This window comes from Mizuhopecten yessoensis, unplaced genomic scaffold (genome assembly GCF_002113885.1).
Source record: "Mizuhopecten yessoensis strain PY_sf001 unplaced genomic scaffold, ASM211388v2 scaffold11173, whole genome shotgun sequence".
NCBI classification, from domain to species: Eukaryota; Metazoa; Mollusca; class Bivalvia; order Pectinida; family Pectinidae; genus Mizuhopecten; species Mizuhopecten yessoensis.
The window spans coordinates 410,690-482,778 of NW_018408916.1; the positions used below are offsets into that span (position 1 = coordinate 410,690).

Below are 72,089 nucleotides of genomic sequence, written 5' to 3' on the forward strand. Positions count from 1 at the left end.
CACTGAACAAGAGACACATCTGAAACTTTCTAAAACCAATATATCTCGTATGTAATAACTAATTTAATAATGAGAATATTTAAGATTCAGGTAACTTTATTTAGGATTCAGGTTACTTACCTTGTCCAGGTGGTAGATGTTCCCCAATATACTTCTTCAATGTCCAATTAGTGTCGGCCGAAGGCTTTTAAATAGCCAACTTGTCATAGTCACTATCGGTTACTAACCTGAACGTCCAGTCGTTATCGTAGACAAACAAATTAAGACTAGATGTAAATGCGTAAACTGGGTCAACTTGTTAACACGTATCCAACGTCTTGACTCCCTTTGCCATTCAATATTAATGAAAAAGGGGATTTATTAAAACTGGCATGCCCGAAAGAAGTCAATGTCAGTTCTTTAAAAATCCTTTTAGTCGTCTATATTGATTATACAAATGTTATTAATGCAATGCCATGCCCACACAGCATGGGTGAACTGACAAACCGCCCGTCAAAACACCCAGCACATGCTTTATAGCACTGATATAAAATGGCTAACTGTCTGAATGCAAATCTGTGTATACCTATCTACCTGAGAGGTCCGACGGGAATACAAAGGGTAGGTATTACTATTTAGCGTTACAAGGCTCAATGCCCCACAGCAATGGATTCGACACTATTGGAATAAGGATGAATATATAAATATTCAATGAGGCAGTACAAAAAATGTCCATGACTAGCAGAAATATGAAATAGTTCTAACGTTTTGTCCACAATTTTATATGAAAAATATTGATACAAAGTCAACTATGTGGTTATTTGTGCTCGTCATTGTAAATATATGATTTTCTTCCATTTTTTTTTTTTATAGAAAACCAACCCATTTATATATAATTATATAACAGTTGGTTTATTGCATATCTTATAAGCGAGTGTTATATTCAAGCCCTTATATACTCATTATCATATGTCATATGATACTCCCTCCCTTTATAGGCTATTATACTCCCTCCCTTAACTGGTTATTATACTCCATCCTTATACTGGCTATTATACTCCATCCTTATAATGGCTATTATAATCCTTCAATATACTAGCTATCATATTTCTCCCTCCCTATACTGGTTATTATAATCCCTCCCTATACTGGCTATTGAATTATTCCCTCCATATACTGGCTATTATACTCCCTCCCTTAACTGGCTATTATATTCCATCATTATACTGGCTAACATAATTTCTCCCTATACTGGCTATTATACTCCATCCCTATACTGGCTATTATACTCGATTCTTATACTGGCTATTATACTCCATCCCTATACTCCATCCCTATACTGGCTATTATACTCCATCCCTATACTCCATCCCTATACTGGCTATTATACTCCATCCCTATACTCCATCCCTATACTGGCTATTATACTCCATCCCTATACTCCATCCCTATACTGGCTATTATACTCCATCCCTATACTCCATCCCTATACTGGCTATTATACTCCATCCCTATACTCCATCCCTATACTGGCTATTATACTCCATCCCTATACTCCATCCCTATACTGGCTATTATACTCGATTCTTATACTGGCTATTATACTCCATCCCTATACTGGCTATTATACTCCCTAGCTATAATCTACTGGCTATTATACTATGATATTAGTTGTTATTATTATACTCCGTCCCTTGTATATTATAATTATAACAATTACATTGTTGTTTATTTTCCTTATACTGACTATTATTATCCCTCCCTATTCTGGCTATCATACTCCCTCCCTATACTGGCTATTATACTCCCCCCTTTACTTGCTATTATACTCCCTCGCTTTACTGGCTATTATAATTTCTCCCTTTACTGGCTATTATACTCCATCCCTATACTGGCTATTATTATCCCTCCTTATACTGGCTATTATTATCCCTCCCTATACTTGTTATCATACTCCCTCCCTATATTGGCCATTATACTCCCCCCTTTACTGGTTATTATACTCCATCTTCCCTATACTGGCCATAATACTCCCTCCCTACACCGGTTATTATACCCCCTCGCTTTACTGGCTATTAAACTCCATCCTTATACTGGCTATTATAATTTCTCCCTATACTGGCTATCATACTCCATCCCTATACTGGCTATTATACTCCCTAGCTATACTTGCTATTATACTCCCTCCCTATATTGGCTATTGTACTCCCCCCTTTACTGGTTATTATACTCCATCTTTATACTGGCTATTATTATCCCTCCCTATACTGGCTATTATTATCCCTCCCCATACTGGCTATTATAATCTCCCCCTTTACTGGCTATTATATCTCCTCGTTATACTGGCCATTATACTTCCTCATTTTACTGGCTATTATACACTATCCTTATACTGGCTATTATTATCCCTCCCCATACTGGCTATTATAATCCCTCCCTCTTATACTGTTTATCATACTCCACCTAGATGCTGTAGAATTTTAAAGAAATTTGTTTTAATATTTATTCCTTCATTCCTTATATACAGAAAATATACCCATTCTTATACTCCACCCCTTCTAAAGCGGCATAAAAACATATTCTATCCTATGTTAGATTAGACGGTTTACAAACGACAGTATTGATTGAAACCCGTTATGTCACGAATGTAGCTCAAAGCAATTTATATAAAACAGCATGGGACATGTTTTGCCATGAACATGATGGACAGGGAAAGGTTTAAAAGACGGCAGGTACATGACGGAAATGGAACTTCACTGATAAGAGAATGAAAGGGAATGATTTTATGGACGCCGCGATAGGATAAAAACAATTTGGAACCTACTAAATCAACAATATTTCAACTATTGTTAACCTAGCTATGATTTGACAAAGGTATTTTAGAAATGAAGGATGCTCCTCAAGCACGACAAAGTCGGCTTCTATTCCGCCTTTTTACGGTCTATGTGAGATTAAAGCCTGACTTTACGCCTGCTATGAGGTATTAGTCAAATACACAGTTCTGGTGGAGGTGGTCCACTTGTCACCAGTGAGCGCTCTGATGGGATTAACGATTTCCATCTCTGTGCCAGGTACCTAGGTAAGGGGAGGATGAAAGAGGTGGGGTTGAGGTAATCGTCAGGTCTGTTTGTGGTTTACCTTGTATGACGACGGACAAAAGAAGTAACATTATGGAAATTTCATAAGAATAAATAACCCACGCACTGCATTTGAATTTATTCCGAGCAGAGTATATACAATCTCTAGTTTTTGCTTTGGGTCTAACATAACATAACACACATCTTGAGACGCTACAAGTTTATTAGGTTAGAAACGTTTTCAACCAGATCAATGATTATGCAAAAGATTATATACATATGTATATTATCTCGAAATATATCATAATTCATTTAACTCTCCGAAGAAATGTCTCAAAAAATCCTTTTGTGTATTTTGTTGCAAAACGTTGACGTGATAATTTAAATAACTTCACAAGGAAGCAATAATCATTCTAGCTAATTTCAACGAAAATTAATTATCTTTCTTGGTTATTATTGACAATTCCATAAACTAAATATATACACTAGTTTCGATTCGCCGGTTTTGTGTGTAAAATTACATGAACTCTAATTGACTGTAAGTAACACACGTTACAGATCCGTATCGTGATATATTACACCTCCAGGTGTGGAGTTTAACGTTTTCCTCCAGCTTTGCCTAGCTTTATTTTTGTAAAAGGAAATACATCACTAGTAGGAAGTTGCTCAAACATTGTAGAATGAGTTTCAACCGACATACCTATCATACTACATGTCATGTTGTGTTACTGGTTACACCATGGAGTTGCACAAATCAGGCATTTTCGCTTTCAAGCACATTATTTCATTCTCCGAGAGGATTAGTAATGAAAAAAAATGCGGTCACGTTGCAAACACATGTCTGTGTAAAATATTTTATAATGTGCCTCACGAATTGTCTCTAGTGTGTAACTATGTGGATTACATGATAGGTAGGACCAATACCGCTGAGATTTGTTAAAGTGCTCCGTGAATGTTATAAGGAAACAGCTTTAGTGGTTAAGGTGGAAAATTACTCGATGAGCCAGATCTGTTTCTAAGATCGAGATTAACACCGCTTGTGTTGTGATGGAAAATTGGAAGTATATCTAGAGTAGGCCCTATTGTTTTGTAAAACAGTGATATATAAGCTCTATAAGCAGGGGCGGATGGCATGTTATTACTGAGGAAAAAAAGGTTGTCACGTTTTCTTAGAATTTGGAAGTGAGGTGATCATTATTCTCTAATTGTAGGTAAATATCATAAAATTTCATAGTGATGTTAAATTGATGGTCAATAAGTTGGTAATTATCATAGAATGTTGTAGGGGTGACATCTATTGAGTTACTGTAGGTAAATATCGTAGAAGTTTGGTAGTGATATGATCATTATTGTCATACTGTAGATAAATATCGTAGAAGTTTGGTTGTAATATGACCAATATTATCATACTGCAGGTATATGTCCTAGAATTGTGGTTGTCATATGACCAATATTGTCATACTGTAGGTAAATGTCCTAGAATTTTGGTTGTAATATGACCATTATTGTCATACTGTAGATATATGTCCTAGAATTGTGGTTGTCATATGACCAATATTGTCATACTGTAGATAAATTTATAGAATTGTGGTTGTAATATGACCATTATTGTCATACTGTGGGTAAATGTCATAGAACTTTTGTTGTGATGTAACCACTTTTGACATACTGTGGGTAAATATCCTAGAATTGTGGTTGTAATATGACCAATATTGTCATACTGCAGGTATATGTCCTAGAATTGTGGTTGTCATATGACCAATATTGTCATACTGTAGGTAAATTTCATAGAATTGTGGTTGTCAAATGACCAATATTGTCATACTGTAGGTAAATTTCATAGAATTGTGGTTGTAATATGACCAATATTGTCATACTGTAGGTAAATTTCATAGAATTGTGGTTGTAATATGACCAATATTGTCATACTGTAGATAAATTTATAGAATTGTGGTTGTAATATGACCATTATTCTCATACTGTGGGTAAATGTCATAGAACTTTTGTTGTGATGTGACCACTATTGACATACTGTGGGTAAATATCCTAGAATTGTGGTTGTAATATGACCAATATTGTCATACTGCAGGTATATGTCATAGAATTGTGGTTGTAATATGACCAATATTGTCATACTATGAGTAAATGTCCTAGAATTGTGGTTGTAATATGACCATTATTGTCATACTGTGAGTAAATTTCATAGAATTGTGGTTGTAATATGACCGTTATTGTCATACTGTGAGTAAATTTCATAGAATTGTGGTTGTAATATGACCATTATTGTCATACTGTAGATAAATGTCATAGAATTATGGTTGCAATTTGAATTTTGGTAGTTATATGACCAATATTGTTAACAGCAAGTAAATATTAAGATATAAACAAAACAATTGCAATGTGTGGTTCACATAATTACAAGTTCTGGTGATAAATGAAAAAACAAATTGGGACAAAAGCATGGTGAATCTGTCTGAACAACTTAATTTAATAGCCACTGTATACATTTAGCTTATTGGTTCATGGTTAATACCCTTTGGATCACACAGAGTCAACATAAATGTTGTTGAATAAACAATGAGCATGCATACAACACTATAGTCATTTTTATCTTGCTAGAAATTATTGAACAAAAATTGTTTTTTCGACGGTAAATGCATTTTTTTTCTGCGTTTGACATTTATTTTTAGGCACAAAGGTACCATTTTGTCTTAAATATATTATTAGATATTAGACATATATTTTAATGTTTGTTAAGTATACCATAATACATCAATTATGGTCGGAAATCCAAATCTATATTGTGCAGGACATGATGAAAACATCCTTCAACTGTTGGCTTCATAATCCTTTGTCAGCCTGGGTATAATCTATACACTTATTCGATATAAGCCGCGGTAATATCCTGTATTACTGCAAAACATAACACATTTTATCACAGCCCCTGTACAGGCATGCTAACACTTGGAGATAGTAACCAGGTGGCATAGGACTAGTAGTTCGCGCCTGATAAGGCAGCTTCTACAAAATCATAATAAAAATGGTGTTGATTGATAACTTTTGTTGTTTGCACATTTATATTTATACTGTAAAGCGCTTTGGAGTAGATTATTCTAGATAAGGCGCCATATCACATGTTGCATAATAAATATAAAGTACAACGTGCAAGTAAATCTATTTTATCCCCAAGATCAATGACGTCATCCAAGAATCTCAGACTTGGTGTCTTACAAACACCCTTAGTAAGTTATTTGAATAAACATTACTGGAGGCAAATATTGATGATGGCTCTATTTTATTGATTAAAAGTGTTTGTAATGATAATACACAAGCACATGTTGATTAAAAACAACTTTCTAACTTTCGCTACTTTTCTCTCTAATTTCACTTAGAATACAATGTCACAAACTTGATTTGTTAACCGTTTTGATATTTGCTTCGTTAACCGAACAACCGTGGGAATGAACAGGAACCATTCCAAGATAAAAAAAAGAAAAAAAAAAAAAAAAAAATCCGGGGGTTTAACGTTTTGCTGATTTGCAATTAGACCGTTTCATAGTTCCATTTCCGGTATAGAGAGTGCGTTGATGATCTTTGTAGGCGGCCATGTTGGCCCACGAGTAGTAGTTCATGTTCATCATCGCAACGTTTGGTTTGTATTTCACGTTTTTCATTTTAGCAGATAACGTAGGGGTAGACAACCTACTTACAATATTATTCACGTTATGCTCGCCTTTCACATCGAGACTACGGCGAATAATCGGAAAGTTCCCCTGGTTACTTTGGAGATGATCACGTGGTGATGAGGAACGAGATGCCCGGATGGGTTTTCCACCCGTCCAAGATGGAAACTTCATACCAGAGTTTTTCGCTGATGCTACATTCTGCAGAAAAAAACAAAACATCATTGAGATCAGAATGTTATAAATTGTTATACATTGTATTGTACTTTTTATATAAATATATTCTAATATTTAATACGAAGTTTGTATGATCAAACAGACACCAAATCAACAATGATGTTTGTTATTTGTTAATGATTTTGTTTGCTTGGGGGGTATACATACCTAGATAGACGAGATGTAAAGTATGTGTATTTATTTATTTCAAGAGGAAAAAGTATGCCAGCTCTGATGAATACCTTCAAAAACAAATATCATCAACGTTGACAAAGTTAGAAAAAAACATACAGCGCGTAAAACCCCCAAAACAACAACAACAACAACAAATATCAAAAACAAAAACAAAACAATAAAACCCCTTATCCTTAGGAATGAAGTGTTATATTCAAATACTGGTTTATTAGAAATGGCCGAATTTTTAAATATAGGTAATAAATAAAATAATATGATAATAGCATGGAAATGGTAGCCATATTTTTTTGACAAGGAATAGGTACGCCGGAATTAGGTTTAATCGTGATGTGAAAAGTTGGGTGTTTATTTTTGCAATGCAAATAACCATATTTTTCATATCACCTGCAATTCAACAAACTAAAAATTATACACATTTTTAAAATTTCATAAAAATAAGAATCGTATTTATTCCATCAAAATCTGATTTGTTTCGGAATCATCATTTCTTTTTCAGATAAAGCTGTCTGTTAAATACTTTGTGCTGCATAACATCTCTTTGTTCATTGTTGGAAGAGATTTGAATTCTTCATGATAAATAATCAAACTCACTCCCCTTTTGTGAAATTTCTTCCTCCTCTCCTAGTTGAAAATGTGTAAATAGTAAATAATCACGATTAGAAAAGACCGACATCAACAGGAATATTCCGCTTACGCTACAATTTACCATAGCACTTAAAAAGACTTGAAATGCTTAGTAAAATAGGAATAACGTTATTATGAAATACGTTCAGAAATTGTTTTACAGTCTAGAAAGTTCCACATGATAAAAATGATATAGCTAAACTACTCCTATATAGTTACATACGTTTACTTGACTGAGATCTTAACAAAGCACTATTACCCTAATTTAATTAAAATAAGACCTCTCATTGCACTTTGTTATGGAAGTGTAATGTTAGAACGGGTTTTAATTATATTTGGATTACCTCTGTGATTAATTTTTTGAATGTTTAGTCTTGTGATATTCTATGTCACACTTTCTATGTGTAATGTATATATATCCGAATCAATACCATACAGCGTAGCGTTATAGTATTAATTGTTATACTATTCAATTTTACTTACTGTTGGTTTGTGTTAATACTTTTATCCGATCACAATTGATATTAACGCGAATGAATCACGCTACGGAGCATCTGTTTGGACGTTTCAGCGACGAATTGACCGAGTTCCTTAAGGATATATATGCTGCCTCGGTCTGACATATGTATCTTCTTCGCAGAAGAGTTTTACATTAACAAAATTATACCAAATAGAAAAATGTCTTATACATTGTATGAATAGCAATTTGAACTTTGCCAATTTTGTTGTGGCCCATTGAACGGTATAAAGAAAGAAAGCAAGATTTTGAAATAAACGAATCTAATGTTTATTAAGAGAGGTAACAAAGGGAAGTAACAAGACCATTCTTTCATTCCTTTGTTATTTACGTTACACGTCTATTATTGTATTGTCTTTCTAGTTATAAGGTCTTTAATACATTTTTAGTTATAAAGGTACTGCTACATTGTAATATAAGTTACAGGTACATCATGCATGGTTAATTAAGTTATACAGAGCTTAGAGGAAATAGTTCAGCATAGAGGTCAATAGTACACTAGTGTTAAGGAGTTATCTTAAAGATGTGTTTGTACATTGTATTATAAACTGTATGTAAAAGGGTCGCATGCGTGTATATGACCCAGTTTGTAGATTTTTAGGTGAATTGCTGTTGGTGGGTAGATATTGATACGATTACAGTAGATTAATAGTTAGGTCAAATGTGGGTGTGGGCTCTCTATGTAGGCTATGAAAAAATACCTTTAGCCTAAGACATGGTTAATATGAGAAAGGTTATCGGAATAAAATTCATAGATTTAGTCACGCTACTTGTCAAAAAACAAAAATCGTGGTACGGTATAATGAGCTTTCCAGAATAGCTTTGTATCAAGAGTGATTAATTCTTCCAGAATAAATTGATTTCTCAGCTTTCCACAATATTTTTTTTATTCAGAATGAGGCCGCAGACAGTTAAGCAAACATGCCAGTCGAGCAGCTTTAACCTGGCATATTATGTATGTGGATTGTTTCAATAATAAGAGGTAAAAATGTAGTTTTGTATAAGTTTATCCACTGTACACTTCGAGACACCAGTACAACCTGTCTATATCGGTTCGCTCTGTATCCAAGCATTAAAACAGCATGTCCGGTAAAGCAAAAAATCCGTCAAGATGGAATATAGAAGTTTACCTAACATATTGCACTCTGCATATTTTATTTAGCACAAGATTTTTTTTCGCGGTTATTCACTAGAAATGAATTCATCGAAAATATAAATATCCTACCACTGTTTAAAATACCCGATAGTATTCCCTTCTCGGTTTTAAATCTCTGCAAATTTGTCGAAATATCTTTTTTGAGTCCACGAAATAGAGGTGAGATTAAGTACATCTTTCTACATGTAAAAGGACGTATGATACCTGATTTGGTATAAGTGTTTTTGACTCAATATGAAAATATGTTACTCGACTGCCTGAATTCACATGAGGATATTTGACTCCAAAGAACACATTTGACACTCTGTATGATATTTTACTCAAATGAGTCCTCATGAAGTTGATATTTGACTTCATAGAGAATTTGGTTACGTCTTTATAGAGAAAATGGATTAATTTGACGCCGTATTAGGAGGATGGAATTTGACTCTATATTAGAATACGGTACTCCGTAAGAAAAAAAGAATTTTGATTCTATATGAGAGGGACAACAAGAGATGAATGTAACAGAGGTCATTATTTTTTTTAATGCCGCCGCCAGGAGTCGAACCCATTAACTCTGGATTACTAGTTTTATGCTCTACTGAATAAGGTAAAACGGTCCCTTAGCCGAGTCGGTAGGAAGTTGCTAGTACATGTATTTTGTACCAGGATGACATACACCCCCTTAATGAGAGAACTCGTCTCTAGTTTTTGCAGGGGGTCGTATCGATTCCTTTGTAAGTCCCGGGTCCCTATTTGGGCGCCAATGTAACAGAGGTCATTATTTTTGTAATGCCTCCGCCAGGAGTCGAACCCGGGTCCACTGGCCTTCTTGTCTTACGCTTAACTGAATATAATTCGAGGTTCTTATCTACCGCTTTATCACAACCTAGTTCGTAGGTCGTCTCAAAGCGGTTCACAAATTATTATCCGTGGTTATAGGGCCTTAGCAACCAGCCAACATCTTTCTCAACTCCCTGGAGAGCATACAGCCAGTGCTGCCATTTCGGCGCTCAAAGCTAGCATTCTACAATTCTAGCACTGCCCAACCACGTATTCATTTACAGCTGAGTAGACTGGAACAAGCAGAATAAAGTATCTTGCTCAAAGATGCAACACAGTTGAATGAGTTAAAGAGACAATTCTCCTTAGCCGAGTCGGTAGGAAGCAGCTAGTATGTTCTTCCAGGGTGATTCTACCAGGGTGACAAGAGTGGTAGGAAATAAACGGCCTCTTTATGGGTTTTGAATCACAGGAAGCTGATCGATCGAACTCATAACTACACTTGTAAGTTTAAATTGTTTTCGGCGATTAGCCTATTCAAAAAAGAAAAACTATAAATGCATATGGATTTTGTAGCTTTCAAACCTCCGTCATTGACAAGAACATGAACCGATACTTTTGTTATCCAAATAAGGTCACTTGGAATTTAATAGAAACTTACGTATTTCAGTTAGAAGTTTAGGAGCGTTTATTGAAATAGGTTGGTTACAAATAATAAACCATCGTTTGTAGGTTTGAAGTGTTATGCCCTTACTTGAAGCTTAATTCAGTTTGAAATATTCTTCAATCTCGGAACGCTTAGAAATGTACAGTCAGTATTGTTGAACTGCATTTTGCAACTTAGAAGTATGTTTCTTTGAGTTCGAAATATTATATAGTCTTTTGAAGCTTAGATATATTCTGTTATGTTGTTAGTGACGTACACATTGTTTAGCGGTTCTTTGTGTATTGTGCGTCTTCATTCACAAAAAAATGAGAGAAAACATAAGCAACGGTGAAAAATGAAGGACTGCTTCGTCGTTTCGTGATATTCAGAGGGGGAGAAATCAAGAATTAGAATTTCTTTGTAAGATTGAAAAGAATTTCATGTTCTTAAATAATAGGAACCGATTCGCTTTGCATTATTTAATCTTTTTATATGCCTCACCATTTTTTTCTTCCGTGGGACCGATGAATTTGACGTCATTGGTTTTGTGACGTCATATGAACTAGCAGCAGACTCAGTTCTCCAGCTGATGGACGTTGAACCTGCATTCGACATGATTAGGCTATAGTGTCACCATCTAGCGGCTAAAGTATGCGAATTGAGTATTCCTCAGTCATCGAATGGTCTATTCCACAATCCTCGAACGGTTTTTTCCTCAATAATCGATTACTTTATTCCTCAATCCTAAAACAGTTTATTCCTCAATCCTTGAATAGCGTATTCCTCATTCCTAGGACAGTTTATCCCGTATCTCCAACCCTTGAATCGGCGTTTGAAACCTCAGATATCGCACATATATCCCATCTGTGAAGAATCACTATCTACATCATCAAAAAAATTTATTCCGATTTAAAAAGTGATACTATTTTTCAAATCGACCTATATTTTATCAAATATCTTCTTTCTTATAACTACTGTGTCTTTCGTACTTTGTCTCGCTATTTCTTCTCGAACAATGTGAAACACAACCGTTGTTCAGCACACACACGCGGTTTGAATATTATTGTGTATAGATACAGGTATATTTTTAACATAGCCGGATTACCAGTAGTATTAAAGGCCCGCTAAGGCTAAAGTTCTGTATAAATTCTTATTTCGGATTAAAAAATAATCCGTTTTGATATTCAGTATATTTTATCCATAACGCAATGAAAAAAATAATTAGACAAAAAAAGTCTGGTCAAACACTCTTGTGTATTTGACCTTAATCTTTTGGTCACTGGGGTCAACCCATACACACAGTCTGTCACTCGTCACATCTCGGCATATTCCGTACTCACATCAAATTCAGTTAGATGAAAGGTACCGGAATCGGCCGAGGTTTGCCGAATGACAGTCTGTGTGTAGGTGTACACACTATTAACATGGAGGTTACAGACGGACGGCAATTAAACCAAAACAAACAATTTAAAAAGTCAGGTTCCTGTTTCTTGAAAATCCTTTTATTTAAGAACATTCCCAAATTCAAGTCTTCTTCGTACAACAACATTGCTGAAGTTCAGTGTATTTTAGCTTAATATTATCCCATATATCCAGCGTTGCTTTCAATACAAAAAAAAGTTTAGGAATATTCTTAGGTTTTGGGACGTTTTCGAAACCTGTATGGCAGAACAAAACTAGGTGATATTTGTAATGAGTAACCAAATCAAATAAACTGAATATAAATAACTTTCTCGCACATTATTATCCAGAAAAAGTAAAGATATACCATTCTAGAAAAAAGTTATGGGATTAAGGCTAAACGTTGGTTGATTTCTTTTAATCCTCAAAAAAAGGACGTTCTTTTTATTTCAAATGCAAATGAAATTGACAATTACTGGGATTTGATGTTTGATGGGAAACATTTAAATTTTACAGACGTACATAGACATTTAGTCGGCTATGAAAAAGATTAATGTTTTACAAAAACTCAAATACTTGTTGAAAAGAGATTCACTTTAAAAAATGTATAAATCTTTCATCTAGCCAGTTTTTGAATATGCCTGTGAATTATGGGATGGTTGCACTGCTTTTGAATCTGAGAAATTAGAGAAAGCACATAGAGATGCGGCTCGAGTTATAACAGTATTGCCTTCGTATAAAAGTAATGATTCATTATATTTTAAAACGAGTTTTGAAAAACTATCAGAGTGGAGAAAAAGGAGAAAGTTGAATATTTTATATACAAAAAGAAAAATAATTCAACCCCCAGCTATTTATCGACACTTTTGCCAAACACAGTTGGTAACAACAATCGGTACAATTTACGGAACCGATATGATTATAATATTCCTTCTTTCGGACTCTCGTCAGGCAACTCCTCTTTGTCTGTCATCGAGTTTACGTAATTGGAGTTCGTTAGACAATTAAATAAAAACATTACCGTCTGTAAATACTTTTAAATTTTCTATATCTAGTGGTGCAAATTCGTCTCCATCATCTTATTATAATTTTGGCGAATGCAATTTAAATATATTACATACGAAACTCAGGCATCAGTGCAGCTCTTTGAAAAAATGATTTGTTCCGTGTTAAGATTGTTGATAATCCATCATGCGCTTGTGGACATTCTTGTGAGGATGTTGGCTATTTTTTCTTAGAATGTAAGCTTTAAATACAGCACGAATTACGCTATTTTAAAACATAAGCTCGTTGAATATATATCCAGTTAATTTATTTTTATTTTTATTTAGCAATGGAAATCTGTCCGTAGATACCAATACAGAAGTATTCAGACACGTGCAACTTTTCATCAAATCCAGCACCTGGTTTTAAGTAAAATACAATAATTGTAAAATAGCGAATGTATGGGTTTTTAGATGCTATCATGTAAATATCGATATGCACTGTATTAGAGGAAAAGGCGTTGATAAGTTGATATAACTTGTGCCTAATACTTTGCTCAAAATTGGGGCAATAACTACATTGTATGTTTCAATCAAAAAATGAATTGTGTCTGAAAGTATTTTTTATTGAAAATTCAGAGATACTTGTTGATTGGAGTATACGAATCAAAGAAATAGGAAAACGAATCTTTAACAAATTTCGGGTTCGAATTGACGTGCTGTATATTAATAGCGGTCGTCACATGTACGCTGTTTAGCGGGACATGTTGACAGGGAATATAACTCTTGAACAGCGTATAAAGATATTTCCTTGGAATTTATGCTTCTTTCTATTCTTCGTTGCTATTAAACCGCGAAATAGCAGCTACCGGTCGTCATCATCATAAGTATTAACGTATTGATCTTCTGCCCCTATTCCGTCTTTGCGTATTGCAGATTTATCTTCTCATGTGAGCAGGTATTGATTGTTACGTCATTGGTTTGTGTGAGAAAATTACGTCGTTTTTATCAAAAATTAATGACGTTACTCTCACAAACAAATGACGAAACAATCAGTACCTGCTCACAAGAGCAAATAACTCTGTAATACGAAAAGACGGAATACCGCAAAAGGTAATTTTATTCGTTCTAATGTTTTTCGCAACCAAGTCTTCATATATAATAATTAATCGGTGGTATTACTAACATCATACAAGGTAACCACATTTTTTAAATCAAAAGAAACAGGTTATAATGAAAGAAAAAAAATCAATTGGCAAACATTGAATTTAAAGAAAAGCTGAAAGACGCCTTTATCAACCCTTGAATCTATTAGTAAAATGAGATTTAGTATTGTTGATCTGATCTCGAATGTTTTCAATTTTCACAAAGCAAATCTACTTAGAATACATGTGCAATACAGGTAATCGTGTGTTTCTAGGCCAAATCATTAAGCCCCGATTTAGTGGATTAGAGACCAATCCGAGCCATGTGCTACAGTATGTTAGCTACACCAAGACGTAGGATTGGACATTTAACACATGGCGTGTCGTATAAAATCATCCGATGATAAGGAGAAACAAAATACAAGATCAAATGATGTCTAATAACAAAACAATACGTAAAGACTACTACACGGAACAGCGTACTGGTCTGTTCGGTGTCTGTCCTCACAATATCGAACCATCTGAAAACAGAGCACACGAGAGAACGATTATAAAACTCTTTCATGCACAGGGGTGTAGGATAGGGAAATTCCACCAAATAGTTTTTCAAACTGGGCAATACACGAGGCTCTGCCGTGGGATTTGCATCAAGTTAATAACCCCGAGGGTGGAATTTCCCTATCCCCACACTCCTGGGCTTGATACAATATTTTTCTCTTGTTTGAAACAATAGAAATAGCTCTGAAATCGATAAGTTGCAATTTCCGCATCTAGACATTAGAATGTTCTGATTTCGTGATTGTTGTCACATTACGTCACGCATGTGAAATGGGGTGCAATATAGAAATGTCTTATACCATTTTCTTACCCTGGACAGTTCTGTGATATGTTCACAAGAATAAGAGAAAAAGATCCAAAGTGTTTTAAACGAAGCAGCGATCAGTTTTCCCTCGTCAATGTCGCGTAAGTAGATTAGATGGCGACATCCAGGTATGTCCCTCGACTCCATACGTAATTTGTTCGAAATTTAGATTTCAAAATTGCATGTGCCAGAATTGTGGCTTTCGACGCGCATTGCTGATGACATCTCTCCGTGAGTTTTTCGTATAAATGTACGTCAATACATGAATGCAAAAAAAGTTTGGTACCTTTTTGTACGGTTGCTCATACGTTTCCAATGATCTGCCCGAACCGTATACTTAAATGAGGTCTCCAAACACGATCTTTGTCTTATGTCGAGTTTGTTTATAACAGTTCGATTTGTCATTGCAAGGTAAAAAAAAAAAAGAATAAATAAAAGCAGTAAATAAGTAATTAAACAAGTAAAAAACCAAATATAAATTATTAGAAAATCATGTCACTGACACGATGTGAACACGTGGCAAAAATGGATATATCTTACCTTGAGTAGCGAAGACAATATGCCCTTGACTAGCGAAAACTTGATCTGTACTTTAACCTTAACTTGTGACCCTGACCTCTAACTTTTTTTCTTCTCCCGGACCCGGAATTATCCAAAGACACACCGCCTATCGGTGGTTTATATGTTTCTGGTTCAATTGGAATGTTTTCAACAGTTAGCAATTACTCCGAACGAGCAAAATCTAGTTTGAATTTTACCTCAGTTTGGTACCTTATGACCTTGGAGTGGTGATCTGAAAATGGTTCTTATCACAACGCTGTGTGGTTTAAAATATGTCTAGTTACGATTCATATGTATATGATAATTCATTGAAATATTCTCACCTGTAAGGAAGTTATACTTTGGAAATGAAAATTTTAGCAGAGGGAAGGATTTTAATCTTGACTCGTAAATAACACAAGAAAGAAATCTACTTAGTGGTGAGTCATGCGTCTATCAGATTTATTGGAATATCTGCTGTATTAGTTAGTTGGTTTAGAAACGGGAGATCTGAGGCATTGCTGCTCAAATTACAGTTCCACTTGACTCCTATACTTTCTCTTCAATTCTCATAAACTGTTTGTTTCCAATACATTTGTTAAAGCAATGCTTGAATCGTTATGAAAAAGTGATACATTTGTATTTCTGAGCTTTCAACAAGAAGGATTATTAATTCATTTTGATAATTTTCTGAAAAGATAGCTGGTAAGCGAATATATCATGTTTGACCGAAAAAACTTTTGTAAATATAGATTTTGTAAGAAAAAGAGGAGCACAAGAGCTTCGCATAAAACTTGAAGGCATTTTCGTCATTTACCTATAGACCTTGGTCTTTCGCAAGGAGTTGTGTTGAGCCCATCCTATAATATAAATAAGTTGTGATACAGTTAAAATCGCATAGTAAGTAGTTGTTATAAGCAGTCATAATGTTACTGGATTTATTTGATGTCACCAATTTTGACATAATATTCAAGCACATGGTCTATCTGGGGATGACAGCATTTTCATAGATCCAGTCCTATTTGACGGAACGATTTTATTTATTTTTGGTTTAATGTCCTTGCAACAGCCGGTGTCATATGAAGACGAGTACCTAGGGAGAGACAACAGCCGGTGTCAATATGAAGACGAGTACATAGGGAGAGACAACAGCCGGTGTCATATGAAGACGAGTACCTAGGGAGAGACAACAGCCGGTGTCATATGAAGACGAGTACCTAAGGAGACACAATGGCCAGTGTCATAAGAAGACGAGTACCTAGGGAGATACAACAGCCAGTGTCATATGAAGACGAGTACCTAAGGAGACACAACAGCCGATGTGTTATGAAGACGAGTACCTAGGGAGACACAGTCAGGGTCGTATGAAGACAAGTACCTAGGGAGACCCAACCGGGAAACCAAGACAGGAAAGATAGGAAACTAAAAGATCCCAAGTCTTGCAATTCCGTCTTTGCGTATTGTAGAGTAATGTTCTCTTGTGAGCAGGTATTGATTGTCGCGTCATTTGTTTGTGAGAGTAACGTCATCAATTTTTGAGAAAACGACGTAATTTTCTCACACAAACCAATGACGTAACAATCAACACCTGCTCACAAGAGAAGATAACTCTGCTATACGCAAAGACGGAATAGGGGCAGAAGATCAATTTTTTTCTCTTCAATGTCCTCCGATTAGAAGAAACAGAAGAAAAACCTCCGATTCTGCAGGGACCCGAACATTACTCGCCTTTTCCAATACACATGTAGTGGCTTCAATGTCCTCTAAACAGAAGTCAAAAAAGAAAGCAGCCCCGATTCTACAGGTGGCTGACGGAACAAGGAGCATTGAGTGGCACTAGACAATGCCATTTCCTCCATTTGAACTGAAATGTCCATACTTCCAACCCGAGGGTCAGAATTTTTGAGTTTTACGAAATGTGCTCACTGTAAAATTGTGGCTACAATTGAGTTTTGTATCAATTCGCGTCATTTACTATCGGGAAAGCATCGCAAAAAACCTCATCCGGTTTGATTGTTTATTATCGTAACATTCAAAACAGTTAACAAGTAAATGAGAGAGTGACATCGTCTTTCCACTATGGCATATTCTGCAGCTGGTTTGCCAGACGTTGGAGGAAGATTTCTGTATTGGATAAGGTGTCATTCAGCTGTATGATGATGTTAGGATCAGTTGAGTTGTTCTTCGTTAGGTCAGCCATTATACTGAAACATTGAAAAGTATCAATCAGAACACACTAAAAATGTAATTTAACTACGTGACTCAACACCACGTTAGAATACGTGGCTCAACACAACACTGAAAAGTGCGACTCCAAACACTAAAACATGACTCAGTACTACAATGAAACACGTAATTACGTAATTCAAAACCACACTAAAACATGTAATTCAACACCACACTGAAACACGTGACTCAATAACACACTGAAACACGCGACTCAACACTAATCTGAAACACGTGATTCTATACCACACTAATACACGTGACTCATCACTAGTCTGAATCACGTGACAAAGCACAACAATGAAACACGTGACCCAATACCACACTGAAACACTTGATTTATTTCCCACGCTGAAACACAAGACTCAAAACCACACTTAAACACTGAACTAAACACCACATTGAAACACTTGATTCAATACAAAATGAAACACGCGACTCAAAAACCATATCACGAAACTCAATACCACACTGAAACATGCGATTTAACACTACACAGAAACACGTGACTCAACACTTCGCTGAAACACGTGAAAAACAACAACACTGAAACATGCGATTCAACACCACACTGAAAAACGTGACTGAACACCACACTGAAACGCATGATCGAACATCACACTGAAACATGTGACTTGACACTACACTGAAACACGTGACTTTACACTACACTTAAACACGTGACTCATCACAACACTGAAACACGTGACTCAACATCACACTGAAACACTTGATTCAACACCACACTGAAATATGTGACTCAACACAACAATGAAACACGTGACTCAACAACACCACACTGAAACAAGTGACTAAACAACACATTGAAACACGGAACTAAACACCTCACTGAAACACAAGACTAAACACAACACTGGAACACGTGACTTTATACCACACTGAAACACGTGATTCATCACAACACTAAAACACGTTACTCAACACAACACTTAAACATGCCATTCAACATCACACTGAAACACGTCACTCAACACAATACTGAAACACGAGACTCAACACCGCACTGAAACACGTGACGCAATACCACATTAAACAAGTGACTAGAAACTACACTAAAACACGTGACTCAACACCACACTGAAACACTGACTCATCAAAACACTGAAACATGTGACTCAACACAACACTGAAATATGTGACGTAACGATACACTGAAACATGTGACTCAACACCACACTAAAACACGTGACCCAATACCACATTAAACAAGTGACTTAACACCACACTGAAACACGTGACTCAATACCACACTAAAACACTGACTCAACACAACACTGAAACACGTGACTCAACACAACACTGAAACACGTGACTCAACACAACACTGACAGAGTGTACTCAGCTCGACACAGAAACTCTCAGCTATCAGCAATCTATCAGTAGTTAACCTTTCAACCACGAGTCCACATAGAAGTAAGGCTACTCACTTTCTAAGGTTGGAGAGATCTTGATTCCCTTGGGTAAGCACATCGGTCAAATTGACATTGGCCGGAACTGAAGCGCAATGTGCAAAATGAATATTTAAAAGTATTATATTCACGTAATCATCAAATGACTTTATCATAAAGTTCGACGTCATAATTAGTTTCTTGGGGACTTATTTCTTCTTTTACATTTTGCATCGTTTTTTAATGTAAACATTAAGCAAATGAACAAGTTTCAATATTATGGTGAACCGGTGAGGCAACTGATAAATTCCATCACATTCTGCTCCGAGTCGGGCCTAAAGTTCTGAACTGGGTTGAAGATTAAGCAAATAACGAGCTTATTGGTTACTTGTCTACAATGTAGTTCAGAATTACAGTACTCAACGACAATGTGGTTCTGAATTACAGTATTCAACGACAATGTGGTTCTGCATTACAGTATTCAACGACAATGTGGTTCTGCATTACAGTATTGATTTCAATTTTCTTTTGGTGAGATGTAGACCTAAACCTTATTACAACAAAAACACCAACCAAAATTCAAATGGGCACTTGGTTCGTTTTTCGTAGGAGCATAAAACTGAAATTCTCATAAAGGCAGAGTTTTTTCCCCAAAAGACGAATAATGTTGTCAAACTTATAATGCATTGAAGGATCATTTTTGATGCAACCAAAACTAGGGACCATATGCTACAGTATACATGTACAAATATTTTGCTTTGGTGAGTTATCAGATATTTACAGCCAAATCAACAGCCGGAAGCCATCTCAAACAATAATATTTTCCAGACAAAAAATGTGTTCATCTTAGAATGAAAGTATCTTATAACTTGTGTATACCAAAAATAGTTTGATTATAGATTGACTAGGTCCTGAACTACCAGTGATGAACATATCAATAAAATATATGTGGTGGAACATATTCAAAGAAGAGATCAAATGTCCATTTGGTCTATTCATCAGAATTCATAGCTATGTGTATAGTCTAATCATTATGACTGAAAACTGACAGAAAAGAAGAAAATATTTGTTCCAGTTTAGATGGAATGAGTATTTAATCAACAGAGAACATGTTTGGAAAGATTCGCTGGTTTATTCCTTTTCAAGATGGCCACGAAAACATTAATTCTACTGCCTAATCAGTTGTCAGATTCCCAGACAATTTTCTTGCAATATCAATGGAATTCAGAGATTGTATGTTTGTTTGTTACTTTGTTTTTATTTATTTATTACAGTTAGACGCCGTATTAACAGCTGATGACATTAACAGATAATGTTTTGCAAGATGCAAGAGCATGATATGTGTTCGAATGGCAGGCTTTTTGGAGGAGAAAAAAAAGAAGAAAACAAAAATGATGCGAGGCTTTGAGTTTGTTTTCAAACTTATTTCAAGCTTTGTCGGAACTTGTTAGCCCTTGGGTGCAACTGATTTGAATTTTGAAGATTTCTATGATAGTCAAGATCATAAAATATACTTATATAAGCACAAATTCCCATAGTTCTTTGACCAACTGGACATTGGCAGTAGTAATATTTTATTGGATTATTATCATTTGGTGTCGTGTTGTACCGAATCCCAACATTATATTTAGTCTGGCTTTTGTGTTTGGAACAAATCTGACAACAGATGAGGTCTTGAGGGTGCTAATTCATCCACATTTCGTTATCTTTACGAATTCTGACTTTGCACTCTTGGATCTCGAGAGCTGGTTGTTTCCACCCTCTGAGCCAAACAGTTCGTTTTTGTAAGTAGAAACTACATTTAATGTGCGAGTTCTGTCTTTTCTGTCAGTGTCCGGTGATCTGATCTTTGATAAATTGGTCCCCGTATCCAATTGAGACATGCAGCACAATTGTTAGCACCTCCTCAATTATATCAATGAAGTAATTTGATACCAATGGAGTTCTAAGCAATATCCAATGCTTAAGATGGTCATGAAAAGACAACAATCCATGGGGATTTAGTAACTGTTCTGTCAATGTTAGCCTGTAGATTATGATCAGATTGTTGTCTCTGACTAGTCTTCAGATATGAGTACATACTCGTAATAACGCAAGATGTCTCTAACATTGACAGGGCATCTCTAAAACCACGATCAACGACTACATTGTCGTCTTGCCCCAACCATGTGAGCTAGTCTTTGATGTTTTTGTAATGCTTGCATCATTTTGGCTTCCAGAGAATGGTCCTACTTGTCCAAAATGTAGCCATCAGGTAGAGCTATGATCATGAATTTAAGATAATTACGCTCCTTCTAGCCAACGTAGGACACTCTCAAGCTTATTGACAGCATTTTTTTGAACATAAATGTATGTACCATCTATTAAGGCTGTCACGTTGTATGTATGAAAGTATATGTTCCCTATTCAAATGGTCAGGACCCATGAACACTGGAACTATAGATTTATTAAATTGTACTACAGAATGAAAGGTTTTTGAAATACTAGACAGAGGAAAATGCCAAAATGGTGTAACACTTGATTACAAGAGATATCAGTTTTCATCTTAACCCAAAACAGTGAAAGAGCATTTTGTGTAGTTTTGATATATACTGAAGACGAAAGAAATGTGAGTGAAGGCTAATTGATTCTTTGATAAGATGTACGACACTTCATCAATTATTCCAGATGACCTACTTCATAATTGAGAATTAAAAGACTCTATTCCTTATACCCTTACATGGGTTTATGTCATTGCCAATTATTTGAAATGAGCATACACGTGATGACGCAGAACACCACAATTTGTGTGTGAAAATTAACTGATGCTTGGCACGTTTTTTCAGAAGTGTGGATTAACTTCCCTTCGAATTCAAATTGTTAAAACAAAAACAACATTTTTTCTGTGAACAGGAGCAGTAAAACAGGTCCTTGATTGGTAAGAGAAAAAAACCTACTAGTAATTTCATCTGCAAAACGTTCTGTTTCAGATTCTCTTTGGTGCAGATACTTTATGTAGCGATTCAGACCAATACTATCTTCTTCATTTGAGCAAACTATGCCAGTTTTAGTCAGTATATCCAAAAGCCATTTAAATTATGGCCTTTTTTTTTTTACATTTTGTGTACCTTTACATTGACGTGATTTGGCGAAGATACGATGACGACCTTCACCAATACATTTACTCTTCGTTATGAGATGAATATTAGCAAATGAGTATGAAATATCCCCTAAAATCAATGTAAAAACGAAAGTCTGATGATAAATCGTGTTAAAAGTGATAACAAATTGTATAAGAACAAATTCTAAAAAGTGACAGGAAAATTACATTTGATCTCTAAATTGATTGTTAATAAAACCTTTATCAATCACGCCAAGTGATGAAATAAATAGGAATTTGGAATTGTTTGTGACCTAACATGCACTGAAAGGTTTATTGTAGGCTTGCAGCGAATTTCATTACCAATTACGTGTAATCAGGTGCATTGCGTTTTGGTGGACGCCAGGGAGGTGTCTTAGGCCCTCCCCATTTTGGGTACACAGGGTACTTTGTTGTGCGAGATCAATACTTTCCACCATGGTTTTTGGACTGAATGTTTGCATACATATTTGGAATAACACCACTTCTTCATACTATGAAAAGTTTTGATATACAAGAATAATAAGAATGAAAAATCCTATGTTTTACATTAAAATTTTCCCAAAATGTTGATTAAACTCACATTTGCGATGATAAATATGTCATTAAAGCACTACATGAAAGAAAATGTCCTTTCCCAAATATTACCATTCAAAAAATACGATTTTTTCCCCAGAAAAAATACTTTCAGGCTGATATTCCATTTTTCGATTCCCGTACTGTTATTAGGTTAATTGATCAGCTAAATAACTAGAAGAGCGATTCAAAATAATTACTCCAGATAAAACAGCAGCATAAATCTCGTAGCACTTCTGAAACAAAAGCTATGTAATTTTAACAAAGCTGGAAATGGTCCCTTTTATCGAAATCTTGGTCCTCGTGTATCTTACCTGGTGTTGTTGGTGTTGGTGTTGGTGTTGTTGTTGTTGGTGTTGTTGTTGTTGTTGGTGTTCGTGTTCGGCCAAAAATTCGTGTAAACAATGTCCAAGTGTCGGCTAGTTCACTTGGAGCTACAGAGTTCAAAAGTTAAATATGGGTTATCATCTTCATTCATTTTATGCAATATGCACGTTCACATACACAAGATGTATGAAAATACAAAAACATTCTCAAACAGGAAAGGTGACGCCCTGCGCGCATGTCATAATTATATACGCCATTTTGTAATATAATTGTGGTTGTTTGGATAGAACACATGATATACATTCACATTTGACTTTAAATAATTATTTGTCAGAGCGAGGTTTCTCTCATAATCCGTCATTTGGGATTAGCTTTGCCCACGGACAGTTCATTTTGATGGCCGAAATAAACGAAAAATATTCTTTTATTTATAATGATTAGTTGATAAAAAAACTCCCTCGTAAATTGTAGCAAAACGCTCGGGTTTTACCAATTTTATAAATATTTCGGGTGAAATGTTCTATCCTACATATTTTCTGTCCCATACTCACATAATGTGTCCAGCAGGGGCTGTGGCGGCTGTGTCGGTCCATGTGTGGTCAGAGATTGCTCGTAAGCCGCGGTTTTGTTCATGGCGTCAATGGCGTAGTTCAAGATAATATTCTCGAGCGCCTTCATCACCAAGTCAATTTGAGGGTCATCCATATTAATTGGATGTATGAGACCGCGATCGGGTAGTCGAAACAACAGGTTGATGTCACTCACAACAATAGCAGGAAGGTAGCCCGTCTTCAGCATCTTAAAGAAACTAAACCAGATATTGTTTTCCATTATTACACTATGACATGTACTGTATATTAGTATATTAGTCGAAACTCCAGTGGTTACGCCCACATACGTTTTCTGCTTCCCGGGAATATGTCATGACAAAATCGAAGGCACACAATTAGCAATTCTATTGGTTTTAGGTATAAAAACCTGACCAATCGCTTTGCCGATACCTGTCATTTGAATTTTAAAGAGGCGCGACAACCGACTTCAAAGCCGGTCAATTTTACCGTTATGTTGCCGTGCGATGTTTTGGATGTACACCCAACTACTTTAACATCACTAAGGTGTCGCGCAAAGAGCCTTCGGTGCTGTCATGACATGTCCCAGTGGTGCAGAGAACGTAAGTGAACGTAACCCCTGGGGTATTGAGGATGATTAGTTCAAATTAAGTCACACTTCAACATTTCATATATAATGTTTTTGTTTTTTTCCTGAACTTTGTAAGGGTAACATTATCGCAGTGTTCGAATTTAATTGACATTTTCTCTGTTCAATTCAACATATACTATTTTCACCAATTCTGAATTCTTACTAAAACATAAATGATACAAAACTTTTTGGGAATATTGCGAAATAAGTCAAAAGACAACAATAGCAAAATTATTTGTACAAATATCTAACGGAACAAAATCACTAGCAAACGTTGGACTCGAGGTCACAGGGACGTGGGAACCAATTATAGTGTGTGCGTGTGTGTGTGTGTGTGTGCGTGTGTGTATTTGGACCTATCCTGATGTGAAGGGAATAATTTTAGACGTTTTGAAGTTTATATGAGCACTCGGTGTAATTTAAACCCTTCACGAATGAAAAATGGTCACATCATTTGGGGGATCGGCGAAGGAATGGGGGCACACTTTACAGATCTAAACTTCTAATTCGTCTTATGCTCTGAACACACCAAGTCAAAGTCAAACGCACACCATGTATTGACTCTCCTGTCCCTGTTATCCATCTTACTAGCTCTACTGGGGTATTATATTCAGGTTGTTGAAACTTTCCAATGCTTGTTTACCGTCCTATTCTCTATAATACATAATATGAAAGATGAATGTCTATTTATGGAAAACAAATACTGTATATAATAATCTAGATATATAGATTTTATTCGGGACAATTGAACGATCCCCGATCCTTCGACAATTTGCTCTGCCATAAACCACGTTAATATACAAAAATCTTTCCTTCAAAGGAATTTCGTTTGGTTTACCAAGTGTTGAAGTTCGAAACTTAAAAGACCCATAGAAATATATAGTTTCTTATATATATCATTTTCTCAGCGTGAATGAATATTTCCTGATGCATTTATTTGCAAATAAAGTATCCACTTTTACATGCATCATGCTATCTTAAAATGCATTTCACGAGTTGCAAGTCCGTAAATCAAGTGGATTATACCAGTAAGGCCATCAATTATGATGTTGACTGGTTAATGGAAGAAGATTATCTATTAAGAATAATGATATATGGTTTGTTGAACACAATTATTAAAGGGAGATAACCCCCTATTTTTTGAAAGTTTGTCTCCCTTCAATCATACCAACACAATTAATATTCTACTCAGTATTTCAATAATCAAACTTTGTCAATTGCAATTTGTAAATTGGTGAAAATAATTCTTTGTATGTTGCATTATCCATCCGAGTTCATCAACACAAAATATTGAAATGAGTTGTACACAACATTTCCATCTTTAACAGTAGAAGCAACACATTTGGGTTAATATTGAAATGAAAAGCCATTTTAAAATGTATTAATCATTTGTGATTTTACCAAAATAGTAATGCAAAAACGGTATTAGCAATGTTTATTTCCGTACAAAAAAAAGTCATTTCATTGACAAGAGCAATATTCTTTACATGTACTCAAATTACACAATTAGGCAATAGTACCGAACAAATTTGTATTGATCCGTTAGACTTACTGATCGCTGAACTGCCCGAGAACAGCCTCATGGATTATAAGGAAGTCCGTGGGTGAGGTACACGTCCACATCTTAGGGAACATGGGTATTTCTTCCTCCAATATGTTAGACAGGGTCGTAAACAAAACATCAGAAGAAGGATTTGCATCCTCTTCAAAAGCGTGATGCATTTGGTCACTGACAAAGAATAAAAATCCGTCCAAATCTGGAATGTAGAACAGCCCGACCTTTAATTACTTCAGCAAGTGGCATCAGTCCCATTTCCCGACCATCAGAGCAATGCATTTTGGGAAGTCATAGTTTATGATATATACATATAATCGTAACTTATGGTATTGCAGTATTACAAATCGTATGTCTAAGAATTAATATAACAATATTGGTAAGTTATTCTCTTTCTATAATATAACATGTACATACTTTTTCCTATTTTCTGTTTTGCGTTTCATTACCCTGGGAACAAGATAATTGTTTTACCTAAGAACTGACTCCCTTATGCAAAAACGCTTCATAGCAAAATATGATGGAAATGTGGTCTACTGTTCAGGAGGAAAGTGCTTTTCAAAATTACCACTCAAATTACCCGATTGGGCCCAGTTCCGAACCAACGGACCAAGGGTGCTTCGTAGCAAATTCGGTTAAAATCCTTGTGTAGGTATATACATGTATGGTAATATTTTAATTTATTTATGTTAGGAATAACAACCGCTTCGTCATGGTCGTGGTCGTGCCCTGCACGCAAACATGGGTTCATGGTTGTGTTTGCCTCTGCAGAAAAATCTATCAAGCTATTTTGTGGTTATTAGGTAGGGCCCTCAACTATATCCAGGTTCTGACCCCCTAAAGAATTGACCTTTGACCTTAACACAATATATCTACCCAAACATGATGGCTGTAGACTAACGGGTTCTTTCGATACTGTTGTTTGAATTTTGATCCACATGAGTTCGGAAGAAGATCAAAGCCAATAATAAGATGAAATTTATAGTATTTCATTCTTGGTACTTACTGGCGGCCAAATATTGCCAGGGACTCGGTGACTTCTGTTTTTTATTAATCACTGTGAATGTACGGACCCAATGCAAAAAAACCCACCGATCCTTTGTATCGAATGAGCCACAAATGGGGAAATGTGTGGTCCTACAAATCATATGCAAAGGGGAGCGGGATGAGGGGTGGGGATGGGGGGTGGGGATGGGGGTGAGGGTTGGGTCGGGGTCCTCCTGAAACATAGACAACACCCCTTTTCCCCGTCTCCGCAACATTTACATGTAAGCAATGAATGTTTAAGCAAATGTTGTGATGGTCCTATAACCGCGTTGCTATTGATGAATGAGTTTTTCAGTAATAGAAATGTGCGTTATAGTACCACAAGTATTAGCTTTCCAAAAGGCTAAGAAGGCTACACCAACAGCATTATTTATTAGTAAGCAGTTATAGTAAAGTTCGAGATAGATGGATATGTAGAAGCTCGCGTAGTTATATATTTTGGTGGTCAGTGCGTCAACGAGCGGACAACATTTGTTATTGAAACGTCATCAATCTATATTGTTACGTCATCAATTTCATTGTTGTCAACACTTGATTTGCAGTTCAAAAACTGTTCGAAATATATAGATAAAGTAGAACTACTATCAAAATGTAAATAGTCTCATAACAACATTTGCCGTTACAATGCATTACAATGACAGGATGCAGAGTAAATGTAAATATAAAACCGTACATCGGAACTCTGCCAGGCGGAGTGTGTCAATGATCCCCTGGAACACGATATCATGTACGGCATATACGATTTGAGGTGACAGGAAAATCATATCCGGTCTGTTCGGGAAGTGATGTACAATGATTTTTATCACCTGACTCAACATGGACTCTTCATTACGAGTCATCATCGCATTCAAATGTTTCATCATTGCATCTGTAACACACAACACACTTTGAAATAGCACCAACAATAAACACTTGTGTCGGGATGTTAACTGTTTTCTTAATAATTAAGCTGTTTTGATAAAATAGATATGGTAATGATTTTTGAAAATGATCTCTTGAGAGTATGCAAAAACGATAGGCGTCCTTATAGAAAAATGGGTATAAAGTAAAGCTGATATGTACTAGTAATTGGGTACTTTAAATCGTGAGGGACCTATTTATCAAAAGGGCATTTAAGGTACCTGAAGTGGTTTATGTTATGTTTTTCCCCGCAAAATGTCATTAATTTTTCATATTTGTTCACTGCCAAAACGTCTTAATGACCGCATTTACATTGTATAAGGATTTGACGCTAACAATTTTGATTGTGATGCATAAGCCTATATTGTTGAATAAAAGACCTGGACCTGTTGTAGCTCTCTCTTTTGAGATAGCCAATTTTGTTTTTACGAAAAGTACTGAATTATGTTTAAATAATCTAGTCAGTGTCATGGAAGAGTTATTTCCCCTTGTGATTTTGTATGATAATTAAAATTACTCTATAGAATGGGCATATATTTAAGAAATAATCAACATAGCCATGTGGTTTATATTTTTAGGATTAGAAAAAAGGGTAAACGATTAACTGTAAGACCCTCTCTACCGGAGTTAAATAATTTTCCAACATTTCCAAATACCAAATTATCTATTGTACCACAATATACAATAATGCTTCAAAAATATAAATTCTACTTCATTTAAAAATCGTTCAATCTGATTTTTAACTTAAGTAGAGTGCTCTTTTACACGTGTATTTTTTGTATGTAATCTAGGGCTGAAACAATTCGCATAACTCACGATACGATACGTATCGCGGTACGATGCTTACGATAAGATGTGTTCATTTGTATCACGATACACATTTCTGCTTAAAAAGTCATTTTCATAACGTTTGAGCAAACGATTTTACCGAATTTTGCCATAGTGTTAATTAAGATAAAAAATTGAACGTTTTTCAGTACTTTTATGTATGATTTCAAAGTGGACCGTCTCTTTACTGAAATATTCCAAAATGATAAGTACACCTCTTTAGAGTTAATTACGATAAATTGATTGATGATTTTAGAATTGCAAATGTATCGCGGTACAGGCACACAAAACAATTCGATGCAACACACAAGAAAGGATCATTCTAACCTGATTAAGCAACGAGTGGAAGTAACATTAACCTCCCTTTTGCTTACATGTTGCTCTGGTAACGCTTCCTACCGATTCGGCTAGGGAGAACATTCGGTAGAGCGTAAGACTAGTAAACCAGAGGTCCCGGGTTCGACTCCTGGGGGAGGAATTAAAAAAATAATGACATACGTTACATACATATAAACACCCCGTACCCCGAGGTCCAGTTTGCTTACATATAAACCCCCCATCGCCCCCCCCCCCACAACTCCCGTTTGCTTACATATAAANCCCCCTCCCATTTGCTTACATATAAACACCCCAACCCCGACCTACAGTTTGCTTACATATTATTTAACACCCCACATCAACACGAACCTCCCGTTTACTTACATATAAACTCCCCCATCCCCTCCCCCACCTCCCATTTACCTCCATATAAACTACCCCATCCCCACCCCCACCTTCCGTTTACTTACATATAAACTCACCCATCTCCACCCCCACCTCTCGTTTACTTACATATACACTTCCCCACCCCCACCTCCCGTTTACTTCCATATAAACACCCCATTCCCACCCCACCTCCCGTTTACTTACATATAAACACCCCATCCCCACCCCCACCTCCCGTTTACTTACATATAAACAACCTATCCCCACCCCCACCTACCGTTTACTTACATATAAACACCTTCTCATACATAGTGACGGTACAATTAACCCGTTTATCCAGGATCAATCGACCCAAATCATTGATCAGCAGGTCCTCGGTTAATCTCGGGTCCCGTAAAAAGGAGAATGCATTCGCCACTCTCTGCAATGTGGTGTTGATAGCCGCGTGGGATATCTGGAAGGAATCTAAATGAAAACGACTAGTTAGCTATACATTGCGATACGTTCTATAGAAGTAGTGCTGGGTACTGAGTTGTGATAAGTACAATGATTATTACGTATACATTTATTTTGATTTCTTGAAGTCATTACCACTGTGTAGGACTGACACCGGGTATAGCTAGTACCGAAGCGGGCATGGAAGAAGCCGGGCGTAGTCAAATCACGTAAAGTTTTCGATATTTCATGTATTTTCTGGTAGTGTAGAGACAAATAAAGAAGCACGACAGTCAGGCATGGACGAAATTCATATCTGAAACAGGAGGCATGTAATTGTTTTGGTGTAGTTGCAAATTATTTACAAAAACAGTCTACCTAGTACCGCCAAATCTTCATTCGAAACAGCAAATATTGTCTTGACTTGATATTTGCCAGTATATTATATACATTTATATGCTAAGATGATTTCTTATAGTTATATAGTCATGATAATACATGGAGTCACTCATTATTATGCTTCTTTCTTTAGATTTTGGTGAAGTGTACGGCGAATAGCAATACATTGTACGGCGAATAGGAATGTTTAAAATAACTGGTGTACGGCGGAAAGGTCATAAGGTATACAGTATTCAAGTGAACACTTCGCCTAAATGTGATATATTTTGTTAAAGCTAAACTGAAACTAACGTTCCCCGATTACCGTAAATCTCCTACAGTGTAAAATGCATGCACCTTATCGTACGTAAGATTACCAAAGATTACAAGAATCAACAATGCACTCAATACAGTTGCACAGGTAAGTCAGATAACCACTAGTCTACCTGTGCTGTAGAAAAAAGGATAGGCCAAACTGATAGTTGTGTGTCTGTTTTTCAGCCCTCAAAATATTAGGGTTGCAAAAATTGTTGCAAAATATTTTTTTAAGTACCAATTATAAAACAAAGTTTCAGACCATAATTTAAAAGTGTCTATTAAAAGTTGATGAAAATAAAGTGATAATAGACTTCTTGAGTAGGAATGAAACAGACTTTGCCCATTGCCTGATAAAGGTATACATATTTAACACTCTCAGACGTCTGTATTGCCTTTACCACTTGCTGTTTACAGATAACTGTGTATAAATTGAGGATATATCAACTTAACTATCGTGTATTTCTTTGCAAATCTAGGTATTAGTGCAGATTTTCTCTACATCACCCTTAAAATTTCTTGTGCAGCCCCTCCCCCTTATATATACTAACGTTGTGACAGGGAAAGAGTATGTCACCTCCTGTCTAAGTCCAAACTCTCCACCACTGTTGTCAAGGTCATAGCTAAAGTTCCAACACTCAATCGCTATTGCCAAGGTCACAGCTAAAGTTCCAACTCTCCACCGCTATTGCCAAGGTCACAGCTAAAGTTCCAACTCTCAACCGATATTGCCAAGGTCACAGCTAAAGTTCAAACTCTCCATCGCTATTGTCAAGGTCACAGCTTAAGTTGTGTTATTGCATGTGAAAAATGGGTACTCCTTATCATTATTTAATTCGACATTCATTAGACTTTGGACATTCTTAACCCCTTCCCTAACGATATCATTCAAAAGTGTTGCAAAGCAACACCATTGGTATGTTACTCCAATGGTATAACAACCTTAAAAACATAACTAGTACAAATGCTCGCTCTAAACATGGTTATGTTAGTATAGCTATTCGCCGTACCGTTAACATGCTAGTTGCCGTACACTTGAAAATGTATCAACAACTATTCGCCGTACACAGACGAAAACACATTTAAGTCAATTACATCGTAATGACTACGTTTATATATATGATCATTATATGTTTATCCCGGTCTCATCTGCATATGCTAGTAACGTCTGTTTCATCATCGTATATGTCATACTTTAATATTTATCTCTTCTTCCTTCTTTGTAAACGATTTTGTACCGGTACTTTGAAGTCATTTTTTACTAATATCTTCAGATCGCATGAAATAGTTTACAAATCATCTGCTTCACAGACATCATTGTTCATTGTATAACTGTTGTGCTCCTTTTTTTTGTCTCTACGCTACCAGATAATACCAGAAATATCGGAAAGCATCCCGTGGCTTGTCTGCGACTAGCGTCCATGCCCGCTTCGGTACTAGCTATATCCGGTGTCAGTCCTACACAGTGATTACTGTTCTATAAAACTCTATGATCCTCTCCGGTTTTTTGTTTGTTTGGTAGAATCACATTTTAATTGTAACATCACAAACCAGATCACATGACCAAATATAGGATGCTGATTGGGTAACTTCATTATCATAGGAAGTTCTATAGTAAAAACTGTACTTTCACTTAACGGTGATAAATGCGAACACCAGCATCATATCGGTCAGTTCTGTCATCTTTGAAAGATGATTGTCCAATCATTAGTCCGAATTATTCTGACGTTTTATCGACATTTTTTCTTATATCGGTCTGTCGTCGATTAACGTCAGAACTCCGGCCCTCTATAATATGCGGGAAATAAGCAACCCGCGCCCGGGTCGCACTTCAAACTGATATTTTAGAAACAAATTGTCACTTTCACACATATGTCGCACGTGGATCGAAAGATCTATTCTTTATGCACTAGGTGGTATCAATAACATGTTTCAAAGATCATTACGAACAGTATTTTCCAACGTTTTCTATACCAAACCATGTTTTTAACGGAAATTAGGGCATGAGCAATGTCACATGACTTGACGAGATCTCGCGTTACCGAAGGTATTTCCCAACGTTATGACTTAGGCCGGCGATATCTTAGTCACGTGGCATTAGGTGGTGGGGCTATCAAAAAAACTAGAGTAAAACAGAGTAAGTTTGAAAAAATATGTTTTTAGTGATTGTACTGGTTATTTGAGGCATGTAATTTATGTTCATCTTGTACATAAAGAATAGATCTTTCGATCCATGTGCGACATGTGTGTAATTCGGACTATCCTATCATGTACTTAAACCACTACTTTCTTCCGTTGAGGACATTTTGATCTTATAGCTGTTGTCTCGCGATGAAAAAATGAATTTGCTTTTGCAAACTCGTTGAAGTTACTCTCTTTCCAAAACGTCTCCAACAGAGACCGTTTATAAAAATAGATGTGACCCCCCTCATTAACCCCGTACACTACTACTTACCTATTGCCTTATCCACTTCCGGAAATCCACTCATGTATTCCTCGAGCAGTCTCTCTAGAACTGGACAGAGGACCCAGGACTGTTTTGTTGATGACGCAGAAGTAGACGAGTTACCAGGATTTATGAGTCGATACTGAAGATGCTGGGCCAATTCGGATAACCGGTCTAATTTAACCTGACGTGATATCGATGAAACGGAAGTGCCTGTTGAGAAAATATCAACGAAAATAGATGATAGAATACGACTGCATCCCTGAATATTAAATGTATAATCGACATCTTATACGTCGTTGCGACCAGGTTTCGAAAACGCATGTCACGTGATAGGGGGCATGTGTACTTTCGGTTTACACCGAAAATCTGAGAAATGCACGAAAAAGTATGAAAACCCCCAAAGGAACCTGGTATATGGTACCAGACTGCATGCCTAACAACATGGTACTACTCAGCAAATATCCTTTCCTTGAAGAACATAAAATTTCAGCCATTTTTTCGTAGAAATTTACCAATTTCTTACTTCGACTTCTTACTTGCCACCGATTTACTTTACACCGGAAGTTTACATCCACCTCCCCCTAACAAACCACGTGACCACCAAATCATGTGAATTTTATTCCCCGTATCTCGGAAACGACATATTTTGTTCAGCTGTCGTGGCATTATCGGTAAGGACAAACAAACTTATTTAATCTAATACATTGTATGGTTATACATTATCGAATACTTAGGTCTAACGGAAATAGGAAGTACATCCCTAGATGAAAATCCAATGCAGGGAGACAGTATCACAATTTCCGCATTGTTTAAACTTAAACTGATGAATATTGTATGTTTATTGTTGACAGAACAGTATGTGCTCTCAATATTAAAGTATTTCAAAGCAATCCAGGCATTAATTCAGGTTTTTTTTTTATCAATGAGTCACATGTGTCCATTTTTCTGTACTTCAGGAAACCGACTACCTATTTCACTACTGTGAAGTTTTTCAAGAAAGATAACTTTTACATGCAAGGTACAAGGTAGCAAGGTACAAGGTAGCAGTGTACAGTAGCGTACGATGGCTGCTAGTATCTTATAAGGTAGCAGTGTACAGTAGAAATGGCTTGATCCTAAATATAAAGGGTATGTCTCACATGAACATGGATAGTGAATTCAACCTGCACAACACACCTTCATATATATACATATTTATAAACTACATTTTGATTTCATTTTGTTTAGAAGACTGATTTTTTTTTTCAAAAACTGTTATCCCCAGATTTGGGACTTGTGAAAACCATGGTTACCACATCAAAAAAACACCAAAATATGCAAAATATCATGATTTTTAACCAAATTTTTTAATGGATATGACACAAATGACTTAAGACAGTGGGTGAAGGTATTTAAACTAGGGGAAATGGGAATGACCTCCGACCTTAAATGACACAGGCAAAAATATTGCCCCTAAGTCTCTTTGTTAATGCTTTAACACATTCGACCCCTGTGACCTTGAAATTGGTCGAGGTCATTTCTTTGAACAAACTCATAATGCTTTAACCTTAGCATGCTAATGGCTAAATTGACCTTGGAGTTGGGATTAAGGTGATTCATTTAAAAAATATTGATGGCCATTTATCCCTTCATGCTACAGGCCAGGAGATATCATTTAAAAATATTTACATATTGGACCCCAGTGACATTGAAAATAGATCAAGGTCATTTTAAGGAGGACAATTAATTAGTTAGACCCTTAATCAAATATGAATTCCTTGCGATATGTTGCGATATATTTTTTAACGGGAAAATAAGAATATTAGAAATACAATAATGTTATTAAGGAGAATACCATGGTTTATAATTAGCATTTAACCGAAATGCACTAAAATTCTAATAATGAAGCTCTGTATTGAGTCACTATCAATATTGGAGTTGCAATTTTATTGCTGAAATATTGAGTGAAAGAAATGTTAACAAAAAGTGATTAATTCTAATATCTAACTTTTATTTTATAATGACAAACGTTGTCACTGACTTTGTGTTCCGTCGACTTCAGTGTGTATTCAATTGGATCATCCAGTGCAAATGTGAAAGGTGATCACGATTTTTGCCGTGTGCTGTTAGCAGTGGAGGTGACAAATAATAGATAGCTGAATTTACATATTTTTGCGCACAATTGGCACAATTACATTTGATTGTATTATTCATTGGATTATATTGAAAGAATGACGCCTCTTTTTGTTCATAATATTTAAAAAACTTCGTATTTTTATTTCACTTTAAACTGTTACCAAATGCAAGATGTAGCAGGTTATAACAATATGCGCCGTTGTGCCCAGCCTTACTACCGGTTCTTGTCAAATCCTCAAAATATCAATGTATTGACGTTTGTATATTTCAATTTCCAAGTTAAGGACTTCCCACCCTTCGTAATACACATGTTTTTCTTGTCGTATTTTCGTGTCGTCATTTCCGTATTGCGTATCGGGCATTCCATTACCGAGGTGTAAATTATAGTAACACCGGGTAAACAATAGTACACGTGCATGACGATATGTCAACACCCGATATCGGGACTTAACTGGGAAATGTGTAATCACGCGTATTTCAGAAATAAAGCTTATGATACAAAGACATATATTAACTAACGGGAAGACACTGACATACGATAAGATGACTGCAAGAAGGTCGTATATGAGGCGCATGAGATGCAGTGTTTACCGACCTCACCTGTACATATCACGTGCTAACAGTAGTTCACAAGCTCGGGTTCATTACAACTTTTGTTGTCGAGCGAGTTACGCTCCGTCAGATAAATCATTTCACAAATGCAATAACAATAACTCTGTGAAAATACTGGTTTGGAAAATATCAAGATCCCTATAAAATGCATGTGCATGTGCGTGCACGTGATAACGGCATACCATGCGACAGCCTATGGTTACATATGTACCTAGTTTCTTGTTTTTGGAAATTTTAAAGATATTATACAAAGATGAAGCATAATTTGATTTTTTTGAAAGGGAGGACGCGGAGTAGATATTTATTTGTGATGTGTGGTTTTGTAGTTGGTGAAGGTGAGTTATTGTGTAATAAAATAACGCGCGTGGTCGAGCCCGTTGCAGTTTATTAATGTTTTTGTCTTATTTGTTAAAGTGACGTATTAACGGAACGACGTTTTGGTCGGAGAAATTCTATCCCTCTGCAAAAAGTTCCGATTTTTTTCAAGGTAGACAACTCTCATTAGGATCAAAAATATTGTAAAATTTTGAATAAATGAATTATAAAGACTTGGTGTGTATTTGGTTCAATTTTTCATTCTTTTTGTATGAAACTATGTGTCCTGTTTGCTTTTAGCTTGTATGTAATAACTTTTATCCATACAATTTCAATAAAAAACACTTTGTTTAACATGTTGTAGATATTTTATGATAACTGAAATATTTGTAGTGTTGATTAGCAATGCTTCAAGTTTTGAACAATGCCACACACTCAAAAAATGTGAAAGCGTTAAATTTGACAAAAAATCAGACTTCAGTGTGTTTGCAATGGGACCATTCAGTGCAAATGTGACAGGTAAGCATGATTGTTGTTTTTATTTCTGTGCTATGTATAGCTACTCTACGACAAACTATAAGCAATGGAGGCGATACAATTTGTCATGTTCACAAAAGATTAGACAATTGAATAAAAATATTTGTATGCACAATTGTAACCCAGTGTACGTTTTATTTGACTATGTTGAAACAATTGTAATAGGACGAGAAATAGTGATAAAGTAGTGCCGTCGCTGGGGCTCGAACCCGCGACCCTTGACTCACCAGCCCGATGCTCTACCGCTGGGCTAAAGGAAAATTCCCTACAGCTAACGCTTGTAAGGCAACCTAATTAATCCACATCTTTTACAGAATGACGCCCTTTTTTGTTTATAATGAGTAAAAGAACTTTGTGTGTTTTTGTTTTACTTTATTCCCCATTTCAGTAATAAAATTGTTACTCAAATGGGTAGCTGTTCCCCAAATGCAGGGGTATTACCCATCCGTTGTGCCCACCCTGTTTAAGTGAACTATCTGAATTCTTTAGATTTTATTTTCTATATTAGAAACTGATCGCTATGTGTAAATTACAAAAACTGTTTTCAATAATATCTATTAACTACTCATCACATCATATATGATTATTTTTTTGGTTTAAACATAGGTATTGCCCCAAATGTGAGCAGAGGATTAGGCACAAGTTATATCAACTTATCAACGCCTTTTCCTCTAATACAGTACATATTGATATTTAAATGATAGCATTTAACAAGGCATACACACTATATCTTACAATTATTATATTTTACTTAAAATCTGTTGCTGGATTTGATGAAAAGTTGCACGTGTCGGAATACTTCTGTATTGGTATCTACGGACAGATTTTCATTCCCAAATAAAAATAAACCTAAATTTACTGGATATATATTCAACGAGTTTATGTTTTGAAATAGCGTAATTCGTGCTGTATTAAAAAGTTTACATTCTAAGAAAAAATGACCAACATCCTCACAGGAATGTCCACAAGCGCATGATGGATTATCAACAATCTTAACACGGAACAAATCTCTTTTCAAAGAGCTGCACTGATGCCTGAGTTTCGTATGTAATATATTAAAATTCTGTTCGCCAAAATTATAAGATGGTGGAGACGAATTTGCACCACTGGATATAACAGATTTAAAAGTATTTAAAGATGGCAATGTTCTTATTGTATTGTTTAACGAATTCCAAAGACGTGAACTCGATGGCAAAAAAGAAGAGTTGCTTGAGGAGAGTCTGAAAGAAGAAATATTGTAATCATATTGGTACCCACTGTGTTTGGCAAAAGGGCCGTGGGTAACAACAAGCGGTACAATTTACGGAACTATCCATTAACTACACATCACACCATATATGGAAAAAGTTTTATAGTTTAGATCTTTCTAAGTACAGTTGTACTGAAGCATACTATAAAAAAAAATCATTAATGTCAAATTCTTGATCACAAAACATTACTTACCTGTCAAAAAACATGCACAGCTACATAACAATGAAACAGTCCAAGTGAAGTCCATCTTCATTGTGTCCCTGTCGTCCGCTTACTGGCCGCTCACCTTCAAATTACGGGTGTGTATCAAATACTACCATGACACATCTCACTCAGGTATAGGGCGCACGTGAGATACATGTACGTTACTCGCGCAATATGCACAGCTCCTTTAGAGAACGATGTTCACGACATCACCAATGTACCTCAGGACTAGACACGTGCGTGGTCAGGCGAGAACACATACAAACTCGCGTGTTTATTCCAAACATGGCGTCCTGAGCCACACGTGGTCAGGCGAGTACTTAACATTCAGATGCACAGGCAAACGAACTTTAGTTAAAGCTATATTTGGACCTCAATTGTTTAGATTATTTGTACACGTTTGAGATCATTTTTTAAGTAAAAATGCCAGCCCAACGATGATATAATAGGCTCTATTTATATTTTTACCAAGAAATGCTATAAACCAATAAAACGTGTAAAAAATACACTGAACACTTCAAGTTTAGGTCCAAATAAGGCTGTAAATAATACGGAAGACGAGCTCCATGCTCAATGCGTAATCAAGAATACATAAAGCCTATTATTACATTTTGGTGGTGGTGGTGGGTGGGTGGGGATGGGGGTGGGGAAAAGTATATATAATGCATATTTTCTGTCACACATACTTTTCTATTTGTATTTTTTTTTTATGAAATTGGAAATGATATTTATTAAGTACTTTTTTGTATTTTCATAGTTTATGATAGATTATACATACTTTTAAAGTGTACCCTGAACGAAAATAGAAATGAATATATTATTATTCTATATGATCCAAACACAAAAATGTCGAAAACCACATTAAAATCGGTCATCCTGATACCGAGATATCGACGTGTAAAGTGTAGAATTTTCACCTGTCCTTCTTCTGCTAATTAGCATAATCGTAACTCGCGGTGATTTAGCCCCTATCGGCTGTGACGTCACAAGTTCAACGCCTGTAGCCTACGGTCACCATCGAAGGAATAGGCGATAGCGAGAACAGCCATTATTACCAAACAGCGTCAGATTGCGTTTTTTTTTCTTTTTTTAGTTTTGAGGAATCAGATTATGCTGAAGATAATATTATGTAGATGGTATCCAGTCATATTTAATTTGCCAGAATTTCCAGACAGTGAGTTTAATTGAAACCAAACTGACGACTCTGCATACGGTAGCATAGACTGGTAGCATTGCATGTCCTGATTCTGAGCGCTGATGAGATTTTTTCACTGGAATGAACAAGTTTGAGGGAAATTAAACAGAAATAGTCTCAATGTTGTCGATCAAAGATATTTTAGCTGNGGAGAGGAAAAAGGTGATGTGATACAAAGGATCGTTGTATAATGAATAGAAATTAGTCAAATCTTCTAGAATGGATGATGAAGTTTTGTACAGATGAAAAAATTAAGGCATTTTTGTCATCTGTAAGCTCATCAGTCCCGAACAATAGTAAATCAGTTGAGAGTGCATGGTTGATTTCGTTAAATGTATGTAAACGTAGTGGAGAAAAAGACAACAATGTAATAGATAATGTTCATTGGTTTCATTTGCTTGCATGCAAGAACACAGAGGACTATCAATTAGATTTCTCTGGTATAGATAAAACTTAAGGGAACTACACTCCATTCTTAATCTGGCATGATGTATCTGCCCCTGTCTGGTACCATTAAAGTAGAAAATTTTAATTTTGTGAGAGGGCTTGCGTAGATAGGTTTTAAGTTTATAAATTGAAGGGTCGTTCTTGACATAGTCAGGCAAGGAGTTCCAGATACTGATGACAGATGGCAAAAAATATTTATTATAGAGACTTGTATGACTAACTAGTGGACGAAAATTATTTCCCTTGCGAGTATCATGGTTGTGGTAATTACGGTTACGCTGAGGTAGAATATCTAGAAGAAATTGAGGAGCCAGACCATGAACCACTTTGTGATAAAGAATAAGCTTGTGCTGTTTACGTCTTTCCTCGAGGGGAAGCCAACTTGTTTCAGTCTAGTGCCGCCAGTGACTATGCGTGCTGCTTCTAATTGAAGATTTTCTAATAATTCAGATTGAGCTTTAGTAAGGCAGTCCCATAAGATATCGCCATAGTCTAATATAGGTCGAATAAGAGTGTAGTACATAGTTTGGAGACTATACCTGTCCAAAGAGAATTTAAATTTTGGTAAGATATTTATTTTAGGTGATATCAAATAACTGATGTGTTCATTCCAATGACCATTTCCAGAGAGAAAAAATACCTAAATGCTTGTGTGTAGTAACTTCGGAGATGTTAGTATTGTTCCTATTTAAGGGAGGATGAAACGGTTTAATGGTTTTTCTACTAATGAGCAGGGTTTCTGTTTTGCAAGGGTTAACATTTACTAACTATGTTTGCGACCAGTTATGAAATTTATCAAGGTCACTATTAAGAATATCTGCACTGACTCTAGGAATATCAACGGTTACGTAAAGAGAGGTGTCATCAGCGAATAACTTTATTTTAGCTTGTATATCTTTAACAATGTCATTGATATATATCAGAAATAAAACAGGTCCAAAAATTGAGCCCTGTGGAACACCAGCCTTAACATTTAACCAATTTGAATGTTTACCATCGATGACAACTCTCTGCTTTCGATCGGAAAGATAATGTTTAAACTGAACTAATAGCGAATTTCGAATCCCATAGCTGGATAATTTACAAAGAAGGCCTTTATGCCAAACACGATCGAAAGCTTTACTAATATCACAAAAGCCCATACGTATTTCCTTACCCTTGTCTAAGGCTAAATATATATCATGAATGATCGCAAGAAGTTGATTTGTTGGTGAGTCACCGTGCCTAAACCCAGATTGATGGGGGGATAGGAGGGAGTGAGTGTGCAAAAACCTGTAGACATATTTGAAGACACATTTTTCCATTAATTTACCAACGATCGATGGCAGTGATATAGGTCTGTAATTAGTTAATATAGACTTGTTTTCTTTTTTTATGCACAGGGATGAGGTTAGCAAACTTCCATTCAGATGGGAATAACCCAGATCTAATTGGCCTGTTAAAGAGATTTCTTAAGGGGACACATGATATTTACTGATTCTTTAGAAGACGAGGATTTACCAGGTCAGGACCAATGGCCTTAGAACAGTTAGTGGTAAGAATAGCATCTCTGACGTCATTAGCTGTGATATTAATATCAGATAAGGAATTATTACATTCGTCGTTAATGTTAGGGAGATTCACATTGGAGTCATCAACTGTAGAATGGGCACAAAAGAAGTCATTGAATAAGCAAGCTTTCTCAAAGTCATCTGAGACAGCGCTATTATTATGAAGCAATGGTGGTATACAAAATTTACCAGAGCTAGGTAATAGTTGCTTTACAGTTTTCCATCATTGTTTAGCACTAGTGTTAGAAGGTTTGCGAAGTTCGCTACATAAATTAGAATAATATGTTAATTTGCCATGCTTGATTGTGTTAACACATTTGTTACGAAGTCGACGATACTTTGCCCGGTGAGCTTCAGTAAGGGTACGCTTGGCTTTTGTATGAGCGAGCTTACGTTTACGAATTAATCTCCTTATTTCGTTTGATAGCAAAGGGGGTTCATTAGATCTGATGGTTATTTTTTTATTCGGATTACAAGATTTAGCAATAGTAAGTAAAAATGCGGATTTTTTCTGAAGATCCTTTTTGTCATCAACCAGGTTCTGTTCATATTTCATGATATATCTTCAAATAGAGCCTGCATTAAACAGACAATAGGTCTACGTGTTTATTTTTTTCATCGTCTAAAATTTCATCAGCTTTTGATTTCCATTTGTTGAGAATATGAACGAAATTGTTATAGTCGTTGCGTGATTTATTTATGCATCCCCACTCATAAAAAGTAAACTATTGATAATGCATTCACGTCAAAATCAACAATGATTTTCCAGACCTCCAACCCGAGGTCAACGCTCTTTTTCCAGCAACGTATTACGTTTTCATACCGCGTGCCGATTTATATCTAGTTACAGCAGAAACTGTTTCATTTTATTTGGCAACCTTACCTGTCATACCTCAATGACTGTAACACAATTTGAAATGCAATCCGGTGTTCCAGGATGGAACAGGAATTGAATAGTTGAACATTTGAATAGTTGAGTGTATGAAAAAGTGCAAAGTGTATGATGGAGCCGTCTATGTCGGGAAAGACCATTCATACCATCTCAACAATGCGATATAATATACGCCCTCTCTCCCATTCTCTGTCATCCCCCCCTCTCTCTCTCTTTCTCTTATGTCTGAAAGTATGTGTGTAAGGATGTGTGGGTGCGTGTGTGAGCGACTGGTGGTTGAAGTTTGTATGCTCGGAGTAAGTGTATATTATAATACGTAGTTATTCATACATTGTATGTAGTTTTGCCATCTTTAATTGTAGTGAAAACTAAATGTAAAATTGTAGGAAAAGGGCTTCGTATAAGTTGTTCAACTTGTGCCCAATCCTATTGCTAATTATATCAGTAATAGAATATATTGAAATAATAAAAAAAAAAAATGAAAATGGAAATAAATAAATAAAATGAATTGAAATAACATATCGATGTAACGACAGTCTCAGTTACATCAAAGTATTACAATGTTCTCTTTTTTTTTTTTTTTTTTTTTTTTTTTTTTTTAACTTCATTGTAATATCTTGACGAAAGAACGCAGAGGATTTACTTCTGAATGCAAGAGGAAACCGGAGTATCCAGAGAAAACCCACGTGGTCGGGCAGGTGACCGGGATCGAATCCGGCCATCTTGATGAAGACGAGTGCGCTATCCACTGCGCCACCCGACCCACCATATAAGTTACGCACAAGAACATATATTGCATAGCTTTGACGGAAGAAAATGGCATCATTGATGCAAACAGTACAAAAAATCTACAATCGGGAGAGCGGGGCATGTTCGGCCACCCCTGATATTTTTGATTTTGAGCTAATATTTACAACTTTAAAGATCTAGTCAGTTTAGTTGGCTGGGCATTCGAAAGCGTAAAATTGGCGAAGAAAACTCTAATGTAAAATTACAAAACAGGAGAAAGTAACTTTTGAGAGGGTAGAAAGAAAATCATGATCTCGCTTCTTTCTAGTTATACGAATTTTCTGTAAACGGAAAGCATTGCTGTATGATGAAGTGATGACGATCTGGAGGGGGGTTGCTAAGGAAATCCGCCATCTTGGATCCAATATGGCTCCTTACCAACCCCTTAACCTACGGCTCTAGATCTTCATCTATTCATCATGTGTGGTTTTTTAGTATGACGTCATCAATTTTAGTGTTACCGACTAAATTATCTCCCCCTGTTTCCAATAGGTGTGTATATTTAGTGTGACGTCATTTTTACGGAATTAACTCCCCTTGTTTCTGACTTTTTTACCTTCTGATTTCAGATATTGCTTCCATGGACGGTCTCTCTCTCTCTGTGATGCTTTTTTTCTCTCTCGCCGCTGTTTCGTTGATTTTTTCTCCCTTTTCTTTACTTTTCTCCTATTTTTCTGCTCTTTTTAATCATATATTTTCATTTTCTTAATAATCTTATGCATAAACATATTTACAAACAATACATAGTTAAAACGCACGTTATTTACAATATAAAATTCACAGCATATATACATTGTTTTCGAGTGTGGTATTAAATTGAGATGACCGATTTTCGTGTTGGTGCTCTGGAAGGTGTTGTTGCGTCCTTGTTTGAACTGAAAAGTGTTTTTATTTTAATGCAGTACTATGTCACTCTTACCACACATGGCGTAGTATTGTAAAACGGTAAGTATGAAATGGAAATTGATTTGAATGCTGTTTTAAATAAAAATTGTCTTTTACTTTAATTTAGTGTTGTTTTGTTATTCATAAAAACCGATAAGTGTGAAATGAAATTGATTTGAATGGTTATTAGAAGATAAAAAGCAACATAAAACAGAATTGCTTTCATTTTTTAAAGGTTTAAAATCTTCTCAATGCCCGCATGACATATTAACGGCGCACGACTCGATGTATAAGCCCGGTATACGAACGTTTCCTACATTTATCGGGATTCGAATGCTTATTTCACATAACACTTTTGTATTTTTAAACCAAAGAATCGCTTTTGATGTAAAAAAAAAGTTGATTCAGTATTGTTTTTGGTCCACATTTGTGTCATTTTGTCCTCTTTTTGTCATCAATATGTCATGATTCATCCTCTTTTGTAGAAAATAGTATGTACTTTCGCTTTTAAACTCTCTTTCTTTAACACATTGTGGAAAAAACGAGCTCGGACTGAAGCGAAACCTATACATTACATTAGGTAAAAACCTCTGTTTTCGTTTGATTGTCAAGCAGCAGAAGCCGTTCGCCGAATTTTACAACTTTAAATCCATCGGAAGCTTGGATGACGTCACTGTCATCGATCGATATCGGACCAACAAAATCTTTTTGTATCCAGTTTTCACTTTTGTCCGCATGGCTTAGTGGTTAGATCGTTAGACCCTAGTGCACGGGATGTGCGGACGCGGGTTCGATGCGCGTCGATATCTTTTTTTTGTAAGGAATAATACTATCATCGAAATATTTCCTATACATTTAATTTTAATTTTAAAGGGTTGTATTTAAGACTATTCTTTTTAAGAAGTTTGAAACTAAGGGTTTATCAATAGATAGATAGAAAGATAAACGAATCAATATGAAATATGTCCATATTTGTCCACTATTTGTCCATATTTGTCCACCTTTGTCCATATTTGTCCACAATTTGTCCAAAAAAGAAATAAATAAAAACAGATTATATTAACAGTATATGATCTTATTTTTGTTATTTTGTGTGTCTAAATTGGAAAACCGATTTTTCGTTATAATTTCCGTTATAATTTTCGCAGTTTTTCACGTAACACTGAGCGAGGTCTACATCTTTAGCTGAAGTGCATGTAACGCGTTTATATATAACTAGTACTAAAAAGGGTTTGGTATTTTCTAACGAAAACGTTTTTTTTTTTTTTTAAATGAATGCTAACAATCAGTCAAATTAAACTTAGGGAATAACTTGTTGATGTACACAGCATTGCGTGTTGTATATCGTTGCTCAAATCGGATTGGTCGATGCATATAGCTGCTCAAATCTGATTGGTCGAAACCTAATTGGTCGTTGCATTTCGCTGCTCAAATCCGATTGGTCAAACTCTGATTGGTCTTTCCACAGTCTTTCTAATTCGGCTTCCATGCTATTAATGGCGTTTTTTTGTAAGGTCGACGAAGCATTGGTGAGAAAGCCTTGGAGAGAATACCTGAAATCAAGAGCAAAAGGCTGAAACAGGGGAGATAATTTCGTAGGTAATGCAAAATTGATGACGTCACAAACAATACGTTATAAAATAGTGATACATTTTTATTACTGAGCTTTCAACAAGAAGGGTTATTAATTCATTTTGATTTTGAAAATATGAATTTTCTGAAAAAAAAGCTGGTAAGCGATTAATGCATGTTTGACCGAAATAACTTTGGTAAATACAGATTCTGTAATAAAGAAAAAGAAAGCACAAGAGCTTCGCATAAAGTTTGAAGGCATTTTCGTCATTTACATATAGACCTTGGTCTTTCGCAAGGAGTTGTGTTGAGCCCGTCCTATAATATAGATATACATTTTTGTATGGGTGTTGTACTAGTTGTAATATTCAGTTAAAATCGCATAGTAAGTAGTTGTTATAAGCAGTCATAGTGTTACTGGATTTATTTGATGTCACCAATTTTGACATAATATTCAAGCACATGGCATATCTGGGGATGACAGCATATATGTAGATATGCTAACGTTATCACGTAATCATATTTTACACCAAGTCATGTTGGAAATGGACTTAGCTAACGTTATTAATGAGCCGACTAGGCGTGGAACAACCAGAAATAGTTTACTTGATCCTATTTTATTAACTGTTCCTACCAAATGTACTGATTCGTATGTAATTCCGATTGATCGTAATATAAGTGATCATGATGCATGTATTGCATTTTTGTCTATACCTGTTAAGCTCTTTTGTACCTACACTCGAGAAATTTGGGCCTATAAACATGCTGATTTTAATAGGCTACATTTTTAGTCACCCCTGGGGGAACCCGAGCGGGGACTATTAATTTTGGTTTCAGTCCCAGATTTTGACCTCTTTTGCCGACCACTGTTTTCGGCTTTCGTGTGTTTGCTTCTGTCGCTAATTACAAGCTTTTGGATAACTCAGATATCGATTTAGGAATAGATCTAACATACAACCAAAAGGCGTTCCGAATTTTAAACTGAAGATGTTCCGAATATGAATCAGTCACCTTTGAGGTTCCCGAAGGGGTAGACTGTTATATTATATATTGCTATTGATTGATTGAGATTTTTATGTCTGACCAAAGACTATATTGGTAAAATTTCTTTTTAAACCAATATAAATTTTGTAATAAAAAGTTAAGGTAGAAAAGCTCAATAACGTCTCTTTTTCTTTATCATCTATTCACGCAGTGACAAAAGAAAACGTCACCTAGCAAAAGGGCAAACGTGATTTGACATGCCGGGTTTGTGCTTGCCGCCGGCACACTACATTCAAGCATACGCGCAATTTGGCGGACACAAATAACATTTTGTATTGCTTTGCATTTCTCTGCAGTCCGGCGAAACTTCTAATCGAATAGCAGGTAACCGGCACGCCTGAATCAAGTTCGTCCAAAGTAAAAAGTTTACGACATTTATGGAAATTGTTTTATTTTTTTAATTAACATACCATTTTCAACCGTCACATTATAATTTCAAAGGGTGATATGTTATAAATAAATACGCCATCATTCAAACAAATATTTCATCAACATTCATATCCCGCATGACAAAGTTTACAACTTTGGAACACTTTACGACATAACACTTTACGGCAGAACTTGAAATGGAAAACCGGAGTGCGGGGTCATGTAAGGTAAGTAGTTCATTGCCATTTTCAGAATTTATAATAAAAGCGCTCGACACCGTTGAATGAAAGTTATCGTTTCTGCGGTGTAGTGGCAGTGGTGCCCACGAGGTACCGACAAAACAATCCCATGTTTTGCGGGTACAGTTCCACGTGGTCCCCGCGTGGCGATACTGTACCGGCAAAACACGGCATTGTCATATTTATGTATATCGCTATTGCCAATAATATTCCTGTCAGTGTCCTGTCAAAACGTAAGGACACATGTGTTTAACAGCACTGTTGTGCATGTATATATTTCTTTTCTATGAAATCAACCAACAAAGATCCAGTCTAATTTAGGGATGTAAACAAAATTGAGAGTATTGCGGTATTTGCAGCTCTTTCTGCAAATCATGGCTCCTTTCATAATATTTCCTAAGATCACTGATCGTTCTATCTGTAACAAAACATTTCTCTTTAGTTTCTCCACTTCCCCCTGCAGGTTGAAGGTACCGTAGATGTAACAATACAGGTTGAGCACAGGGACTTGTATAGACTTATATGATACATATTAGCTAGAAATACGTATATATATAGGTATTTCTAGCTAATGTTATCATATAAGTCCATACAAGCCCCTGTGGGGTGGGCTTACCAGAATATATTGCAATACAGAAGGAAAATATTGCGATAGTGTCGCAATATAATTTCATAGTATGTTTTTCTGATAATTTGGCTTAATGGGTGTCAAAATCCTGTCATTAAATCTGAGATCATTTGTGCGATACGTTTGTATTGAATTGTATGCTAGAAATAGCCTGGAATATGGATATTAGCATATCTATTTGACTGTTAGAACATGTTGCGATTCAGCAATATTTTATTATCGGCTTCGCATTGTGATAGATACATGTACGGTATGGTCTGTGTATTGCGATATACTTGTTTTCCGATACATTGTTACACCCCTATAGTCTATACATGCTTTAATAAACCATGATCACACTAAATATCCCAATTAAGCATTGCAAGATAGCTGATATTTTATCATTTCCAGAATACACAAACTAAAATGGAAGGAAGTACTTCAACAGCTGCAGCAATACACTGTAAGTCATTACAATAAGTTGGTTTAATTTCTAAACTTCATGTCAGTGGACTTGTTTCAAGTATGGATTCATTTTGAGCAAGATAAAAAGTGTATTAAGCAAAACTGCATATTTATGCGTGTTTTTTAATCGGTGATTAATTCTTATGTTTTCCGGACGAACTTCCGGTAATTTTTGTGTCAGTTTACAGACGATGGCCAAATGTCTAAAATATCTTTGTGTTGTGTCCAGCAGGTCACGTAGTAACGAGATATTGCTTGATAAAATGGCTGCGTGGAAATATATAACGCGCGGAAACCAATGATATTGACAGTTTTACCAACAAATTGTTTTTACTGAGAATTATCAACTGATACTATGGAGTTAAATAACCACCAATACAATACCAGTACAAACTAGTGATAGGGATTGGAAATTCCTTAATTATCAGCCTTTAGTTTTGGTGAAAATGATTTGCTCCAATATGCATGTTCAGTTCTTTTATATCTTTTTTTTTCATTTTAACACATGAAATATCTCATCCTGGCACTTTGGCATGTTTGAATGTGGAAGGCCTTGAAATTGGGATGCAGAAGGCCAGGGAAAGTCACAGAAATAAAAAAGAAAAGAAATTATTTGCAGTGTTTGTGTTTTATGGTCATAAAACATGGTACCTTTTCTTCAAGTAAATCAAACACATGCTTTCTTATTATATCCTAGTAGGTTGGCATGGTTACCTAAACAGCGAGTATGCATACCTGGTCATTGTTAGACCATTTTGATTGACAGGTGGAAATATGTCAGTTGTGCTTGGTCAATGATTTATTATACTGAAAATAATCATACAGGAGATGGGGTGACTTTCATGTCATTTTGACATATTTCTAGTTTAATAGATACTTTTGATTGGCCTACATTTTTTCAAAACTTTATTTCTGTTAATGTAGCATGTGTTGAATTTACTGAACAATTTTTGAAACTTGCTAAAGAATGTATACCTAAATAAAACAGTGTATATAAGACCTCGTGATAAATTGCTGATGAATTCCCAATTAAGAAAAGCTTTGCAGTTACGAGACCGGTCAAATAACGCTGTTAAACGTGTTAAGTCAATATCCAACTTAGAGAAATTTAAAAGACAAAGAAACAAGGTTAATTATATGAAAAAAATATGCAAGAGAAATGTTTTATAATAGTGTTGGTGATATTATAGATAATCTTAATACCAGTAATCCTAAGTCATATTGGAGACTAGTGCGTAAATTATTAAAACAGTCGGGTTCTCAGGAGGTTATTCCACCACTAGTTAATCATTGTAATGGAAATATTGAATATGATGATGATAAGAAAGCAAATATTCTAAATAATTATTTTAGCTCTATCTCAAACATAGATGATATTGGCAAATCTTTACCCAGTTTTGATTCCAGAACTGATTCTGTACTTTATTCTATTGTGGTTAAAAGTGATGAAATATGTGATATTTTGAAAATTCTGAAATTAGGAAAGGCATCTGGTAATGATACTATAAGTCATCATATGCTAAAATTTACAGCAAATTTTATATGTAAGCCATTGTCAATTCTTTTTAATATGTCACTAAATTCTAAAATATTCCCTGAAATATGGAAAAAGGGTATTGTTTTACCTCTGTTCAAAAAAGGTGATAGACACTTGGTGTCAAATTACCGACCAATTACTTTGTTGTCTTGTATAGGTAAGGTTTTTGAAAGAGTTGTATTTAAACATCAATAATTTTTTCCTTGATCATTCTTTATTTTACGAAAAGCAATCTGGTTTTATGATTCATCATTCCACTGTCCATCGGTTAATAGAAATTTACCATAATATATGTTGTTCATTAAAAGAAAAAAAACATACCTGTCTAATTTTTTGTGATATATCGAAGGCTTTTGACCGAGTTTGGCATAGAGGTCTTTTACATAAATTGCATGCTTATGGTATTAGAGATGGTTTACTACATTGGTTAAAAAAAAAAAATCAAACAGACAACAACAGGTTCTTGTTAAAGGTGTGTATTCTACTATAGGTTACACAAATGCTGGTGTACCACAAGGAAATGTGTTAGGTCCTCTGTTATTTTTGGTTTATATTAATGATATTGATGATAATCTAAATAGTATTTCACGCTTATTTGCTGATGATATATCTTTGATGTATTCTTCGTCTTCTTTTGCTGATATTGAAATATGTGTCAACAGAGATTTGGAAAAACTTGACAAATGGTCACGGGATTGGCTTACTAAATATAATCAACAGAAAACTGATGTGTTATTAATATCGAATTCGCGAAATATCCTTCCTTTACAGATTTGTTTTGGTACTGAGACTATGAATTGTGTTGAGCAATAAACATTTAGGCGTAAAATTTAGTGCAGATAGAAAATAGTCTTTACATATTTCCGAAATTCAAAAAACATGCATGAAAAAGGTATCAGTTCTACGAAAGTTTAATTTTTTGTTAAGTAGGAAAACTTTGTTCAGAATATATTAAGTATTTGTGTTACCTGTGTTGGAATATGCCTGTGAAGTTTGGGATGGTTGTTCTCTGGCAGATCTAACTAAACTTGAACAAGTTCAGCTTGAAGCAGCAAGAATTATTACTGGCCTACCCTCTTTTTCTAGTAAACAATCACTGCATCAGGAATCCCAACTTGAACCTCTATCTGAAAGAAGAAAACTTAAGAAACTTTCCCTAATGTATAAACTCCATAATAAACAAACACCTTCTTATTTAACTAACATTCTTCCTCCTAATGTCTGCGAACGCAATAGCTACAACTTGAGAAATACTGAAAACTACACTGTTCCCAATTTCCGACTGTCTAGTTCATTCCAATCCTTTATTCCTTCTGCTATAAGGCTATGGAACGATTTACCAAATACTGTCAGAGAGCAGCCACCCGTTAACATTTTTATATCATCGATTCAGCGTAACCAAGGTAACTCGTTGCCTAATTTCTTTCATGTAGGAAATCGAAAACTAAATATTTTACATACAAGATTGCGTCATTCATGTAGTAGTTTAAATTATGATTTGTATAGAGTTAATATTATAGGTAATCCAATGTGTGCATGTGGAAATGAGTGTGAAAACGCAGTCCATTATTGTTTTGATTGTATGCTGTATATCAGACAAAGACAAATTTTGATTGATGATATCTCACGTTATTGTAATATTTCTCTAAATGTTATTCTGTACGGTTTTCCAAACTTGTCAGATGAAGACAATGAAAATATCTTCCATATAGTCCAAACCTACATTAAAAATAGTAACAGATTTTAAGGTCAGTAGTATTATCCTATCATCTCTCTTTCTTATTCTTCTAAATTTCTCTTTCTTCCCTTTTCCCGTCGTTTCTTCTTTGTTCATATATGTATATATATTATAAATATATTTGTTGTTGTAATGTAATAAATATAATGAAATGTATTGGAGAGGGCGTTTCTAAGTTGATAATTTGTGCCTAATCCTTTTTGTTGAATGAAAAATAAAATATGTTTAAATCAAAATGACAGCATTTTCATAGATCCAGTCCTATTTGACGGAACAATTTTATTTATTTTGGGTTTAACGTCCTTGCAACAGCCGGTGTCATATGAAGACGAGTACCTAGTGAGAGACAACAGCCGGTGTCTTATGAAGACGAGTACCTAGTGAGAGACAACAGCCGGTGTCATATGAAGACGAGGACCTAGGGAGAGACAACAGCCGGTGTCATATGAAGCCGAGTACCTAGGGAGACGCAACAGCCGGTGTCATATGAAGACGAGTACCTAGGGAGAGACAACAGCCGGTGTCATATGAAGATGGGTATCTAGGGAGACGCAACAGCCGGTGTCGTTTGAAGACTAGTACCTAGGGAGAGACAACAGCTGGTGTCATATGAAGACGAGTACCTAGGGAGAGACAACAGCCGGTGTCAATATGAAGACGAGTACATAGGGAGAGACAACAGCCGGTGTCATATGAAGACGAGTACCTAGGGAGACGCAACAGCCGGTGTCATATGAAGACGAGTACCTAGGGAGACCCAATCGGGAAGCCAAGACAGGAAAGATAGGAAACTAAAAGATCCCAAGTCTTGCAATTCCGTCTTTGCGTATTGCAGAGTTATCTTCTCTTCTGAGCAGGTATTGATTGTTACTTCATTTGTTTGTGAGAGTAACGTCATCAGTTTTTGAGAAAACGACGTAATTTCTCACACAAACCAATGACGGAACAATCAATACCTGCTCACAAGAGAAGAAAACTCTGCAATACGCAAAGGCGGAATAGGGGCTAACGATCATTTTTGGTCTCTTCAATGTCCTCCGATTAAAAGAAACATAAGAAAAACCTCCGATTCTGCAGGGGCCCGAACATTACTCGCCTCTCGGTCAGATTTCTTTTGAGTTTTACGAAATGTGCTCACTGTAAAATTGTGGCTACAATTGAGTTTTGTATCAATTCGCGTCATTTACTATCGGGAAAGCATAACAAAAACCTCATCCGGTTTGATTGTTTATTATCGTAACATTCAAAACACTTAACAAGTAAATGAGAGAGTGACATCGTCTTTCCACTATGGCAAATGTACCATATTCTGCAGCTGATTTGCCAGACGTTGGAGGAAGTGGTCTATTTTTGATAAGGTGTCATTCAGCTGTATGATGATGTTAGGATCAGTTGAGTTGCTCCCCGTTAGGTCAGCCATTACACTGAAACAATAAAAAGTATCAATCAGAACACACTAAAAATGTAATTTAACTACGTGACTCAACACCACGTTAAAATACGTGACTCAACACAACACTGAAAAGCGCGACTCAAAAAAAACTAAAACATGACTCATACCCAAACTAAAATACGCGACTCAGTTCTACAATGAAACACGTAATAACGTAATTCAAAACTCCGCTGAAACATGTAATTCAACACCACACTGAAACACGTGACTCAATACCACACTGAAACACGGGACTCAATATCACACTGGAACACGTGACTCATCACTAGTCTGAACCACGTGACACAGCACCAGACTGAAACACGTGACTCAATACCACACTTAAACACTGAACTAAACACCACATTGAAACACTTATTCAAAACAAAATCAAACACGCGACTCAAAAACCATATCACTAAACTCAATAACGCACTGACTCATCAAAACACTGAAACACTTGACTCAACACCACACTAAACAAGTGACTTAACATCACACTGAAACACGTGTCTCAACACCACAATGAAACACGTGACTTAACACTACAATGAAACACGTGACTCAACACCACACTGAAACACGTGACTCAACACAACACTGAAACACGTGACTCATCACAACACTGAAACATGTGACTAAACACCACACTGAAACACGTGACTAAACACCACACTGAAAGACGTGACTAAACACCACCCTGAAACACGTGACTAAACACAACACTGAAACACGTGACTCAACACAACACTGAAACACGTGATTCAACACCACACTAAAACACGTGACTCAACACAACACTGAAACACGTGACTCAACACCACACTGAAACACGTGACTCAACACAACACTGAAACAAGTGACTCAACATAACACTGAAACATGTGACTCAACACCGCAGTAAGACACGAGCATAAACACCACAATGAAACACGTGACTTAATACCACACTGAAACACGTGACTCAACACAACACTGAAACACGTGAATAAACACCACACTGAAACATGTGACTCAACACTGCACTAAGACACGTGACTCAATACAACACTGAAACACGTGACTAAACACCACACAGAAACACGTGACTAAACACCACACTGAAACATGGGACTCAACCCTGCACTAAACCACGTGACTCAATACAACAATACAATACTGAAACACGAGACTCAATACACGCTGAAACACGTGACTCAACACACCACACTGAAACATGTGACTCACCACCGCACTAAGACACGTGACTCAAAACAACCCTGCAACACGTGACTCAACACAACACTGAAACACGTGATTCAAAACCACACTGAAGCACATGACTCAATACAATACTGAAACACGTGACTCAACACAACACTGAAACATGTGACTCAACACCGCACTAAGACACGTGAAACAACACAACACTGAAACACGTGATTCAAAAACACACTGAAACACTTGACTCAACACCACACTAAACAAGTGACTTAACATCACACTGAAACACGTGATTCAACACCACAATGAAACACGTGACTTAACACTACAATGAAACACGTGACTCATCACAACACTGAAACACGTGACTAAACACCACACTGAAACACGTGACTAAACACCACACTGAAACACGTGACTCAACACAACACTGAAACACGTGATTCAACACCACACTGAAACACGTGACTCAACACAACACTGAAACACGAGACTCAACACCACACTGAAACACGTGACTCAACACAACACTGAAACACGTGACTCAACATAACACTGAAACATGTGACTCAACACCGCAGTAAGACACGAGCATAAACACCACAATGAAACACGTGACTTAATACCACACTGAAACATGTGACTCAACACCGCACTAAGACACGTGACTCAACACCGCACTAAGACACGTGACTCATTACAACACTGCAACACGTGACTCAACACAACACTGAAACACGTGATTCAACACCACACTGAAACACGTGATTCAAAACCACACTGAGACACGTGACTCAATACAACACTGAAACACGTGACTCAACACCGCACTGGAACACATGAAACAACACAACACTGAAACACGTGATTCAACACCACACTGAAACACGTGATTCAAAACCACACTGAAGCACGTGACTCAATACAATACTGAAACACGTGACTCAACACAACACTGAAACATGTGAATAAACACCACACTGAAACATGTGACTCAACACCGCACTAAGACACGTGACTCAATACAACACTGCAACACGTGACTCAAAACAACACTGAAACACGTGATTCAACACCACACTGACACCACACTGAAACACGTGACTCAACACAACACTGAAACACCTGATTCAACACCAAACTGAAACACGTGATTCAACACCACACTGAAACCCCTGATTCAAAACCACACTGAAGCACGTGACTCAATACAACACTGAAACACGTGACTCAACACCACACTGAAACACGTGATTCAAAACCACACTGAAGCACATGACTCAATACAATACTGAAAAACGTGACTGAACACAACACTGAAACATGTGACTAAACACCACACTGAAACACGTGATTCAACACCACACTTAAACACGTGATTCAATCCCGAACTAAGACACGAGCTTAAACACCACAATGACACACTTATTCAATACAAAATGAAACACGCGACTCAAAAACAATATCACGAAACTCAATAACGCACTGACTCATCAAAACATTGAAACACTTGACTCAACACCACACTAAACAAGTGACTTAACATCACACTGAAACACGTGTCTCAACACCACAATGAAACACGTGATTAAACACCACTATGTAAACGTGACTAAATACCACACGGTACAATTGAATAAACACATCACTAAAACACGTAAATCAACACTACACCAAAACACTTATCAACACTACACTGAAACACGTGACTCATCACAACACTGAAACACATGACTAAACACAACACTGAAACATGTGACCCAACACCGCACTAAGACACGAGCCTAAACACCACACTGAAACACGTGACTCAACACAACACTGTAACATGTGACTCAACACAACACTGAAACATGTGACCCAACACCGCACTAAGACACGAGCCTAAACACCACACTGAAACACGTGACTCAACACAACACTGTAACACGTGATTCAACACCACACTGAAACACGTGATTAATACCACACTGAAACACGTGACTCAATACAACACTGAAACACGTGACTCAACACAACACTGAAACATGTGACCAAACACCGCACTAAGACACGAGCCTAAACACCACAATGAAACACGTGACTCAATACCACACTGAAACACGTGACTCATTTCAACACTGAAACACGTGACTCAATACCAAACTTAAACACTGAACTAAACACCACATTGAAACACTTATTCAATACAAAATGAAACACGCGACTCAAAAACCATATCACGAAACTCAATAACGCACTGGAACATTTGATCCAATACCACACAGTAACACGTGACTGAACACTTCGCTAAAACACGTTAAAAACAACAACACTGAACATGCAACTTAATATCACATTGAAACATGCGATTCAACACCAAACCGAAACACGTGAAAAAACACACACTGAAACACGTGACTCAATACCACACTGAAAAAAGATACTCAACACTTAACTGGAACACGTTACTCATCAAAACACTGAAACACTTGACTCAACACCACACTTAACAAGTGACTTAACATCACACTGAATTTCGTGTCTCAACACAAAAATGAAACACGTGACTAAACACCATACTGTAAACGTGACTAAATACCACACGGTACAATTGAAAAAGCACATCATTAAAACACTTATCAACACTACACTGAAACACGTGACTTGACACTACACTGAAACACGTGACTCATTACAACACTGAAACACGTGACTAAACACCACACTGAAACACGTGACTCAACACAACACTGAAACACGTGATTCAACACCAAATTGAAACACGTGATTCAATACCACACTGAAACAAGTGACTTAACACCACACTGAAACACGTGACGCAATACCACATTAAACATGTGACTAGAAACTACACTAAAACACGTGACTCAACACCACACTGAAACATGTGACTCAACACAACACTGAAACATGTGACGTAACGATACACTGAAACATGTGACTCAACACCACACTAAAACACGTGAACCAATACCACACTAAACAAGTGACTTAACACCACACTGAAACACGTGACTCAATACCACACTGAAACATGCGACTCAACACAACACTGAAACACGTGACTCAACACACCACTGAAAGAGTGTACTCAGCTCGACACAGAAACTCTCAGCTATCAGCAATCTATCAGTAGTTAACCTTTCAACCAAGAGTCCACATAGAAGTAAGGCTACTCACTTTCTAAGGCTGGAGAGATCTTGATTCCCTTGGGTAAGCACATCGGTCAAATTGACATTGGCCGGAACTGAAGCGCAATGTGCAAAATGAATATTTAAATGAAAACCATTTTTACAATCTGACAACAGACCGACAGTATGTTGTTTATGAAGGGGGAGGGGGTTCCAAAATGGCCCCTCCTTTGATTTCAATTTTCTTTTGGTGAGGTGTAGACCTAAACCTTATTACAACAAAAACACCAACCAAAATTCAAATGGGCACTTGGTTCGTTTTTCGTAGGAGCATAAAACTGATATTCTCATAAAGGCAGATTTTTTCCCAAAAGACGAATAATGTTGTCAATCTTATAATGCATTGAAGGATCATTGTTGATGCAACCAAAACTAGGGACCATATGCTACAGTATACATGTACAAATATCTTGCTATGGTGAGTTATCAGATATTTACAGCCGAATCAACAGCCGGAAGACATTTCAAGCAATAATATTTTCCAGACAAAAAATGTGAAATGAATGAAGTATCTTATAACTTGTGTATACCAAAAATATTTTACAAGTGACAAAAATATCAATAAAAAATATGTGGTAGAACACATTCGAGGAAGGGATCAAATGTTCATCAGAATTCATGGCTATGTGTATAGTCTAATCATTATGACTGAAAACTGACAATAAAGGAGAAAATATTTGTTCCAGTTAAGATGGAATGACAATTTATTCAACAGAGAACATGTTTGGAAAAGACTCGCTGGTTTATTCCTTTTCAAGATGGCCACCAAAACATTAATTCTACTGCCTAATCAGTTGTTAGATTCCCAGACAATTTTCTTGCAATATCAATGGAATTCAGAGATTGTATGTTTGTTTGTTACTTAGTTTTTATTTATTTATTACAGTTAGACGCCGTATTAACAGCCGATGACATTAACAGATAATGTTTTGCAAGATGCAAGAGCATGATATGTGTTCGAATGGCAGGCTTTTTGGAAAAAAGAAAGAAGAAAAAAAATGATGCGAGGCTTTGAGTTTGTTTTTAAACTGGCGAAACTATATATATTCACAAGAAAACAACTTATTTGTGGCTTTGTCGGAACTTGTTAGCCCTTGGGTGCAACTGATTTGAATTTTGAAGATTTCTCTGATAGCCAAGATCGTAAAGTATACTTATATAAGCAAACATTCCCATAGTTCATTGACCAACTGGGCATTGGCAGCAGTAATATTTTGTGGATTGTTATCATTTGGTGTCGTGCTTTACTGAATCCAAACATTATATTTAGTCTGGCTTTTGTGTTTGGAACAAATCTGACAACAGTTCGTTTTTGTAAGTAGAAACTACATTTAATGTGCGAGTTCTGTCTTTTCTGAATTGGTCCCCGTATCCAATTGAGGCATGCAGCACAATTTTTAGCACCTCCTCAATTATATAAATGAAGCAATTTGATACGAATGGAGTTCTAACCAATATCCAATGCTTAAGATGGCAAAGAAAAGACTACAATCCATGGGGATTTAGTAACTGTTCTGTCAATGTTAGCCTGTAGATTATGATCAGATTGTTGTCTCTGACCAGTCTTAAGATATGAGTACATACTAGTATTAATACATGATGCCTCTAACATTGACAGGACATCTCTAAAACCACGATCAACGACTACATTGTCGTCTTGCCCCAACCATGTGAGCTAGTCTTTGATGTTTTTGTAATGCTTGCATCATTTTGGCTTCCAGTGAATGGTCCTACTTGTCCAAAATGTAGCCATCAGGTAGAGCTATGATCATGAATTTAAGATAATTACGCTCCTTCTAGCCAATGTAGGACACTCTCTGAAGCTTATTGACAGCACTTTTTTGAACATAAATATATGTACCATCTATTAAGGCTGTCACGTTGTCTGTATGAAAGTACATGTTCCCTATTTCAATGGTCAGGACCAATGAATACTTGAACTATAGATTTATTAAATTGTACTACATAATGAAAGGTTTTTGAAATACTAGACAGGGAAATGCCAAAAATAGCGTAACACTTAATTACAAAAGATATCAGTTTTTATCTTAACCCAAAACAGTGAAAGAGCATTTTGTGTAGTTTTGATATATACTGAAGACGAAAGAAATGTGAGTGAAGGCTAATTGATTCTTTGATAAGATGTACGACACTTCATCAAATTTTCCAGATGACCTACTTCATAATTGAGAATTAAAATACTCTATTCCTTATACCCTTACAAGGGTTTAGGTCATTGCCAATGAGATGAAATGAGCAAACACGTGATGACGCAGAACACCACAATTTGTGTGTGAAAATTAACTGATGCTTGGCACGTTTTTGCAGAAGTGTGGATTAACTTCCCTTCGAATTCAAATTGTTAAAACCAAAACAACATTTGTTATGTGAACAGCAGCAGTAAAACAGGTCCTTGATTGGTAAGAGAAAATAACCTACTAGTAGTTTCATCTGCAAAACGTTCTGTTTCAGATTCTCTTTTGTGCAGATACTTAATGTAGCGATTCGGACCAATACTAACTTCTTCATTTGCGCAATCTATGCCAGTTTGAGTCAGTATATCCAAAAGCCATTTAAATTATCGACTTTTTTTTTTTACATTTTGTGTACCTTTACATTTACGTGATTAAATGAGTATGAAATATCCCCTAAAAGCAATGTAACAAGAATTACGCGTAATTATATGTGTCGCCTGTTCCGCTTTGACAGTATAATAAGCATTTGACATAGTACATAAGGAAACGGACCTAAACGCAAAATCATAACATTGATTTGTTTTAAAGTCCAGAAATTTCAGGTTTTTATCCGAAAAAGTGCAAAATTCCACGAAATATTTTCAGAGTAGTAGGCTCTACTACCCATGATACATGTATGATTGAGGTTTGGTTGGTCTAGCTCTTATACTTTGTCGCAAAAAGCCTAATACGCAAGAGCTAAACGCAAAACCTTAACGTTGAGTTTTTTTCTAAGTCCAGAAATTTGAGGCTTTTACCAAAAAAATGCAGAAATGAATGAAATGTTTTTAGTGCAGTAGGCTCCACTACCCATGCTTAATCTATGATCGAGGTTTTGTTGGTGTAGCTTTGTCAGAAACAGAGCTAAACGCAAAACCTTAACATTGTTGACGCCGCCGTCGCCGTCGGAAAAGCAGCGCCTATGTGTCTTTCCGACATCCGTCGTAGGCGACACAAAAAACGAAAGTCTGATGATAAATCGTGTTAAAAGTGATAACAAAATGTATAAGAACAAATTCTAAAAAATGACAAGAAAATTACATTTGATCTCTAAATTGATTGTTAATAAAACCTTTATCAATCACGCCGAGTGATGAAATTGATGGGAATTTGGAATTGTTTGTGACCTAACATGCACCTAAAGGTTTATTGTAGGCCTGCAACGAATTTCATTACCAATTACGTGTAATCAGGTGCATTGCGTTTTGGTGGACGCCAGGGAGGTGTCTTAGGCCCTCCCCATTTTGGGTACACAGGGTACTTTGTTGTGCGAGATGAATACTTTCCACCATGGTTTTTGGACTGAACTTTTGCATACATATTTGTAATAACACCACTTCTTCATACTATGAAAAGTTTTGATATACAAGAATAATAAGACTGAAAAATCCTATATTTTACATTAAAATTTTCACAAAATGTTCGATTAAACTCACATTTGCGATGATAAATATGTCATTAAAGCACTACATGAAAGAAAATGTCCTTTCCCAAATATTACCATGCAAAAAATACGATTTTTTTCAAAATAATTACTCCAGATGTTAAAGGATTGAAAAAAGTTAAAACAGCAGCATAAATCTCGTAGCACTTCTGAAACAAAAGCTATGTAATTTTAACAAAGCTGGAAATGGTCCCTTTTACCGAATTCTTGGTCCTCGTGTATCTTACCTGGTGTTGTTGTTGTTGTTGTTGTTGTTGTTGATGTTGGTGGGGGGACAAAAATTCGTGTAAACAATGTCAAAGTGTCGGCTAGTTCACTCGGAGCTACATAGTTCAAAGGTTAAATATGGGTTATCATCTTCATTCATTTTATGCAATATGCACAATACAAAAACATTCTCAAACAGGAAAGGTAACGCCCTGCGCGCCTGTCATATATACGCCATTTTGTAATATAATTGTGGTTGTTTGGATAGAACACATGATATACATTCACATTTGACTTTAAATAATTATTTGTCAGAGCGAGGTTTCTCTCATAATCCGTCATTTGGGATTAGCTTTGCCCACGGACAGTTCATTTTGATGGCCGAAATGAACGAAAAATATTCTTTTATGTATAATGATTAGTTGATAAAAACCTCCCTCGTAAATTGTAGCAAAACGCTCGGGTTTTACCAATTTTATAATGATTTCGGGTGAAATGTTCTATCCTACATATTTTCTGTCCCATACTCACATAATATGTCCAGCAGGAGCTGTGGCGGCTGTATCGGTCCATGTGTGGTCAGAGATAGATCGTAAGCCGCGGTCTTCCTCATGACTTCAATGGCGTAGTTCAAGATAATATTCTCGAGCGCCTTCATCACCAAGTCAATTTTAGGGTCATCCATAGTAAATGGATGTATGAGACCGCGATCGGGTAGTCGAAACAACAGGTTGATGTCACTTACAATAATAGCAGAAACAGAGCCCGTCGTCAGCATCTTAAAGAAACTAAACCAGATATTGTTTTCCATTATTACACTATGACATGTACTGTATATTAGTATTTTCCCTCGAAACTCCAGTGGTTACGCCCACATACGTTTTCTGCTTCCCGGGAATATGTCATGACAAAATCGAAGGCACACAAGTAGCAATTCTATTGGTTTTAGGTATAAAAACCTGACCAATCGCTTTGCCGATACCTGTCATTTGAATTTTAAAGAGGCGCGACAACCGACTTCAAAGCCGGTCAATTTTACCATTATGCTGCCGTGCGATGTTTTAGATGTACATTCAACTACTTTAACATCTCTAAGGTGTCGCGCAAAGAGCCTTCGGTGCTGTCATGACATGTTCCAGTGGTGCAGAGAACGTAAGTGAACGTAACCCCTGGGGTATTGAGGATGATTAGTTCAAATTAAGTCACACTTCAACATTTCATCTATAATGTTTTTGTTTTATTTCCTGAACTTTGTAAGGGTAACATTATCGAAGTGTTCGAATTTAATTGACATTTTCTCTGGTCAATTCAACATATACTATTTTCACCAATTCTGAATTCCTTACTGAAACATAACAAATGATACAAAACTTTTTGGGGATTTTGCGAAATAAGTCAAAAGACAACAATAGCAAAATTATTTGTACAAATATCTAACGGAACAAAATCACTAGCAAACGTTGGACTCAATGTCACAGGGACGTGGGACCAATTATAGTGTGTGCGTGTGTGTGTGCGTGTGTGTATTTGGACCTATCCTGATGTGAAGGGAATACTTTTAGACGTTGAAGTTTATATGAGCACTCGGTGTAATTTAAACCCTTCACGAATGAAAAATGGTCACATCATTTGGGGGATCGGCGAAGGAATGGGGGCACACTTTACAGATCTAAACTTCGAATTCGTCTTATGCTCTGAACACACCAAGTCAAAGTCAAACGCACACCATGTATTGACTCTCCTGTCCCTGTTATCCATCTTACTAGCTCTACTGGGGTAGTATATTCAGGTTGTTGAAACTTTCCAATGCTTGTTTACCGTCCTATTCTCTATAATACATAATATGAAAGATGTATGTCTATTAATGGAAAACAAATACTGTATATAATAATCTAGATATATAGATTTTATTCGGGACAATTGAACGATCCCCGATCCTTCGACAATTTGCTCTGCCATAAACCACGTTAATATACAAAAATCTTTCCTTCAAAGGAATTTCGTTTGGTTTACCAAGTGTTGATTTGATATATCAAAATGAACAACAGTTCGAAACTTAAAAACCTCATAGAAATATAAAGTTTCTTATATATATAAATTTCTCAGCGTGAATGAATATTTCCTGATGCATTTATTTGCAAATAAAGTATCCACTTTTACATGCATCATGCTATCTTAAAATGCATTTCACGAGTTGCAAGTCCGTAAATCAAGTGGATTATACCAGTAAGGCCATCAATTATGATGTTGACTGGTTAGTGGAAGAAGATTATCTATTAAGAATAATGATATATGGTTTGTTGAACACAAGTAATTATTAAAGGGAGATAACCCCCTATTTTTGGATAGTTTGTCTCCCTTCCATCATACCAACACAATTAATATTCTACTCAGTATTTCAATAATCAAACTTTGTCAATTGCAATTTGTAAATTGGTGAAAATAATTCTTTGTATGTTGCATTATCCATCCGAGTTCATCAACATAAAATATTGAAATGAGTTGTACACAACATTTCCATCTTTAAATGTAGAAGCAACACATTTGGGTTAATATTGAAATGAAAAGCCATTTTAAAATGTATTAATCATTTGAGATTTTACCAAAATAGTAATGCAAAAACGGTATTAGCAATGTTTATTTCCGTACAAAAAAAAAGTCATTTCATTGACAAGAGCAATATTCTTTACATGTACTCAAATTACACAATTAGGCAATAGTACCGAACAAATTTGTATTGATCCGTTAGACTTACTGATCGCTGAACTGCCCGAGAACAGCCTCATGGATTGTAAGGAAGTCCGTGGGTGAGGTACACGTCCACATCTTAGGGAACATGGGTATTTCTTCCTCCAATATGTTAGACAGGGTCGTAAACAAAACATCAGAAGAAGGATTTGCATCCGCTTCAAAAGCGTAATGTATTTTGTCTCTGACATAGAATAAAAAAATGTCCAAATCTGGAATGTAGAGCAGTCTGACATTTAAATTACTTCAGCGAGTATGTAAAAACAAAAGTAATCGTTTAATTCAGCAATATAATTAAATCATACCATTTTACTGAACCCGGTAATATTATGAATTTTATAAGTCTAATAGCACACGTAACTCATTTGACCCCGAGTACCGACAGAGGAAAGAACAGAATACGCCGTGGCCATCACAACAGTTATCCCTTGGAGGGCCTCAAGGCAAAATCAAACTAACCAGTCACTTATCCCTTCCTTTCGCATAAACCACTGTATAATTATAGAAACACAAAGTAAACTCTCTCCGATACATGCCCATTAACATATTAAACTAAGTTCATATGTGTTCAAACTCAGACAAAGAAACTAGCGAGGTTGATAGTTTTAGATATTTATTCATAACACAAACAGCGCTAGCATTTCCGTCGATTCCATTTCAGCTTAACCGGCTATCCGGAAGGATACATGCACCGTACTAACTGCTAGGGCAGTTATTTTCTCCTTTGAATACTTCCCACCTGCAATAATGATTCCGTAACGTACTCCTTGCGCTATCTTTTGACCATTTGGCAACTTTTCGTTTCGTAGCTGACACGGTACAACACTTTTCTTTCACTTACTTGCAAACGGCCAGTCATTTTGTTTACAAAGAAATGGTGTGCTATGCGCATGCGCTAGTAAAAGGAAATCCCTGAACAAAACGTTGGTCAGACAAGTAGAAATACCGATACTTATCTTAGATTTAATCAATTTTTTTTTATCTTAAGAAATCGGACTCTCTAACCCCCTCTTCCCTCTCTTTCTCTCCTCACCCTCTCACCATCCACTATCTCTCTCTTCCTTTATCTACATGTGCATGTGTATATTTGTGCGCATGCGTGTGGTTCGGTGCGTGAATTTTGTTAAAAAACTATTATTGTACAGGGAAAGGGCTTGATATAAGTTGTAAAACTTATGAATCTATTTCAGCCAAATCCGATCGTCATTGGAGTCTCACTTGATATGTTTATGTAGTATTTGAAACAACGACACAAAAAACGGTTACTTAACCGTGATGCCCCTTTTAAACAGACAAGGGAAAACCGGGACCAAATATTTATTTTAGGTATTATCAACTTAATGTTAAAGCTTATTTTATGTTGTTGTTTCATGTAGGAAATACAAGAACACCATGCTAAATGTATAAATAATATAAAAAGATATGTTTCAAATACTGTTTTTGCTTGTTATTACGGCTATTGTGATTTTGCTCTTTTTTTTCTATAGCCAGGACTGGTAATGTCAGGACCGGTATGTTTGGTATGTTTTGGATTCCTGTTTTAAATCATAATGCAATGTATATTTTTTATATAGATGTTTGCTAAAATACATTTTATTCATGTCATATCAATTCACTAAGGTAGTTACATTAAAAGACATGAAAGAAACACATTGAAGCACTTGGTCCTGGTTTTCCGTCTGGTTCTGGTATTAGTATGACCCTGAACTGCCAATTCGGAGCTCTCTGATTTTATCAATTTCAGACCATAACCAAACAACAGCGTCGCCGTGCGTGGAATAGCAGAACAATGTCCAACAATCCTCTATGAACATTCGGATCTCTGACTTTATCCATCTCATTTTGTTTACAATTACTTTCCCCACTTGTACCTCTACGATTGGTGACATTACCGACAGCAGGTAACCAATCACTGCGTGTAAAGTATGTTAGCAAGCCAATCAAAGTAGACAGACTATTTATATCCATGTGGAAACCCCTCCAAATGGCTGGTAAAGCTACAAATTCTAAAGCTACCATCCTGGGATAATACCAATAACAATATTTGCAAAACTATTCATTATCTATATTTACATTTTGATAGTAGTTCTGCTTTATCTATTTATTTCGAACAGTTTTTGAACTGCAAATCAAGTGTTGACAACAAATGAAATTGATGACGTAACAATATAGATTGATGACGTTTCAATAGCAAATGTTGTTTATAGTCTCATAACAACATTTGCCGTTACAATGCATTACAATGGCAGGATGTAGAGTAAATGTAAATATAAAACCGTACATCGGAACTCTGCCAGGCGGAGTGTGTCAATCATCCCCTGGAACACGATGTCATGTACGGCATATACGATTTGAGGTGCCAGCAAAATCACATCCGGTCTGGTCGGGAAGTAATGCATTAGGATTCTTAGCACCTGACTCACCATGGACTGTTCATCACGAGCCATCATCACATCCAAATGTTTCATCATTGCATCTGTAACACACAACACACTTACAACAAACACGTGTGTGGGGATGTCAACTGTTTTCTTAATAATTAAGCTGTTTTGATAAAATAGATATGGTAATGATTTTTGAAAATGACCTCTTGAGAATATGCAAAAGCGATAGGCGTCCTTATAAGAAAATTGGTATAAAGTAAAGCTGATATGTACTAGTAATTGGGTACTTTAAATCGTGAGGGACCTATTTATCAAAAGGGCATTTAAGTTACCTGAAGTTGTTTATGTTATGTTTTCCCCGCCAAATGTCATTAATTTTTCATATTTGTTCAATGCCAAAATGACCGCATTTGTAAAGATTTGACGCTAACAATGATTGTGATGGATAAGCGTATATTGGTGAATAAAAGACCTGGACCTGTTGTAGCTCTCTCTTTGAGATAGCCAAATTTCTTTTACGAAAAGTACTGCATTATGTTTGAATAATCTATTCAGTGTCATGGAAGTGTTATTTCCCCTTGTGAAATTTGTATTATAATTGAAGTTACTCTATAGAATGGGCATATATTTAAGAAATAATCAACATAGCCATGTGGTTTATATTTTGAAGATTAGAAAAAATGGGAAAACGATTAACTGTAGGACCCTCTCTGCCGGAGTTAAATAATTTTCCAACATTTCCAAATACCAAATTATCTATTGTACCACAATATACAATAATGCTTTAAAAATATAAATTCTACTTGATTTAAAGTTCTTTCAATCTGATTTTTAACTTGAGTAGAGTCTGCTCTTTTACACGTGCATTTTTTGTTATGTTATTGCATGTAATCTAGGGCTGAAACAATTCGCATACCTCACGATACGATACGTATCGCGGTACGATGCTTACGATAAGATGCGGTCATTTGTATCACGATACACATTTCTGCTTAAAAAGTCATTTTCCTAACGTTTGAGCAAGCGATTTTACCGAATTTCGCCATTGTATTAATTGAGATAAAAAAAGAACGTTTTTCGGTACTTTTATGTATGATTTCAAAGAGGACCATCTCTTTACTGAAATATTCCAAAATAATAAGTACACCTCTTTAGAGTTAACTACGATAAAATGATTGATGATTTCTAAATTGTAAACGTATTGCGGTAAAGGCAAACAAAACAATTCGATGCAACACACAAGAAAATAACATGGTATGATACGACTCGAAGGATCATTCTAACCTGATTCAGCAACGAGTGGAAGTAACATTAATCTCCCGTTTGCTTACATATAAACACACCCACCCGACCTCCCTTTTGCTTTCATGTTGCTCTGGTAAAATACTAGTCGCTTCCTACCGATTCGAAAAGTTCTCTTTAGCCAATTCGGTAGAGCGTAAGACTAGTAAACAAGAGGTCCCGGGTTCGACTCCTAGCGGAGGAATTAAAAAAATAATGACATACGTTACATACCTATAAACACCCTCCACCCCGACCTCCAGTTTGCTTACATATAAACACCCCATCCCCACCCCAACCTCCCGTTTGCTTACATATAAACACCCCCATTCCCACCCCACCTCCCGTTTCCTTACATATACACACCACATCCCCACCCCCATCTCCCGTTTGCTTACATATAAACTCCCCCATCCCCACCCCACCTCCCGTTTACTTACATATAAACTCCTCCATCCCCTCCCCCACCTCCCGTTTACTTACATATAAACACCACCATCTCCACCCCACCTCCCGTTTACTTACATATAAACTCCCCCACCTCCACCCCACCTCCCGTTTACTTACATATAAACAGCCCCAGGCCCACCCCACCCACCGTTTACTAACATATAAACACCCCATCCCCTACCCACCTCCCGTTTACTAACATATAAACACCCCATCCCCCCCCCCACCTCCCGTTTACTTACATATAAACTCCCCCATCCCCACCCTCACCTCCCGTTTACTTACATATAAACACCTCATCCCCACCCCCACCTCCCGTTTCCTTACATATAAACATCCAATCCCCACCCCCACCTCCCGTTTGCTTACATATAAACACCCCCATCCCCACCCCACCTCCTGTTTACTTACATATAAACTCCCCCATCCCCTACCCACCTCCCGTTTACTTACATATAAACACCCCCATCCCCACCCCACCTACCGTTTACTAACATATAAACACCCCATCCCCTACCCACCTCCCGTTTACTAACATATAAACACCCCATCCCCACTCCCACCTCCCGTTTACTTAAATATAAACACCCCCTCCCCACCCCCCCCTCCCGTTTACTTACATATAAACACCTTCTCATACATAGTGACGGTACAATTGACCCGTTTATCCAGGATCAATCGACCCAAGTCATTGATCAGCAGGTCCTCGGTTAGTCTCGGGTCCCGTAAATAGGAGAATGCATTCGCCACTCTGTGCAATGAGGCGTCAATAGCCGCGTGGGATATCTGGAAGGAATCTAAATGAAAACGACTAGTTAGCTATACATTGGGATACGTTCTATAGAAGTAGTGCTGGGTACTGAGTTGTGATAAGTACAATGATTATTACGTATTAATCTATTTTGATATTTTGAAGTCAAATATACTGTTCTATAAATACTATGATCCTCTCCGGGTTTTGTTGTTGTTGGTAGAATCACATTTTAATTGTAACATCACAAACCAGATCACATGACCAAATAAAGGATGCTGGTTGGGTAGCTTCATTATCATAGTGAGTTCTATAGTAAAAACTGTACTTTCACTTAACGGTCAGTTCTGTCATATTTGAAAAATTATTGTCCTATCATGTACTAAAACCACTACTTTCTTCCGTTGAGGACATTGTGATCTTATAGCTGTTGTCTCGTGATGAAATAATGAATTTGCTTTTGCAAACTCGTTGAAGTTACTCTCTTTCCAAAACGCCTCCAACAGAGACCGTTTATAAAATAGATGTGACCACCCTCATTAACCCCGTACACTACTACTTACCTATTGCCTTATCCACTTCCGGAAATCCACTCATGTATTCCTCGAGCAGTCTCTCTAGAACTGGACAGATGACCCAGGACTGTTTTGTTGACGACGCAGAAGTAGACGAGTTACCGGGATCTATGTGTCGATACTGAAGATGCTGGGCCAGTTTGGATAACCGGAACAATTTAACCTTACGTGATATCGATGAACCGGAAGTGCCTGTTGAGAAAATATCAACGAAAATAGATGATAGAATACGACTACATCCCTGAATATTAAATTTATAATCGACATCTTATACGTCGTTGCGACCAGGTTTCGAAAACGCATGTCACGTGATAGGGGGCATGTGTACTTCCGGTTTACACCGAAAATCTGAGAAATGCACAAAAAAGTATGAAAACCCCCCATGGTACTACACAGCAAATATCACTTTCTTGAAGAACATAAAATTTCAGCCATTTTTTCGTACAAATTTAACAATTTCTTACTTACACCGGAAGTTTGCATCCATCTCCCCCTAACAAACCACGTGACCGCCAAATCACGTGAATTTTATTCCCTGTATCTCGGAAACGACATATTTTGTTCAGCTGTCGTGGCATTATCGGTAAGGACAAACACACTTATTTAATCTAATACATTGTATGGTTATACATTATCAAATACTTAGGTCTAACGGAAATAGGAAGTACATCCCTAGTTGAAAATCTAATGTAGGGAGACAGTATCACAATTTCCGCATATTCTTATGAGGCCATTGTTTAATCTTAAACTGATGAATATTGTATGTTTATTATTGATATAACAGTGTGTTCTCTCAATATTTAAGTATTTCAAAGCAATCCAGGCATTAATTCAGTTGTTTTTATCAATGAGTCACATGTGTCCATTTTTCTGTACTTCAGGAAACCGGCTACCTATTTCGCTACTGTGAAGTTTTTCAATAAAGATAACTCTTACATGCAAGTACTATGTGTATATGGTTTTATTATAAAAAATCAATTTTTAATCGTTTATAGATAATTTATTTTATACAATTTCAGCATTTATTAAATTGATATACATTAATGCAATATGGCAGTATCATTTTTATTGACATTATTTTGCAAAAAAAAATGTGTCTCATTTTCAAAATTCACTCCTTTTTACATAAATTTCCATTTAAAATCCTTAAAGTTTTGACAACCTATATTTATTTTGTGGAGAACATTTTCTTTACTTCAAAGCAACTTAACTACAAAATTTGAAGAAATTCTACTGAGAAATGGTGCATGACACAAACCTATTACCTTAATATCACCAGTTCGAGTATGTCAACAAAATCATTTTGAATAATACAGTTAGACGATAACATACCTTTTGAGAATCAAAGAATCGCGTTTCCCTACAACAAGGGCAATAACTATTGTATTATGCCTAAATAAAACAATAGTTAAATTATATTTTTTAATTTTAAACATATTCTATTGCCTTTTTTTACATAGCAAAGAAATTGGGCGCAAGTTGTACAACTTATATCAAGCCCTTTCCCTTTATAATAATATTTTTAACAAAATTTCATGATATTCAAAATGGTGAGGAGAGAAAGAGGGAAGAGGGGGTTAGAGAGTCCATTTTTTTAAGAGTTAGGTACTGCAACAATACAGTGAATTTATGAAAATATATATCAGACCACGTGGTTGGTCTTTCTACATGCGAACGAAACTAGTTATACTATTCTCTGTTCACAACAATAATTCAATAGTAAAGATGGTCACATTGACGCGCCATTGTTGTCTGTAGTCCATTTTATAGGGAGGTTCCGAATAAGGGAAATGTGATCGAAGAAACCCGATAGCCCTTTACCAGAGCGTGCTACAGGCAGAATATCAATTTTGTTATTAAGAAGGAAATTGTTTAAATATTTTAATGGATATGACACAAATGACTTAGACAGTGGGTGAAGGTATTTAAACAAGGGGAAAATGTGTAGTTTTGATTAGCAATGCTTCTTTTCATAATTGTATTGCTGTAGTAGTTTTGAACAATGCCACACACTCAAAAAATATGAAAGTGTTGTTAAATTTGACAAAAATTCAATTTTGGTATTTTTTGTAGTCAATGGGACTATCTAGTGTAAATGTGACAGGTAAGCAAGATTTTTATTTCTGTGCTATGTATAGCTACTCTACGACAAACTATAAGCAATGGAGGTGATACAATTTGTCATGTTCACAAAAGATTAGATAACTGAATAAACATATTTGTATGCACACTTGTAACTCATTGTACTTTTTATTTGATTATGTTGAAAGAATTGTAATAGGACGAGAAATAGTGATAAAGATAGTGCCGTCGCTGGGGCTCGAACCAGCGACCCTTGGCTCTCCAGCCCGATGCTCTACCGCTGAGCTAAAGGGAAATTCACTACAGCTAACGCTTGTTTTACAGAATGACGCCCTTTTTTGTTTATAATGAGTAGAACAACTTTGTGTGTTTTTATTTTACTTTATTCCCCATTTCAGTAATAAAATTATTACTCAAATGGGTAAATGTTCCCCAAATGCAGGGGTATTACCCATATGCGCCTAACCTGTTTAAGGATCCCCGT

At 36.2% G+C, this 72,089-nt stretch overlaps 4 protein-coding genes across 5 annotated transcripts in view; all 4 read right to left on the minus strand.

The window, feature by feature from the left end:
* LOC110467463 overlaps positions 1–494 on the minus strand; it is a 24,298-nt gene extending 23,804 nt beyond the window's left edge. The window contains exon 1 of the mRNA XM_021524649.1: positions 121–494. The gene's annotated coding sequence lies outside the window, so the exon portion shown is untranslated. The remainder of the gene's footprint in view (positions 1–120) is intronic.
* Positions 495–5,513: 5,019 nt separating this feature from the next.
* On the minus strand, positions 5,514–11,892 carry LOC110467478. The gene is made up of 2 exons (XM_021524682.1): positions 11,360–11,892; positions 5,514–6,940 (listed from the first exon to the last, which is right to left on the minus strand). The coding sequence occupies exons 1-2, from the start codon at positions 11,471–11,473 to the stop codon at positions 6,578–6,580; spliced, it is 477 nt and encodes a 158-aa protein (XP_021380357.1). The 5' UTR covers positions 11,474–11,892; the 3' UTR covers positions 5,514–6,577.
* A 5,905-nt stretch (positions 11,893–17,797) lies between these two features.
* LOC110467464 lies at positions 17,798–38,557 on the minus strand. 2 transcript variants are annotated; one of them, XM_021524653.1, is made up of 9 exons: positions 38,280–38,557; positions 33,264–33,467; positions 29,969–30,145; positions 27,921–28,115; positions 26,198–26,402; positions 23,997–24,253; positions 23,433–23,552; positions 19,464–19,530; positions 17,798–17,993 (listed from the first exon to the last, which is right to left on the minus strand). In XM_021524653.1, the coding sequence occupies exons 1-9, from the start codon at positions 38,338–38,340 to the stop codon at positions 17,867–17,869; spliced, it is 1,413 nt and encodes a 470-aa protein (XP_021380328.1). In that variant the 5' UTR covers positions 38,341–38,557; the 3' UTR covers positions 17,798–17,866. The 2 variants fall into 2 exon arrangements, with proteins under 2 accessions (XP_021380328.1, XP_021380329.1); XM_021524654.1 differs by lacking the exon at positions 23,433–23,552.
* A 14,282-nt stretch (positions 38,558–52,839) lies between these two features.
* Positions 52,840–72,089, minus strand: part of LOC110467383 — a 22,020-nt gene continuing 2,770 nt past the window's right edge. Inside the window, exons 2-9 of the mRNA XM_021524506.1 lie at positions 69,512–69,715; positions 68,818–68,994; positions 66,364–66,558; positions 64,090–64,294; positions 61,866–62,122; positions 61,355–61,450; positions 57,439–57,505; positions 52,840–53,044 (exon numbers count right to left, since the gene is read on the minus strand). Of these exons, the coding sequence (XP_021380181.1) occupies positions 52,909–53,044; positions 57,439–57,505; positions 61,355–61,450; positions 61,866–62,122; positions 64,090–64,294; positions 66,364–66,558; positions 68,818–68,994; positions 69,512–69,715 (1,337 nt within the window). The 3' untranslated portion in view covers positions 52,840–52,908. The remainder of the gene's footprint in view (positions 53,045–57,438; positions 57,506–61,354; positions 61,451–61,865; positions 62,123–64,089; positions 64,295–66,363; positions 66,559–68,817; positions 68,995–69,511; positions 69,716–72,089) is intronic.

Excerpts from the sequence above, each read along its gene's own strand:
- LOC110467478 (XM_021524682.1), bottom strand. The coding sequence starts at position 11,473 with ATGTCGAATGCAGGTTCAACGTCCATCAGCTGGAGAACTGAGTCTGCT. Across the intron at positions 6,941-11,359 it reads TCCCACGGAAGAAAAAAATG|AATGTAGCATCAGCGAAAAA; the intron begins GTGAGGCATATA and ends TTTTTTCTGCAG.
- LOC110467464 (XM_021524653.1), bottom strand. The coding sequence starts at position 38,340 with ATGAAGATGGACTTCACTTGGACTGTTTCATTGTTATGTAGCTGTGCA. Across the intron at positions 26,403-27,920 it reads CCGCCTGGCAGAGTTCCGAT|ATTTGGACGGATTTTTATTC; the intron begins GTACGGTTTTAT and ends TCTACATTCCAG. Across the intron at positions 19,531-23,432 it reads ACCAACACCAACAACACCAG|TTCCGGCCAATGTCAATTTG; the intron begins GTAAGATACACG and ends ATTGCGCTTCAG.